Here is a 72,089-nt window from a genome sequence, read left to right as displayed (position 1 = left end):
CACACATGTGACGGTACTATGTGGGGCCCGCTTTCGAACGATCACATGTGTGACGCTACTCCTTAACGGGTTAAAAACACTTCTGGTCACGTGTCAAAGTGTCTCGAAACGTTTTGTGACGTGATCTTGAACGAAACCTGTGTCGCACTTGACAAAAGACTCTGACGTGTCGGGGTATAAAATGAGGCGACCAAGCCAAAGGTTTTGAATGCGTGAGACCTTGGTTGAGAGATTTGTGAGAGTTTGAGAGAGATTAAGAGAGTTTGAGACAGTTAGAGAGAGTTAGAGTTTGAGACAGTTTGAGTTTGAGACAGTTAGAGAGAGTTAGAGTTTGAGACAGTTAGAGAGAGTTAGAGAGAGTCTGAGACAGTTTGACACAGTTTGAGAGAGTTACAGACAGTTTGACACCGTTTGAGAGAGTTAGAGACAGTTAGAGAACGTTAGAGAAAGTTAGTTACTTGTGTGCCATTAGCGAAATCCTGTTTGTTAATTTGTCTGTTTGTGTGCTGTTGTGTGTATAAAAAACAAAATATATATGTATAGATATTATCAGTATTAGCTTCAGTGTAGTTATTTATAGTTTAGTGCTGCCTTAGTTAGTTAATTGTGTGTTTCCATAGTTTGTTTATATTCAGTATTAGTTGATAGATAGTTCAGATAAATAGTTTAGATAGTTTGTAGTAGGCCTAGTGCTAGCTTGAGAAATGGAGAATAGGGCCAACAAGAAACAAAGGTCCCTTGTGTGGGAGCACTTTGATCTGGTCTCCCCTAACAAGGTGCAGTGTTTGCAATGCCCTATGAATTTGTCATACTATAATAATACATCTTCAATGTTCAGGCATCTGCGTGCTAAGCACCCAGCGCTAGCCAATCCACCTGCACCCAATGCAGAGGACGCTGTTGCAGGTGCTGCTGTAGCTGCTGGGAGGCCTGCAGTCCTACCACACGGTATGATTGCTTACACAATACTATCATGTAACGGTCAGCGGTTGTAGGCTACATAAGTTATACAGTATATGTATGAAAATTTACAATACAATTAATCTGTTAAATGATAATACATATTCAAACCATTTGTTGTCTTGACAGCAAGGAAACAGGCACTTGATGATGCACTGGTTGAGATGGTGGTGAAGGACTTACAGACGTTTTCTGTGGTGGAGGATGAGGGCTTCAGAGCATTTGTGGGGGAGCTGGATCCAGCCTACACTCTTCCAACAAGAAGAGCATTAAAGATCATGGTGTGTGATAAATACCACACAACCAAGGAGAAGGTGAAGGCAGAGTTAAGGGATGCAGCAGTTTGTGTCAGCCTGACATGTGGACCTCCAATAACATGGATTCATACTTGGGCGTTACATGCCACTTCACCAAAGATCAAATATGTTCAAGACTGCTGGGTGTCGCTAAGTTCACTGGAACACACAGCAGAGCATATTAAGGATGCAAAGGATTTGCTCATAGCAGACTGGGGTCTGCTATGAGCAGGAGTCAGGTGTCTTGTTACCGACAATGCAGAAAATATGTTTCTCTGTGCCTCACTCATGAAAATCAGTCATGTTTCATGTTTTGCCCATACACTGAACTTAGTGGTGAAGAAGGCCCTTGATGATACTGCTGATCTGGCAGCGATCTGCTCAAAAGCAAGGAGGATTGTGACATTATTTAGAAGTAGTTGTACAGCCAAGGACAGGTCGGCAGATGTCCAAAGACAGATGGGCAGGCCACAGCTGAAGCTGATCCAGGAAGTGGAGACACGATGGAACAGCACCTTCTCCATGTTCCAGCATCTGCATGACCAAAGGGAGCCAGTAGGAGCTGCTCTCTCTAGTCTGAAGACAGAAGTGACAGCAATGTCAAGTGCAGAAAATTACACCATCCGCCAGTCACTATCCATCCTTGCCCCCTTCAACCATGCAACTGTGGAATTGTCATCTGAAAGAAATGTGTCAGCCTCCAAGGTCAGTTTAGTATCTATCAGTTCAACAGCACTTACAATACAACACGTGAAAATAATGAATATGTAAATATCTGTCTTATATTCCAGGTTATTCCAATGGTGAAGATGATCCAGCACAGCATTACATTGAAGCTGACTGATACGTGCGACCCCACAGCAGCAGATTACATCTCAACAGACAAGCTGATGAGATGTCGAGAGACTGTTCATTGCCTACAGGCTGCAACCATTTTGGATCCACGATTTAAAACTCTGGGATTAGGCAACCCAGATAAAGGCAAGGATGCACTAAGATATGTCACGGCAGAGTGTGCAAAACTCAAAAAAGCAACAGCACCAGCTCCCACGCCACCTTCACCAGCTCCCACGCCACCTCCAGCAGCTCCCACGCCACCTCCACCAGCTCCCACGCCACCTCCACCAGCTCCCACGCCACCTCCACCAGCTCCCACGCCACCTCCACCAGCTCCCACGCCACCTCCACCAGCTCCCACGCCACCTCCACCAGCTCCCACGCCACCTCCAGCAGCTCCCACGCCACCTCCAGCAGCTCCCACGCCACCTCCAGCAGCTCCCACGCCACCTCCACCAGCTCCCACGCCACCTCCACCAGCTCCCACGCCACCTCCACCAGCTCCCACGCCACCTCCACCAGCTCCCACGCCACCTCCACCAGCTCCCACGCCACCTCCAGCAGCTCCCACGCCACCTCCACCATTTCCCACGCCTGGAACCAGCCATCAGAGACAAGATAAACCAACCAACAATGTATTTGTATCTTTAACATTCCTTAGAAATTATTTATACTAATGATTTATTTCCTTGACAGGGACACCAGGGGAGTGTCAACTAAAATAACCTGTGGTCACTCCTTGACAACCGAGTGAGTGACACAAGGAGAGTGCAGAGCACTACTGCTAGTGCTACAATTGAGGTACAACAGTACCTGGCAGATGCCTACCTGGAAAGAGTGGAAGACCCCTTGGTGTACTAATGCAGGGGTCTTCCCTCACCTTTATAAACTGGCAATGGTCCATCTGGCCATCCCTGCAACCTTGGTGCCTTGTGAGCGCATTTTCTCTAAGGCTGGCCAGGTGGTTGATAAAAAACAGAATCGCCTGAGCCCAGGACATGTTGATAAGATCCTGTTTCTGAATAAAAACCTGTAAATGTACCTTCTCCCTCACAAGTCTTATTGCACAAGCACTACTTCATGACACACATCCACCCGAAATCCATGTATTGCACTAACACTGAGAAGATATATTTTTGCCTTTATTTTGTTTTGGAAACATTTTAAGATATATATATATGAATATGTAACGACAGTTTATCGTCTCAAACAGTTCAAAAATCATATTTTGGCCCAATTATATTGTTAGATGAAAGCCATCGCTCCGGTATTCGATACCACGCCACCTGCATTGCAGGATGGCAATAATTTCATTCAACCACAAGACCCTTAAAAGTACAAAGTGGAATTAGCTATAAGACTGTTGGGTATGCCATACTCGTAGCTGCCAGCAGATGTCGCTGTTGAGTAAAGGTTTCAAGCGTTTCAAAGGCCCCGACTCCAATGTTTCAATTGTCTTGGTGTTTCAAAAAGCCTCGATTTGCCCATCACTATGTGAAGCTATGGGCAAGTAGCTGGCTGGAGAAACACTGGAGTCTCGAACGGGAAATGAAAATCACAGGAAAAAAGGTAAGTATGAATCCACAAAAATAGGCAAGAATAATTCAACACTCAGAGACTGAGCAGCCTCATGGTTCATTCACCATGTAACTGATGTAACAATCTGTCAGAGTTTGGATGGTGAACAGGTTGAAGTAGGACGTTGATTGCAGATCTGCCGCAGGTGAGAGTAGTTGTCTGTTCCCAGGTACGGTGTTCATTTTAGGACATCCTCAGATCTCAGACTCAATTCTCATTCTCAAACGAAAAGGCGTCAGGTGTCAGACCAAAAGTCGCCAGACTCAAGCGAAACGGCTTCAGTCTCAGAAAAACCTTTGTCATTCTCAGACAAAATGCCGTCAACCAAACGGCGTCAGAAAAACCTTTGTCATTCTCAGACAAACGCTGTCAAACACAAAATAAAAACTCACAAAATTAGTCATTTAAGGTTACCTTTCCTATACGACAGGTCTACTATAGCTTGCTCTTTTATTACAGTTTATTACAGACTGGCTTCTATTTTTATTATTTTCCGCAAGGTTTGCGTGGCCCTTTTTACATAGAGTCTGGTAAACAAACACAGAAAAACAGATAACGGATTCATCTTAAATGTAAATCTTTGACGCGTCCAGTGTAGCCGGCTAAATAAAAGATCCGCTCCGTGAACGTTCTTTTTCCGCGCGTCAGAATTTCCGCGCTTGGTGTAGCCGTAGCGTTATACCGTTTCTGTCCTGGAAGGTTTAAAAAAAATTAACTAAAATAAAAAAAAAATAAAGATTGGAGGGGGGGGGGGGGGGGGGGGGCGGCAGGGTGGCCATTCTCTGACCAATGGTGGCCGTGTCCCCCCCTGGCCACCACGTGGCTACGCCCCTGTTTTGGGCCTTTGATTCAGTTTTCAATATCATAAAACACTTTTTGCAAAACACAACACACAATTCTCCACGTAACACACAAAATTCTAACGGGAAGCATCTTGATTTCCTTTTTAAAACACAACCAATCAAAATGCAACACTAATTCATCAGTGCCTTACACTAACTCCTCACATGTGCAAACACTCATTGCTTTACTCAACACCAACCAATCATGGCTTCAGCCTGTCTTTCCTTCTCTCTACTGTCACAATCATAACTAGAGAGGGTACAATTTCTGGGGAAATTGTAGGGTGTCCTTGCTTGCAGATGGGTCCGTTTATTAAAGATCCTGTAAAGTAAATTCCATGTTTTGCTTCTAAGTACATTATATACGTGTGAAATGAGTTCCTGAAAGCATGTGCAAAGCGCTAAAACTTTGTCGCACTGAAATGTGGAGTTAGACTGAAGAACAGTTTCTCTTCCGTTTTCAGATCATTTTCACGTCATTTCGCCCCATCTACGTCAGATCACTGAATGGCTCCTCCTGTTGTACTGTTATTGTAGCTTACATCAGCTAGCTAGCTAGCTTCAGGATGTCTCCGACCACCCGCAACTGCATTTTCCCTGAGAGGCAGTTAGAACCGAAACTGTACTGTACTGTAGCTAGTGGTACGTGCCAGTGGAGCAAGTGGTACGTGACAGTGGCTAGTGGTACATTCCAGTGGAGCGAGTAGTACGTGACAGTGGCTAGTGGTACGTGACAGTGCCTCTACTGGCACCTAGTGGTACGTGCCAGTGGAGCTAGTGGTACGTGACAGTAGCTAGTAGAAGTGCTGTGATTGCCTGCGACTGCCTGCGATCGCCTGCGATCTGCAGCGATAGTTTCGGCAGCTGGTCAAATTTTTCCGCAAGACGCTTGCGAAATCGGCTGCAGGATGATGAAATACGCCATATTAGTTGATATATTTGAATAAAAAAACATGTTATTAAGATTTTACTCCGTTAATTGTAGACTATGGTGCACATTTGTAAAGTTGTAGACTGTATAATTACACAATGTTGGTAACGAACGGGCTTTACATGTGGTTACCCTGATGAAAACGAATGAAAATAACCCGATTGATCTGTTGAGCTAGCATGCCCGTAGTTGTTTCGTTTGCTTGAGAGAAACGAGTTGTCACACGTTGCACACAACACACACGCGTGGAGACATCGAGAGAAAACCCCCAAGTCGATTTCTAAAGCCAGCATCAAATGAAATCTCGAAGTTGAAAAGCACAGGGAGTTGTTGTATGTCAGCAACAATTTTACAAGGACAACGTAGATAAGGATCAATGCTGGGATATTGCCAATGCCATGTTTATGTACCATGTCAGCGTAAAGGAAAGCTCAGAGTAGCTGAAAGGCTTGGTGACCAGCGCGGAGAAATGCGCGTCTGGTGTGAACAGCTTTTGCTCAGTCGTAGCCGATCGTAGCCAATCATGGCGCTGCGCGGCGCGTCCAGGCGCTTCGCAGCCAGTGTGTCCCAGTCGTAACATGGCCTGTATCTTGTATTGAAAGTGCTCGAAAATGGTGGACTGAGAAAACATATTTGTCAAAGCGGAGCGAGCGGATGTCGTGGGAGAATTCCTACTGTGTTAGATTTACTGCTTCAAATTGAAAACTGAGAAGATATTTAGAGTAAAACAAGTTTCTTAACGTCTGTGTTCAATATCGTCAACTAAAAGTAAAAACTTTTCAGTTACAAAGCTTTTGTTCGTAGTAACGCCAGCTGCAGTAAACCTCTCGGGACCCCGGTTTGGCTGTTCGTGACAGTCGGCTATGACAGTTTTGAGCCTCGATTTTTGCAGATTTCTGTGAAACTTTCTTAAAGAAAAAATAATCTAGCTAGATTATGTACACTTTAAGTTCAGTGTACATACCTTGTTTGGCCAATTTGGTCGATTGTGAAAAAAAGTAGAACCGTTTTTAGTTATGGAGAGCCATCGCGCTAGATTGGAATAGCGTTATCGCACTCATCACTTCAGTGGTCATACCTTTTAAAGAAAATAGTCTATCTTAAATCTGTCTGCTGTTCTGAATTCAGGACAAATGTAAGCACATTTCATACGCTCTAACTTATCCTCTATCTTGTATTGAAAGTGGTTAAAAATTAGGTTTTCAAAAAAAAGTTATGCGGTCGAAGAAGATTTTTGTCAGAATGGCTCTGTGAAATCGTCTTGATAAATGATGATTTGCCTAACATAATCATACAAATATTTATATCATTAGAAAGCCCTACTTCTTGTCTTCAAAATGGTATAAACAGTTCAGGTTTATTATTTGAAAAACTATGCATATTCAGGCAGGAAAGTGTTAAAGGCCAAAAAACGGCAGAAGAACTAAGAAGTTGACATAACTAAAAAAGGCATTTCCTGCTGAAAATGCGTTGGAATTCTGAGATCTGAAATTCTTTTTTTTAAATGGCTGAAAATACAGAAATTAGAAAATACCCGCAAGCTGAAATTAATTTTAAAAACGTGTGATTCACACAAATGAGGGAGTGTGGAAGCTGAACTGCATCATCTAACAAAGCTAAGAGCTTAAATAGCCTACAATGCGGGAGCAGCTGAAAGCTGAACTGTTAAACAGAAGAAGTAGGTTAGCTAGTCATAACAAGAATATTATAGTTTTAACAGCTGAAATTGTAGTTGGGGTAGTAATAGCTGTAGCCTATCATTGAGTGCGTTTACTCGGCTTTCTTAGTAGGATTCAATGTGTTGATTGAATGAAACATACCGATACAGGAAGACACGGCGACACTTTGTTGCAGAAGGATGAAGGTGCAAGTTTTGTCCGTGGAGCATACAACGATTAATGAAAAGAATCATGTAGACGCGTTTATTGAGTAATCGCATAACTAACGGAAACGGCTGTTCGTGCGAAACAGCAGTGAGAATGCTGAAAACCTGAATGGGGATAGCTGACCATGCTAAAAAAGCGGAAAATTGTGAAAATTTTGTAGAAAGTTATAAGCTGAAGCTTCAAAGCAACCGAAAGGTATTGTTGAAAGGGGCTGGAGCAGCATTCCAACAATGATTTGAAAGGATTTACCATTACTTTTTAAGGGAGAATAATTTGCACAAAAACCTTAATATTTAAAAAAGTATAAAAGTGATAAATGAGAAAATACCCGCAAGCTGAAAGCTGAAATTAATAAAAAAAAATGTGTGAGTCACACAAAAGAGGCAGTGTGGAATCTGAACTGCATCATCTAACAACGCTAACAGCTAAAATAGCCTACAATGCGGGAGAAGCTGAAAGCTGAACTGTTAAACAGAAGAAGTAGGCTAGCTAGTCGTAACAAGAATATTATCGTTTTAACAGCTGAAATTATAGTTGGGATAGTAATAGCAGTAGCAGATGTAGCCTACCATTGAGTGTGTTTACTCGGCTTTCTTAGTAGGATTCAATGTGTTGATGGAATGAAACATACAGCAATAGAGCCGATACAGGAAGACACGGCGACACTTTGTTGCAGAAGGATGATGGTGCAAGTTTTGGCCGTGGAGCATACAACGATTAATAAAAAAGAATCATGTAGACGCGTTTATTGAGTAATCGCAAAACTAATTACACATGTAAACGGAGTAATCGTATTATTGGCATAAACCGACAATTGCTAGTAATCGGGTTTCTCATGGTCAAGTAAACGCACCAATCACCTGTGTGAGAGACTGAGTGGTGCGTGTCTGTCGTTGCCACGGTGATGGTGTAGCTATGATTGCTAACGCGCTGAGGGCAGAGAATAACAGAAATGTAGCTAGAATCCACATCTCAAACAAGTTAACCTAGACGCAAAACTGTATATCCAATCCCAAAAATAAGGATATTTTCCGAGACCCAAGACTCTGCCGAAACCAGAGATATTCTTTATATGTCTGTGCAGTCAGAAATACGACTCTACCTGCAGTTTCGAAAACGTGTTCCTTTTGCTTTCCTGGTGCGTGTTTGTTTGGTTGCCACGGTGATGGTGCAGCTATGATTGCTAACGCGCTGAGGGGAGAGAATAACAGAAATGTAGCTAGAATCCACACCTCAAACAAGTTAACCTAGACGCAAAACTGTACGTCCAATCCAAAAAATAAGGATATTTTCCGAGACCCAAGACTGCCGAAACCAGAGATGTGATTTATATTTCTGTGCGGTCAGAAATACGACTCTACCGGCAGTTACAAAATCTTGTTCTTTTTGCTTTCTCTGACGATTTTGTCACCAGATTTGCATTGGTCTCTATGGGGCGAGAGTTGGACTTTGTCTCGCTTTCGTGGGGCTCTGAACAAATGTGTACGTCTGTTGGATTCAACAGACAACTGTCTACGACCAGCACAAAATTAGCTATCTATTGATCCAAAAATGAAGCATGAAGAGCAAAAATTGTGGCAATGCTGGCAAACTAGAAATATTTTTTCAACGACATCCGAAGCTGCCCTCCACTCTAAGCGTTTCAGTCTGCACTCTAGGGTTTCACGTACACACCCATGTAAATCTCAGAAACGGCTTGAAAAAGTCATGAAACATAATCAGTGATATTGAAAAAAGTTGAATAGATATCAAAAAGCTGAATTATTTAAAAATAGTTTAGGGGTTTGTCAACATTTTAAAGTTTAAATGGTGGCTCTAGCTGAAAGATTGAGGAAGAAGAAGGATTTGGAAGTTGAAGAAGTTTAAAGAAGTTTGAGAGGATTTGAAAGAACTCCATTGGAAACCCATGTTAAAAATATTATGAATGTTGATTTATATTAATTCAAGCATAAGAGGTACAAAGCTGAAAAGTCATGGCCTGAAACTGCTGAAATTTTTGATAGCTGAACGGTTTTAATATCTGAAGATTTGAAGGCGCTGAAAGGTGTCTTGGAAGAAGTTGAATAAAGATTCAAAGAACAATACTTGGAATGCTGAAGCAGCATTTCAACAACTAGAAAAGGCTGTTCCATATGGAGGACTAAAAGTGCCACAATGAATTAAATAAATACACCATTAAATAAATAAATACACCATTAAATAATTACTTAAATGTGTCATTAATTAATTAAAATAGACATTAAATACATAAATGTGTCATTAATTAATTAAAATACCAATTCATTTAATGTAAAATACATATAATTATTTCACTATTTAAGTATTTCATGCTACATTTCATGCTACATTTCATGCTACATTTCACAACGAGTTGTGTTGCAGTGCTTCATTAATTGTGTTATCTGTCAAACTCGCCCATCAAAGTCAGTGGGTGGGGCTAGCGCGAATCTAGTCTGATCCATTGCCTTGGTCTGAAGTAGAGTGCCTGGATAGAGACGATGGAGGATCTTCATGAACTTTCTAGGGAGTTGGTGAGAGACATTTTAGACTTAGCTGACGATGTGGAAGCAGGACCTGCTGACCCAGAGCATGTAGCGAGTAAAGCAGAGGAACTTCTTAAAGTTATTGGGTGTGCTCACGCCTTCGGCGAGCACAACCATTGTTCTCTAACATATATATTATTGTTTATTTTTGCCCCCCTAAGGATCAGTCAATATATGGAATACATAGACAACGCCTGTGTCAAAATGTTGTCTTGGTCTCGATTGCGTTGCTTGTATTTTTATTTACGTTCCGTTGCACGGTTTAGGAGGTTACAATGTTTTTGTGGCAAAAAGTGCCTTTAGTCAACGAAGGGTAATCAGTGCTAGCTACGTCACCACGTCAGCACACGTTAGCAACGACGCATGGATTGATGTGCTGTTGCACAGCGAGTATTGTATCGTGCCGTGGTGTACTACTAGCAGCATACATGCACATTTAAGCAAATCAAGACTTGCATGTACAGTAAGTAATGTCACATTAAAGAATGTATTTAAACTCAAGCTTGTGTGGTGCGTCGCTGGCTTCAGTGCCACAGCCTAAACTTTGTCAAAAGAAACATGTTTGAATCGCGATTCCATCGGAAATACTGCCGGTGACAACGTTGTTACAGTAGCTTGTTTCAAAGGGGGTTCGCTTGTTTCAAAAGGGGTTCTTGAGTAGGCTAAATGCTTGAAAATATCACTAACGCTAGATGGGAAAAACTTAAGGGGACGGACCCACCTGCAACCGACGCAAGCGAGCATGTCATGAAAGTCATGAAACATAATCAGTGATATTGAAAAAAGTTGAATTATTTAAAAATAGTTTAGGGTTTTGTCAACATTTTAAAGTTTAAATGGTGGCTCTAGCTGAAAGATTGAGGAAGAAGAAGGATTTGGAAGTTGAAGAAGTTTAAAGAAGTTTGAGAGGATTTGAAAGAACTCCATTGGAAACCCATGTAAAAAATATTATGAATATTGATTTATATTAATTCAAGCATAAGAGGTACAAAGCTGAAAAGTCATAGCACCCATGGCCTGAAACTGCTGAATTTTTTGATAGCTGAACGGTTTTAATAGCTGAAGATTTGAAGGCGCTGAAATGTGCCACGGAAGAAATAGAATAAGAAGATTAAGAAGTTGAATAAAGATTCAAAGAACAATACTTGGAATGCTGAAGCAGCATTCCAACAATAATAAAAATAAGTTGAATAAAGATTCAAAGAACAATACTTGGAATGCTGAAGCAGCATTCCAACAATAAGTATGCAGAATAACAATAGTATTTTTGCTTGCAGCAAACACACTAATAATAATAATATATATGTGAGAGAACAATGGTTGTGCTCGCCGAAGGCGTGAGCACACCCAATAAAGCTGAAAAAGCTGTGTTATTTGGCCTGTCAACGGCCCTTGACGCATACTTTGGACAGCGAGCTGGCTTCCATTCCCGTCCCCTGGCTCTTCACCTGATATCCTGAATAAGATATGTCCAGCTCCTAACAGTCAAGGTTACACAACTGAACAGAGCTGCTGACAGGAAATGAGACAGAAACTAGACTGCAAGTGCCTGTCCATATGCGTGTACAAGTGTGTGTATGTGTGTGCCATGGGATTACTTTTCTTTATTCAGCTAATTGAGGATCTATTGATTTAGTAAAAGTGAGAAAAGTGGGGTAGGAGGGTAGGAGGGATTATAGAGAAAGAGAGGAGAGGAGAGGAAGAAGGGATGGAGTGAATGAGCTAAAATGGATGAAAGCATGAATGCAAAATGGCCTTTCCGTGTATGTGAATTTGTGTGTGCGTGACCCTTCTTTTGCTCAATAACACCCATATGAGGGTGAGGGTGTCAAACACATCGATCGCCTGCCTGGACAGCTCTCGGTGCCTGTCACTCCCCATGACCCCTGACCCCTGACCAGGCTTGGCCACACAGAAGCAGGTTGTCAGCAGGGTCATGGTTGTGCTATAACCTGCAGAGGCGGAAACCTAATCTTCTTTTCCTTTACTTCTTCACTTCTACTTTCTATACACCTCTGTTCCTCCAACACCTCCTCTTCTACTCTTCCACTGCTCCTCTAATCCTCCTCTCTTCTGCTATGTCTCATCCTCCTAGGGTCCTCTTCCTCATGTCCTGATCTCCTTATTAGATCTTACATCTCACGTGAACACATGCGCACACACACACGCACACATTCTGCACTCACACTTTGCAGGTATGATCTGTTGAACATCCTGTATATATGCGTGTATGGCCAGTCCGTCATCAGAGGGACAGGGAGTGGAAGACTTGGAGACATCAACATTCAACACTCTCTTTGTGACCTCCTCGTAAGGTCATCCTCACACACCCGGGTTGCTCCGACAACAGGCGTTCAGGGAGCTGACAAGATAAACAGAGTAGTTCAGCAGAGTCAAATATTGACGGAGGGGGGCACAGAGAGAGAGAGGCAGAAAGAGAGAGAGAAGGAGAGAAAGAAAGAGAGAAAGACAGTGATGAAGAGAGAAAGAGAGAGGGAGATAGGAAGAGAAAAAAGTGAGAGTGAATAAATGTGGGAGGCCCGAGAGGGGGGGAATAGAGTTGAACAGGTCTGCCTGTTTTAATAATGCAGTGTGGGCGTGAGGTGTGAGAAAGACAAGCTCTCTGGGGTTATTACAGTTTTTCACAGTTGTTAACACACAATAAGCAAAAGTTTGGCACAATTTTCACAACCTTCACTTCATGTACTAATTGCTCGACCCAATTTGGCACTACTTCACACTCCCTTATCTGCGTTAGACTCTGACTTTCCTTGTGTACACACTGATGTCAATTACACATCACCTTGTTGTCAAAATACTACACACAATGTTCAGTTGTTGCACACACTTCTCAAGTAAAATCTTGAAGCATCAACCTACAACACACAACTATTCAAATCTCTAAACACTCAGGTCTGGTGAGCAATTAGCAATCAGGACTGCAGCATAAAAAATGGCCTTGGGCCTCTGTTTTGTTTGGTGAACAATGGAAAACTTAGAACATATTGACAACCAGAGAAGGAGAGGGGTAAGAGTGAGAGGAGGAGGAGGAAGAGGAGGACAAGAAGTGTTTGTGTGTACCAAATGAGAACACATGTTCCATTTTGTGAACAGGTAAGAGATTTGATGGCAAGGAGTCATCTTGCAAAGGGAGTGTCAGGTTTAGCATTTTGTGTGTGAGGTTTTAAGGGGTCAGATGGCTGAGCAGTTAGGGAATCAGGCTATTAATCAGAAGGTTGCCGGTTCGATTCATGTCCGTGCCAAATGACGTTGTGTCCTTGGGCAAGGCACTTCACCCTACTTGCCTCGGGGGAATGCCCCTGTACTTACTGTAAGTCGCTCTGGATAAGAGCATCTGCTAAAATGACTAAATGTAAATGTTTTTAGTTTTGAGAAAGCCGTTATTGTTTTGAGAAACGTGTGTTAACAATTGTGAAAAACTGTAACTTGGAGAGGATGTGGCGAGTGGTGAAGGGACAGACCCTTCCCCCTCAACTCCCCACCCCTGTCTCCCTCAAGGTCTGCTAGTCCACACAGGAAAACTCAGCACATTAATAAGTCACACCAGCGTTGCGTGTTTATACAAATGCAAGGTATTCGACATGGCAACGAAAACCAGCAGACCCACTCCCAGTCCCACTGAGAGACCAGGTAAACATGCAGTAACAGGATCCCCAGTCACCAACAGCACCAGTCTATGAGTCTATCAGAATATTATGGAACATTTTGTGCTGACACGTTACAGCACTAAAATCCTTCATCTACAATGTACAATGGACTCCTGGGTCGCTCACTGTGATGGGCGTTATTACAGATACAAAATATCTCTTGAAACCTCCAAGGACTAACCTTCGTACTATGGGAGTTCGGGCCTTCTGTTCAGCCGCTCCCAGTCTGTGGAATGCTCTCCCTGATCACCTGACACCACAGACTGTGGATGCTTTTAAATGTGGCCTGAAAACCCACCTTTTTAACAGAGACTTTGGCTGATTCTGGACCTCTTTTATCTGTTATCTGTTTTATTTGCACCCTTTCTTGTTTTTAACCTGTAGCACTTTGAGATTTAGTTAAATATAAAGTGCATTACAAATACAATTATTATTATTATTATTATTACTGTAGTATGCTGTATGCTGCTTATGCAGGTATGTATATTGTACTATGGGTTCCAGTCCACACCCCTTGAAGATTCTTCTCTTGCATTCTTTTGTAAAATGCTCTGTGTATTCAGTTGCAGACTTGTTACTTTGAAAAAAAAGTGTCTGCTTAATGACTAAAAGTCAAATATATACCCTCATCGCCCCACGTTCCTCCAGGTGTCAGAGCTGCCTGAGATCCACCTGCCAGCAGGTCTGTCAGTCCTCGTGACCTCTGCACTCCAGTTCTCATTGGACAGGACCACCTGAAGACTTTCCTTGTGCTATACACCCCTCTCTGACCCCACCTCTCTCTGGGGAAGTTAGGGTGGGGGGTGGGGGAACGCATTACAGCAATGCTGTCATCTCCAATGTCCAGCATCTGTCCCACCGTGACTCAGCCTTGCTCTGAGCCAAGGGTAATTTAACAAGGGTTGTATGAAGCAGGTAGATTATATGTCAGTTTTGCAGACAGTTACAAGAGATAAATAGAGAGATCAAGATATAGTGTGTGAGAGAGAGAGAAAGGGAGAGACAGAGAGAAAGAGAATCAATGCTGATGCACATTGTCCAGATTACTCTCTTAATAACGTTGATCTTCTGACACCTAACCCCAATTCTGACAATGTGACCCCTGGTGACCTGTGGCATTCTATGAACAATGATCCAGCTTCCCAGAAGGATGTGAGATCACACCAACAGGAAGTATTCGTTAGCATGAACAGACGCCCCTTTCTTGATTCAAAGGGTTATGTATGGTAATTCCTCTACCCTGCATTAATTTGTTCATTCTTTGTAATAATGAATGACTGCTGTGACAATGCTGACTGCAATCAAGACTCTTATGAGATTTAACACATATATCTCATGGGGGGAGTGAGATCATATCATGTGCATGTGTGTATGTGTGTTTGTGAACGTTTGCGTGGGTATGTGATCTTTGGATCTCTAGCTACCTTCCAACAATGAGATAATGATTTCTCCTTCAAGAACTCATTCTGTAATTGGTTCATGCGTCACTATACTTACCTCACTCTATGTCTAAATTAACACACACACACTTCAGCACTTAATCATCTGCACAGTGAGCTGTAATTTGTAATAATTTGCATGTTTATTGTGGTTGAGGTTAACCTATGGTTGTGGTGATAAGCAAACCTTCTTAATTACATTTCTTCACTTAATTACACAATTTGTGATGTAGCTATGAACTTATCAGAAGATAAACAGATTCTGATGTTAACAGAAAAGTAATGTGCTATTGAAACTGGTGGTTTTGGGTCAGCACCATTACAGTGATAGCAAAAGCTCCTGTCTTGTTCTGAAGCTTTACCATACAATTTTTCATGTTGAAAAATTGTATGGTATTGGACATCAGCAACAAATGTGTTTTTGGTAAAGTGCGTGTTTATGTTGTACAGGAGTGGGTGTGCGTTACCGCCTCATTGACTGTACTCATGGAGGTGTGAGTGGAGATCTAACAGTGCTACTGAAGAAATCAGACAGGGGTAGGGTCGTACAGTTTTTCTCAAACTTTTATTTAAGTGTACCAATAATTTGGCTCCTGAACCCCTGAGTACATATATATTCAGAGACCAAATAGCAGTAGAGTGACAAGAGGCTCCCTAAACCAAAACTGTAAAATCCCACAGCGCAGAACATCTTTTGGCACATCAGCCTTTTCTTAGTGGGCTTGTAAACTGTGGAACTCACTGCCCACAGAGATTAAGAACATTTCTGAGTTTAAAATGTTCACCTCTAAGCTTAAGGCATGGCTGAAAACAAACCAAAACTGTACCCATTTGTAAATGTCTGAGCGTGAATGAGTGAGTTTTCAATCAGTACAATTGCATTGTGTACTTTTCAAATGAGTTTTTAGAATGAGTGTGTTCTGACTATGTAAAATTCCACTGTGTATTTTTTTTAATTTTGTATTTTTAAAATTGTATATTCTTTTTATTAAGTATTATTGTAGAAAGGCCCATCCAGGGACGGGAGTTGAAAATTAGCACTTGCTATAAACTCTCACAGATAAAAATCAAAAAGTGCTTCACAACAAAATGAAATACAACACCACAAATTAAGATACAAGAACAATTTTAATAGAAAACATAACAAACAACCATAAAAACCCATTGACTAACTAAAAGCCTGCTTGAATAGCAAAGTCTTCAATTGCTTTTTAATAAAAGATTCTACAGAAGTCACACACCACAGAAAGGGAGCCTAGGAGCCACTGCTCGGAATGATTGAACCCCTCTAGTTTTAAAATGAGTGCAGGGAACCACTAATGTAGCTTAGCGCAAGTTCAGTCAGGCAAGACCGATCCCTTCACTCGGGCATACTCGATAATGCACACTACTTACTCCCCCCACTAAGAACGCTCTACTTTCCTCCGTTCCTATGTCAGGCTGTCATCTGGGTTCAGGACGATTTAGCGCTCCCGTCTGTCAATTAACGCTGTCACTTGATCCCGTGCCTTTAAATACGATTCTCTCCCTGTGTAGTTCGTCCATGCTATCAAGTGCGTGACCCTCCACCTCCCCGTCGCCACCCGGTTCCTTACATTTACATTTACATTTATTCATTTAGCAGACGCTTTTATCCAAAGCGACTTCCAAGAGAGAGCTTTACAAAGTGCATAGGTCACTGATCATAACAACGAGATAGCCACAAAACATTGCGAGTAGCCAAAACATGAAGCACACATTGTGAACAACCAAAGTAAGTGCCAAAGGGAAGAACCATAAGAGCATGTAGTTAAACAAGTTACAATTAAACAACATGAACTGCTATAAGTGCAAGTGTACCTGTGAAAAACAAAAAAACAAGCAACAATAATAAAAACAATATATCACAGCGAGTACAAACAATTTTAAATCAGTTACCACTAACCACATTCCTTATCACTGTTCTTCGACTCATTGGTCGTCGGCTGCCGCCACCGCCACCAGTGTCTGGACTCCGTGGGGGATTCTTCTTCGGATGTTGGGCAGGCGCCCTTTGATCAATAATTCCCCATGGGGTCTAAGCTCCAAACACTGTAGTACATTTATCATTCTTTAATAAACATCCTTCACTCATCCCAGGTCTATTCTGATTTAAATAGCTTCTGACCTAATGACCTCAGACCACGAGTAGGCGTATGAAGCTGTATCAAGACAGAGATGTAGGGAGGAACTTGACCATGCAGGGCTCTAAAGGCAAGGACCAGGATCTTAAATTGAATTCTATACTGGACTGGTAACCAGTGAAGTGATGCTAAAACAGGTGTGATGAATGCTAGCTCTCCTGAGGTACCAGATAGGGCCGTCTGATATCCCCTGCTGGTTTTGGGTTCATGATATTGAACTTACAACTTACATTTAGTCATTTAGCAGATGCTCTTATCCAGAGCGACTTACAGTAAGTACAGGGACATTCTCCCCGAGGCAAGTAGGGTGAAGTACCTTGCCCAAGGACACAACGTAATTTTGGCACGGCCAGGAATCGAACTGGCAACATTCTGATTACTAGCCCGCTTCCCTAACCGCTCAGCCTCCTGACTCAACTTGTCATTATATCACCAAAACTGTAGGTCCTGCTGTCAAACATGAGGAGGGCATTATGTTTGTGTGTGTGTGTGTGTGTGTACATGTGTGTGTGTGTGAGTGTGTACGGACTACTTCTTCCCAGATGGCGTGTGGTGACTTATGTTATGTGACTTTTACATAACTATTCAACTGTACCACCTATAGGAATGCTTGACTCACTGCACACACACACAAGTACACACACACACTTTTGTACTTCTATTTTTGTAGGGATTCACAATTCAGTCCTGCTCAAAATAGTGTTTTACTTAACCCAGTTCCTAACCCTGAATCTATCCTTAACTCCAAACCCCCAACCCTTAATGTAAGTCTAAACCTAACACTAATTCCAATCCATTCTAACCCCCCCCAAAACAAAAAAAATTGCACTTAAACTTGTGATATTCAGAATTGGATATTCTGAATATCACAACATTTTGCACTTTTTGTCTTTCATGAAAACACACACACTCAACTCACTCAACTCACTCATCTTAAACCTGATATGTTCCCAAGGTACATTAAAGACAATACTTTCAAGACTATAGGCTACTGATTGGGTATTGTACCTTCCCTAAGCCTTGCACACACACACACACACACACTAGTTTTCAGTCGGGGTCATGCCTGTGTTATTCTTACAGTGCCTGCTACACGTGTAAAAGGAGCTAGGTGTCTGAAACAGTATACAATATGTGCAGACACTTAGATTCAAACCCGAGGGTCACATTCCAGGAAGAGGGATGGGAAGTTACAGGGATGTTCTGTGGACCAGAGACCAGTAGTGGTGTGGCGTAAACAGGGGTGACCAGAAGAAGTGTTTAGCATGAACAAGAACAACAGATTTGTATATGAAGAAAAGCCTTTGTTAACACAACATGTTATCCATGTTTGACAGATCATCCTGTTTCTTTGGGGCTGGTGGATCAATACACCCTATTTTACTGCATTACTGGACATGGCATCAGTCCAGGTAGCTATTGAGAAAACACCCTCCTATAAGCCTTGCATGTGGCCAGGGTGGTTGTGTTAAGCCCAAGGCTCTTCTATAAGACTTCAGCAGCCCTGTCTTTAGTAGTTACACATTGAGTAAACCCTAGGAAGAGTTGTATTTATTTCTGAATGACACGCTGGATGAGGGCTGGGTTAGATGGCCTTGAGCATGAAACAACTGTGTGTGTATTTGTCTCACTTTGCATGTGAGTCTGTGTGTGCAACATACGTGTACATGTCTCTCTCTGTGCATGTGTGTGTGTAATGGTGTGGGTACATATGTGTACGTGTCTACATGCATATGTGTGTGTGCGTGTCTGTGTGTACTCGAAGCACAGGAAATCAACCTAATCCTCCAGGATCAATCCATTAAGATCCAGACAAATTCAATTAAAGGGATAAACAATTACCCGTGTCACAATAACACAGCCTGTTAACCATAACTCTAGACAGAAACTGAACTTCTACCCTGCACCAAACATGTATTATGACAGTAAAAAAAATAAAAACCATTAAACAAACAACGATAAACTCTGGTTTTGATCTCTTGGTGCTGAGTTCAACATTAGTTCTACTGAGCATGCTTCAGGACCTCCCATTCCAATTATGTCACAGAGCATGGTCACGGAGCAGAACCATCACAGCTGAAAACAAACTTCTCTCTCTTCGTGCTCATTAAGTGTTGAAAATGTCTTCCTTAACCAGAACCAAAGCAGAATGTTAATAGTTTTCGAATTAACATTGTTTAGTTGTCCAAATACGTCAAACATGTTCCACTGAAGTCAGGACCAGCTGCATAAATACGGACACATTGTCCCGCTGGGAGTTTAGATCCCGTACATGAGGCCTGTGAAGGATGGACACAGGCCGACACCAGAACACACATTGCACTAGATAGAGCTCACACCCCTCGAAGGAGAGGACTGGAGAGGAAGGTAAAGCTGAGATGTTTGAAGGTCTCCCTACAGATGTTCAAACAGCTGTCAACAAACACAAAATAATCTGTCCACTAACCTTAACTCTAACCTACACCATTATCTTGACATGTAATGATGTAATGTTAGACCAAAAGAGACCAGCTCCACCCAGCATAGAACAACTAGATCCTGGCCCAGACTGACCTTATAATTAGAGTTTGTAGAATGGAGGCTCTCTAATAGTTTCCATGTGATCAGACTCATAGTGGAGAGAAGATGGAGATGTTTATTTTGAAGTCACTTGAGAAAGATATAGATAACAAAAAGGACGTGCAATTCCTTGTTTTCAACATAGTTAAAGAGGAATTATTCTTTAAAAGCTTCTCATGCTTTGCATGTCTTACAGGCGGGTGAATAACCACTTTCCCACAGGTCAGTGAAACAAACTGTAGAACTATGCAGTCTTAAGTAGGAATACAGTAAAGAGAAAACGGAAAAGAATGGTTTTACGCTTAAATAGTTGACGCTGAAGCAGTCATAAATCCAAATGTAGCTGTTAGACTGTTTTACATGTGTAATTATAATAGGTGTGAGGGAACTGAGAGCCCAATAAAACAAGCGATGTCTGGGTCTTTTCCTATGCTTTAAGAGCCTGCAGTGGACTGTGTTACCACACCAACCACTGTCAGGTTAGCTTATTGGACATTCTCTATAATGTATCCATAATCGCTTCTTGTACATTAGATATACAACTTTATATTACATCTACACCACCAGAATGATGGTGATCCCCCCTCCAGACGAATGACTAAATTACTCTTATCTTTGGTTGTCGGTTTACAGTCTCCTATGTGTTCAAAAGATAGAGAGATGAAAGACTCTCACCCTTCTCTTTTCCTTTGACGGCTTCCTTGCTCTAGGGGGTGTGAATGGGGTTTATCTGCTCCCAGATACTTCCCAGATCCCCTGGGCCATGTCTAGACTGAGGGTAGGCAGCTGAGGCTGAGGTGGGATGGGATAGCCTGGGTGTGGCTGAGACTGGCTGGGGCTGGGGCTGGAACTACACCTGGAGCGACAACTGGGACTGAAGCTAAAACTAGAGCAGGAAGGGCCAGAACTAGAGTTGGATTGGGCTAACTAGAGCTGGATGGCTTTGGAGCAAGAGCTGGAACTAGAGCTGGGGCTGGGTGTGGTGCTGGAGCTGGGGCTGTATCACCTCTTCTTACAGGCTTGCAGGGAGATGGGTAGAGAGACCAGACTACCCCGTGAGCTCTTATCAAGCAATCAACATGCCACAGATCTGTGATTTCAACATGACCACTTAGAGGTCTATTTCCTCAGCACTATCCGAGGAGTTACAACAGCAACATAAAGAGATCGGGGAAAAAAGGGCTGCAATATGATACAAGGACATACAGGGAGATGCAGGAGAAAAGAATAAGAATAAGAGAGGAGAAGAGTATTTTTTTCTCATCACAGTCATTGCCCTTCTGCCAATGCTGGACATAACTAAATAGGCGGATTTGAAATGACCCTGTCAGAAGCATTGCAATACCAGAACAATAGCGTAACATTAGAACAATACTGTAACACTGGAGCAAAACCGTAACACTGGAACATGAGTCACAAAAGTCTGTGTACATTCACCCCTCTCCATAGCATACTAGTGTGCATGTGTGTGTGTGTATGTGTGTCTAACATAGACCATATGCTGCATCAGCTATATAGTTCTTTGCTATCACCACATCCATAAATGTTCCTAATCCACTACAGATTGAATGTTTTCACAGTTATTGTGTGCTGTGGTGACAGCGAGAGAAATACTGAGAGAGAGATTGAGAGAGAGAGTTTGAGAAAGAGAGAGAGAGACCATTGATCATTACCAGCCAGGCTTGACTGGTGGGTCACCGGGGTCTACCAGACACCATGGACACAGACACACACACATAAGAACCTACACATATAGACCTCAGTCAGAGCCAGCCAGACGACACTTCAATAGCCACTAAAATCTGAGAACAGCAGTTTAACACCAGCCCTTGACCAGTAAACATCTTCGCAATCGGTCCGAGCCCCTACACGTTTGTACAGAAGAAAAGAGAGAGTGTGACAGACGAGAGGAACAAGCAAGGCAACTTATTTTACATTCAACCCCAGACTGGTTTGTCAGGTCTCCCAGTCCTGCTGCACAAATCCGCTGTTGTGTGGGGACTCTCGGGTTAACAGGGCTCCGTCAGTGTCTGGAGACAGAGCTTCTCGGGGCACTGAAGGACTCTTCATGCTTCGCAATCCGCTGCGTGGCATTCAGACGCATAACATAGGAGTGCACACACATGCATGCAGCCACACTCACAGAAGTGTACGTGCACAGATGCTCACACACCAAGCACGTGTTATCCCTCTAATGGTAGTTTGCAGTGTCTGTGAGTGTGTGTGTTTTGTTAATAAAGGTTGTGTTGGGGGCAAGGAGGGGGGTGAGAACCCATTTTTGGTCAACACACTCTTGCCAAAAAAAACAGACCCTTTATCCTGTAAAGTGATGCAGGACATGACAGGAGTGTAAATTTGCCCCAAGAGCTAGAGGAGAGGATAGAATGGGAATAGAGAGAGGAGAGGGGAGGGGAGAGTAGAGAGGGGAGAAGTAGATAGGAGGGAAGAGAGGGGAGGAGAGGGGAGAGGAAATGAGACGAGACAAAACGAGAAGGGAGAAGAAGAGAGAGGAGGGGAGAGGATGGGGGAGGAGAGGAGGGAGACAGAATCAGAGAAGAGAGAGATTAATTTGTGAATGAGTAGCAAACCCAGTAAACCCTCTGTTGGTTTGCTCCCCATCCCTCCTTCCTCCCCTCCCTTCTCACCCTTCTCCTGGAAGGTGGCAGGCAGTGAAAGGCTTGCAGCCCTCCAGTTCGTCTGTGATGGAACAAAGACAACAATGGAGTCAGAACCATCGGAAACCAGAGAGCAGCAGATGGAACCATAGAACTCCACTGGACCATTTGGACAGTTAACAAGAATACCGCCGAACATTCTGCTTCTGTCATCACAACTGTCAAACATGATTAACTCCCACCAATGCCAACACTCTTTCAAAGCTGTTACATTCAGTTTTGAATCACAAACAGTCTCTTTGTTTTTGTAAAACTTAGGTTTATATGAGAATTTTTCTGTCTGAGTGTGTGGCAAGGGCTTGTTGCCGAAGCCAAGCCAAATTCTCTCACTGTAATAAAATGTAAATTGTTTGTCTTCCTCCTGCGGTCAGAACACTAGGGTTGGATTAGAGTAGGACAACACCTGGCCAACACTGGCTCAATGCTCTGATATTGACGCAGGTGACCTTAGTTTTGTGTGTACGTGTGTGTGCTGCGCTGTGCTGTGGGTTAAAAACAGCTACAGTTGAAATGAATGTGAAGTGTCCGTTTCAAATAACACCTGCTTGTTTTTGAACCAAAAAAAAGGGAAAAAGAGAAGGAGAGATAGAACAAAATAGATCCTTGCCAGCCAGAATTGGGTGGTGGGTGGCTGGGGTCTCCCATGCATCACTCTACCCACCCAAAGCTAAGGGTCAAGGGATTAACACATACACACACATACACACACATATGCATGAATACACACACTTACACACATACTCACACGGTGGTAAGTGACCCCAGAGTTAATGGGGAACAGAGCATGGCTTCAGACACTAATCAGTCCCAGCTTTGGAAACATACTTTCTACCGGACATCCCTCTCCTCTCCTCTCCTCCCCTCCCCTCCCCTCCCCTCCCCTCCCCTCCCCTCCCCTCCCCTCCCCTCCCCTCCCCTCCCCTCCCCTCCCCTCCCCTCCCCTCCCCCCCCCTCCCGAGTATAGTGTTGAGTCGCACAGAGATGACAAAGAAGATAAACACGTTTAATTTATGAATCTCATGGCTCATTACGCACACAGTGCGTCACTCACGCACGCACACAAACACACACACTCACACACCTCACAAGACCCTGGCAGAGTCATCGGTGAACCTAGAATCAGTTCTCTCTACTTGTGTCTGCGCTACACTACTAGAGCCTCTGATCATTTTGTGAGGCCTTTACCTCTTTATAGCCAGTTTGAGTGTGCATGTCTGTGGGTGTGTGCATGTGTGTGTTTGTGGGTGTGTGCATGTACATGTGTGTTTGTGTGTGTGTGCACAGATCTCCCCCTGAGACCCCATCTTATCCAAATGATCCCCAGTTTACTTCGATGAAGAATGAGCCTCTGCACTCCAGCAGGAATATAACTTCAAAGGCAGTCTCCCAGGACGAATAGCCTGTAACAATATCTTTTATTTGTTCCCATAAGAGAGGACAAGATAGTCTTCGCCTGTCCACCACCATCGCTTACTCACTTTGATTTACTGGTCTTTGATTACCATTACATCTCCCTGTTAGAGAATAGCAAACACTCTTCTCTCCTTCCCTTTCCTTTTTCCTGTCCTCTTCTCCTCCTGCCCTCCTGTCCTCGATTCCTGCCTTTGTGTCCTGTCCCCCTCTACCCCTGTACCCTTCTCCTCCTCTGCTACTGTCCTCCTGTCCACCTCACTCTGAGCAGTTTGTGTCTTTTGTTAGAGGCTCACCTGGTGTTTTATGTGTGTTGACCTCAGCCTGGGGAGGCTGTAGAGGACCAGCAGCTGGGGAGATAGGACTGGGTCAGGGGTGCAGGGTTGGACATGGGCCGATGATTCCAGTTTTTTTCATTTGCTTACATGCATTGTCAATACTGAAGCCACTTTTTAAAAACCTTTCACATAGTCTGAATTGGCATCATGCAGTTGGGCATGTTGCTAAGACTCACTGAAACTACCAAAACACTTTATACATGTCTCAAAATGAGCTTGTTTGACCATAACACTGCCAACAATTTTCTCTCAGAAAGCATACATTGTTACTCATAACACATTGACTTAAAAAACACCAACAACAGTAGCATTACAAAAATTATGAACTTTTATCTTTGAAGTTTGAATGTTTTTTCTTACATAAATCAGTATTTGTTAATAGAACAACACATTTTCCCTTTGAAAAGTCTATATAAGAATGAATCAAAAATGCTACAATTTGCTTCGGTATCATTTTTCTATTCCATATCTTTGTATATAATACAGTTTTTTTATAATCACTTAGACACTAATTTCAAAACCTTGATGTCCTTTTTCAAAACTCGACACAAAACTTGCAACTGAAAGAGGCGGCCATGGGCCTCGCTTGAGAGGTGTGGGGGTACGTGGTAGAGGACAAGTCCACGTACCAAGCCAGCGGCAGCAACAGCAATGAGTGTCCAATGAAATCAGGGCTTCTAGTTGTTGACTGTCGTGAATCGAGGCATGACAATGACATCCATTGCGATGTGGATGGAAACCTGTGGCCAAATCCACAAGACAGGGTTGATGGAAATGTAGGTGAGTAACTGTAACAGTTTTGAAAACAATGTGTTAGCAATTAAAAGTTTTCACAATTTGGTCCACATACACTTTTGTTTTGCTGACTGTGCAAAGAGTTTTGCCAATAAGACTTCAGTTTTTACGAATGTTAGCAATTGACAAAAAAACTGTAAAAGTATTGAAGCCTGATCTCAAATCTCTCTCGCCACAGTTACCACATAGACATTTGGATAGACACACTGGCAGGATGATTACTAGCACCCATGCATCCATTCCGTAATCACCTTTTTCAAAATTAGATTTTGGTTTCCGGCCACTCTACTCTCTTTATTTCGTACTGTGTTATACTGTATTCACAACCACAAATGCTTTCAGTAAAAAAATAAGTTTGGTTTCAATCTTGTTTTCATGTTTACCATGAATGTTTCATCATCTCTGCCATTTACTTTCAATCTTGTACAGAAATGCACATAGGAGCTCATGAAAGAAGAGTTTTAGGTTTTTTAAAGATCCTGTAAAGTGGACCTGGAAACGAGTTTTAAGTTCGCCACACCACAGAAAAATGTGTTATTAACTACCCATCCAAATTCGAATGATAAAATAAAACCGACAAGTATGTTAAATTAGGGTTTGAAATCGTGAAAAAATCAGCAGTCTTCTCTGCTTGAGACTGGGGGGGCGTGTCGCCTGAAGGAGCTGAAGCTCCGCCACTCGCTGCCTAGTGCCTACCTCCGACCCAGATAATGGACGCTATGTCAAGCCGAACAAAACCGTATAGAATTAGAATGTATTTGTTCAACGAGTGAAACACACAGATGCATATAAATGAAATGTTCCCCTGAGCTGTAACAGTAAAAATGGACACCAGAGACAGCAGACAGTGAGCTCTCCAACTAGGCTACTTCTAACACATTAGCTACCATTTCACCAAAATACCATCATTCTAAACCGAGTAGCCTAATATCAATTTAGCGGTTTGCACTAACTCATAGCAGAGATACCTCTGGAAAAGATATCTAGTATAATTATATCAAGCACACAGAACTGAGTGATGAACTGCTGGCGGCGGTGTATGGTCCAGGTGCGACCGGAGGATGAACGGCCGGAGGGGCGATGCTCGGTACGGCTCCGCGCTGCAAGAGAAGCCGTGTGTTGGTGAACCCCGTCTGTCTCTGGTCCATGTTAAAACTGTCCGCCGTGAAATGGTCAGTGCAGAGGCGGCTGTTGGAGTTTATCCGAGTTTATCCGAGCGTGGCTCTTCACAAAATCTATCCACCTATTTTTCCTTTCATTATCAATAGGGAACTTAAATGGCGTTGCAGCGCAGCTGGAGTTCTTGCATCCAGGGAAGATGCAGTTGCAGGTGGTGGGAGACATCCTGAAGCTAGCTAGCTAGCTGATGTAAGCTACAATAACAGTACAGCAGGAGGAGCCATTCAGTGATCTGACGTAGATAGGGCGAAATGACGTAGATAGGGCATTTTTGGCTCCGCCCATTAAAACCTGATCTGAAAACGGAAGAGAAACTGTTCTTCGGTTTAACTCCACATTTCAGTGTGACAAAGTTTTAGCGCTTTGCACATGCTTTCAGGAACTCATTTCACACGTATTTAATGTACTTAGAAAGCAAAACATGGAATTTACTTTACAGGATCTTTAATAACTGTGTGTATATGATATATCCAAAAAGTAATATCATGGCAAAAGTGTTTGCAACATGAGACAAATGTGTGCTTTTGAGACGTGTTTGTATTATTTTGAATGCAGTGCTTCATTTGCAAAAGAACATTTTGCATTTTGTGTGTGCAGTTGTTGGATTTGTGTGTTAAGTTTAGAAAAAAAGAGGACAAGTAGCTTGTAACTACACTACAAGTTGGCTTCATGCAATAGTCAACCAATAGTCTGTTCAATAATTTGTTTTAAATTGGCAGCAAATTCTGTAAACACGAGCATTCTCTTTCTCAGTTCATTTGTTTCCTTTCCTAAGGTTCACTTTAATCTGCTGTTGATCAGACCCCGAATGAACATGATCTCCCTGGGAGCTGGAGCTAGAGGAACAGAGGAGGGATGGAGTAAAGGAGGGAAGGAGGAAAATGGGACAGGAAGGGAAGAGGGGAGAAGGAGAGGTGGGGAAGAAGGGAGGAGAGAGAAAGAGCGAAAGAGAGAGAAAACTTATAGTGGTCGTAGGAGGGAACGTGGGAAGTATGAGGAAGGAGAGGAGAAGGAGAGAATGGTAAAAGAGGAAGAGAGAGGTAACTGATTAGTACTGACTGAAGGTCGATCAGTCAACAAGCAGGAGTCCCCCATCATGTGACCATAACTGACTTCAGACCATATGAGCGGTGACACATGAGAAGAGGTCTGGAAGGCCGCCCTCACTCATTTGTGGGGCTGAATCAAGATCAGCTTAGCCTGGATATAGACACTTGACCACTTCCGGCCCAGATTAGGCTTGGCCATCCACTCAAAACTCATGAAACGGCTTCTTAACTACTTTTTCTATGTTTTGAAGATTCTACGACTAGTCTTTATCCAGGAAACCGTTGTGTGTGAACACACAGTATATGTGTGTAGATGTGTGTGTGTGCGCGTATGTGTGTGATGGTGAAATAGACTCTTATCTATATTCCAGCCCTGTTACTGCACATCTGACTTTGCTGTGTTTCTTCTGCAATCAAACCACCAAAATGTATGGTGACTCAGAAACCTAGTGAATATGCTCACAAAACTTCCCACTTTACTCATGAAGATACTCAAAGCTATTCTACTCCTTATCACTGCATGTTCTACAGTATACATGCAACAGTACACATGTAAGTATTTAGGTCAACATCCGATGCTCATACATTGCCTGTTGTTTTAATGAAAATATCAGACAGGTAGGTACATATAAGTACCTAAGAGTAATGATAATTATGCTTTTGTGGAAAGATCATACGGACAGAATCTGTAAGAAAAATAGATTACAAAAATTTTAAGGCAGAGAATGTATTTCCTTCAACGTTTTAAGTCCTTTGGAGCAAGAAAACAGATTCTGTTACTATTCTTTACATCCGTGATCATGAGTGTTGCTAAGTGTTACACAGTATTGTAATTCCATCTGGTACATGTGTTTTGTCTGTTGTTTTTAAAAACAAAGCTGTTAAACCAAATATAAATGTCTTCAAAGATTGTAGATATACATACATATATATATATATATATATTATCATATGAACCTCAAAAGGTTAGCCAATAATATTGTTTCTGACACAAATCATGTTCTGCATAGTGAATTTTGCTGTATAGCCATCGGTACAAGGTACCAAGATTTAATCGTGTGAGACTTAAGAAGCGTTTTGTTCATCGAGCTGTTTTGAACTGAATAAGGAACACAAAAAATAAGAAAAACGTTCTTTGGTGTGTGTAATGTGTATTTGTAATGCTTGTCTTTGTCTTTTGTGCTTGTAAAGGTCAAGTGGTTTATATAGTAATAATTGTGAATGAACATAGTCACACAAGAAAAGGTTCACACCTTTTCTGACAATAAAGTCAATATCAACATGAATTAAATACAATTCTAAAGAAATTCATTTTATAGCCTGCTCTAGAAAATTTGAAAAACTGGCGAGATTGTGTAGGGGAAAGAGGGAAATGTGAGAAATGTAAGCGATAAGGGAGCTGGGGAACAATAGCAAAATCTCAATTTGAGGATGAGAGATACAACAGAAAATATTTGAAAAGAGAAAGAAGCAGGGTGACAGAAAGAGACTGGATAATTGTTAGAGAGTAACATTGTGGCTGGCGCTCCAAAAGGGACTGTGTGTGTGTGTTTACATTGTTAGAGAGTAAAGTTGTGGATGGCTCTGAAGGGACCAAGTTAGTTTTGCGGTTTTCAGTTTCAATGACAAAATAAACTTGTCTTCTCAGCTTGAAATGTTTGTTATTCATTCTGTGTGATTGTGTGTGTGTGTGTGCATGCGAGAACAGAGACTATTATTGCCATTTATAGTGTGTTTTTAATCTCCATTTCCCTGTAATTAAAGATTTATTGGATGTTCACAACAAAGTTCCTCAGTGTGTTCCTTTTCTCCCAGCTTCCAAAAAATCATGTGGTTCCCCCAAAAAAGACCTTACACACAGTGTCTGAGAGGATAATGTTTGTCATACAGTAACAGAGGTCTCACTGCCCTTTTGAACAAATTCAGACTTAAACCATATGGTCCCAGTGGTATTTAATACATATTGAATCATTCAGTATAAGTTAAAAAGAGACTGCATGTTAGAAATTGTTCATATGTTATATAGATCTATAGGTCATCTACAGAACTACCCTTAAAGAAATAATGTGTTCATTTATTACACACTTTCATCCAAAGAGACATACAGGGGGATTTAATTGATTGAAAGACTTAATTGTCATTGTATAGCTCTGCATTCATCAAAAGTGCCACTGAAGTTGGTGCATTATACAGGGCATAAAAACAAAACAACGTTCCTATTAAATAATACATAATGTTAAACACACAAGATAATGTTAGATAAACAGTCTCTTTCTTTGCAGTCTAACACTCCACCACTGAGTTTTACCCATACTCTAAAAGCTCTGGTGAAGTAAAGTGAGTCTAGAACAGCAGCTGGGAGATAGAGCTTAGGTTCTCGTGGCCTGTCACACCAGGTGCTACAGGAGGAGAGGAAGGAGAGGAGGAGGAGGAGGAGGAGAAGAGTAAGAAGGGTGAAGAAAGGGAAAGGGGGAGGAGAAAGGGAGGTGGAGGAGTAGCGGGAGCAGAAGAGGGCAGAGAAGAAGACAATGGGGAACAGCTGACAGGAGAAAAAGAGCAGGAGAAGCAGCGGAAGACAGTAGTCTAATATAACCACCATGAGCTACTCTTTGCCATGCGGGAAGAACAGAAGCTTGGTGGCAGCTCCACCCACAGCAGCTGCTGACACACTTATGAGTTTACCTCCGACACCCTGTCTCACTCTCTAACCAGCTAACAGCTACACAGCTTTCTCACTCTCTAACTCTGACATCACAACTGAACTCATAAGATACACCCTTTTTCACTCTCTGACTCTAGCTCTTAAACCATGTCTCACCCTCTAACTCTAGCTCTTACACCCTGTCTCACTCTCTAACTCTGACAGCACTGCTGTCTCAGTCTAATTCTAGCACTGACGACACAGCTGTAGTAATCAATTTAGACGAGATGGACATGACCCTCATGACCCCTCATGATCCCTCACGACCCAACATGAGGTGGCCCACTCAGTCATGAAAGTTACACATTACTTGGCATCTGAGAATGCCATGGTATCGTCTGTGTGGAGAAAATACATGATGAAGAGCTTCCATTTTCAGTAGACTTATGGCTGGAGTTACTACAATGACTTAATACGTTTCTCAAAAAACAAGCAAATTCTCTCCCCTAGTTCTGCTCCCCGTGCTGAATGGGCATCTCTGACTCTGGTGGTCCGTGTGCTTCACCGTAATGGAAGCAGGTGCTGGGGGACAAAGATCTGGCCATCAGGACCTTCCAGCCCCTCAGGGCCACAATGGCTCCCAAGCTGAGCTCCCACAGGGCCAGTCGCCTGCATGGCCCCTAGCCTGGGCCTGGCTCTATGGAAACTGAGTTCTAAGCAAGAATGCGCCCAGCCATCCATACTGTCCAAGCCCTCTGGAATACAAGGGGTCTGCCATGATGAATAGTGCTTCAGGAATGTTCGGGAATGGTCGGAAATGTGACAGGCATCATTCACACAGTCGTCATATAGGCTGTGCTTTATGTGAGACAGGAATGTTTGAAATGTTTAGGGAAGGAAAGATATAGAGATATAAAATGATGATGATTGCAGGGGGTTGTTTAATGTATGTGATTTATATGAGTCTGTATGTATTTGTGTGTGCATGCGTGCATGTGTGTGTGTGTGTGTGTGTGTGTGAGAGAGAGAAAAAGATAGAGAGAGAGCGATGTGTGATTTGTCATGAGTGTGTATGATGTGTGTGTGAGTAATGCTTTGATGTTTCTAATTTGGCCATGTAATCTGACTGGAGATTTACGATTGGTCAGCAGCAGTCAAAGCCAACAGAGGGTTGGAATGCTATTTAAGTGTGTGTGTGTAAGTAAGCCTGAATAAGGTTAGACAGTAGTAAAGGCTCACAGTGAGATCTATAAATCTCTGGATTTGACTGTAGTGTATAATGCCTGTCATGTCTGTAGAGAAAATTCCTAACAAATGACTCACACACACACACATACATACTATCCAGGTACAGGAACCACCGGCTAAGTTTGAGAGTACAGAGAGGAAGAACTGGACCCCTGGAGTGAGACCTCCCAGGACACACACACAGATGGTCTGTAGAGTGTAGCCCAACCTGCAACACACCACTTGTCTCTTCACACAAATGTTCTGAACATTTACACGAGCAGATGTGCAGTTGCGAAAGCTTCTTACATTCGCTATAGCAGACATATGCAGAGTGTATGTGGCCCATGTGCTGTTCAAAACCAACATCTTTGATGTTCCAAAAACCAATAACTTGTGTATATGTACAACGTATTACATGCGTACTGTGCACACACAGACAAAGAAATGCACATGCACAACAATACACAGATTTACACAGACACCCACACATACAGACAGAGACTAAACTTTTACATTTCTGCAATCAAGATGAAAAGCCAAGCTGTCCTTTTGTTCTGGGGATGCAGTGTGTTTCTAGAGAGATCATGATCTGTTCGACAGACTAACTATTTTACTAACTGTCATCACTCCAGTTTAGTAGTTCTTGCTCAATAGCTGTTTTTACAGACACTCTGAACGCTGAAACTTGGGTTAAAATCCATGAAGCAGAACTGATTGTACTGTATGTATCCTGGGCCAACTCGTGCACCCACCTCTGCCAACCTCTGTCACTAGCTGTGTGAACAAAACACTAAAAATGACCCGTACCATGCCCTACTGGACTGTGTGTGTGGTATGTGTGTGCATGTGAGAGGGATAGTTTGTGCATGTGTGTGTGTACATGTGCAAATGTGTGTACAGTCATGCCCTAACTGTTCACAGAAGAGCACAGGTCTCCTCGCACAGTGAAAGTGAACGGCATGGGGATTTCCTGGCATTGGCCTCAGATCTGAATGTTCTGTTTTGCTAAGACCACAAACTTGTTAAAACAACAAGAAAATGCTTTTGTTACAACTGGGTAATAAGACAAACTGCCAAGTCTACTTACATAACCTACTAGCAGTTCATTCACCTTCCTACATGAAACTTGATCTTATTGCTTGGGGCAAAGTGGGGAAATATTTGCCCTAATCGTTTAGGTTAATGCCCCATACAATATGTCTTAGATTCATGAATACAGTGTTGCAATTTGTGGTGCGTAATTTTGTTTATGTGTGACTGTTTGCATTGGGGTGAGCATACGAGCATAGCTGTGTGTTTGTGGGTGTGTGTGGGTACGTATGTGCGTGTGAGCATGTGTGTGCATCTGGGTCTGTGTTTAAGTGTGTGTGTGTGTGTGTGTGTGCATGTGTACAAACACACATCATTTCACATGGACATTCACAAGTCAAATGGAACAACCCGCAAACCGGTAGTAGTCTGTTTTATAAGCTTGCTGTGATCAGGAGACTTTGATCTGAATCTCAGAAGTCCCTTTTCACCCTCAGCTGAAAGACACTGCTCAAATACTGTCCTATAGTCAGGAGCTGCTTTTCCTTTTTGTCAGGCACACACAAACTCTCTCTTTCTCCATTGCTGTCTTTCTCTCTGTTTGTTTTGTACTCTAAAGTAGAACAACTTTATTTTCTTCTCTCACTCACACATGCACAAACTCTCTCAACCTCACCACACACACTCTTAAACTCTCGCTCTCTCTGGTTGTGAGAGAAGTCAATATGTGTCTGTCTGCTCGTCGTCAGTGTGCATACATTCAGCTGTTAGGACTGAGGCTCCAGACTAGCCTCCTCCTCCACTCTCCTGTCTCCATACTTGCCTCCTCCTCTCTCTCTCCTTACTAGTCTCCTCTTATCCCTCCTACATACTACATTTTTTACATAGGGACATCATGCTTTGTTATGTCCACTACAGTTATTCCTCTAAAACCTTAATTCGTAACATAATTCTCCTGCTTTTGTAACCTGCAGTATTTGGTTGGATGTACCTATCCCTAGTCAACTTAAAAAATTCTGTGTGTTCACTTCACACATGCACAATGCATATGTTTAAATTCTTCAAGTGTGTGTTCAGTGCTCTCCTGGTTTTGGACCCTTACCCACAGCTCAGTACAGAGTTGCATTTTCCCTGTCAAAATAAACTGTGTTGCTGACAGCCTATTTGCTTCCCCTGAACAACCCTGTGCTGAGTGGACTGCATTCAATGCATACTAGATGCATAGTGCTGTGATGTACACTCACTGAATAACATTTTACAATAAATCATAGCATGTTACTGTGTCATTTATTAGAGTATGAATCTAACAGTAGAAGATGGAATAAACACACTGCCTCGATAGCCATCCTAGTTTTGCAATGTCACGACAACAAATCTTTTTATACTACTGATTTTTTATTGGTACAAAAGACACTGTGAACTACATACTGTGTTTGGTGTTTGATTGTGTGACGGTGTTTGTGTGTGTGTGTGGTTGTGTGTTGGGGACTCTGCCTCCCTATGTATTTAACAATACAAATAGAGAATGGTTTCAGTTTGAGTTCCCCTTGGACACAAACAAAGAGAGAGAGAGAGAGAGAGAGAGAGAGAGAGAGAGAGAGAGAGAGAGAGAGAGAGAGAGAGAGAGAGAGAGAGAGAGAGAGAGAGAGAGAGAGAGAGAGAGAGAGAGAGAGAGAGGGAGAAAATGTTTTCTCTAGTGGACTAATGCCAATTGTAGATTTTTTTCACTTCACATCTGCATCCCGTTAAACACACTAATAATATCCCCCTAAAGCCAAAACTGGAGGACAAACACACACAAACACACACACATGCACACACATATATACACAACTCCTGTCAAAAGATTGGAAAGTTCAAGCCAGAGGTAAAGACAATTGTTTGGAGATTCACTTAAACTGTGAAACGCTTTCCTTTCCTGTCCAAACATATGTATGGTAGTGTGTGTGGTGTGTGTGTGTGTGTGTGTGTGTGTGTGTGTGTGTGTGTGGGGGGGGGGGGGGCTATGGAAGGCCTACAGTCATTCCATTATAGGAACCTGAACCCATAATATAAATATCTAGACTCTAATCTTCCTGCGCTAATTTAATCTAGCCTATATGTTTGACTTTAAGTTAATTCATGGTGGCTGCATCTTCAGACACGAGTTAGACGCACCGTGACTAAAGATTAACACATTCATTGTATTCTTCCTTTATTTCAGGGCTGGTGCATAAACCTGCGCGAACACTGAGGATAACGCATATCACATTGATACGGTTTTCTCTAGTGTGACACTGCCCAACTGGAACACAGGCATCCATGATTAAACAACTTAAAACACCACTTACGTCTAGTCATAGTTACCCAATTTTGGGTTTTCCATGTGTATACAACATACAACGTTTCAAATACTTTTGATTCGGGTCCAGAGACTTAACAAAGCAACTATGCCAATGGATCATTTATCACGTGGACCCTCCCACCTAGCGCCCTGCCAGGGAGGAGAGGGGGGCTCCTTCTCTGTGTGCCCCGGTTTATCTAGCTAGTTGCTACACTCTCCCTTGTCACAGTGCTCTCTTGGACTTACTGAAGGAAACACCGGACAGTGAATGTGCCGTTGATCGAGCATGGATTTGAAATTATTGGCGTTGATGGCTGTGTTAACAGTGGTGACGTATGTGCCTGTTTCACATGGTAAGGATAATCATGAACGGTCTTGTTTTAGAACATGACAACATTTATAAGCCCTACTCGTAGTTGTTCAATTGTTATTTAGATGGAGTGCATTTATGAGTCTGTGCAGACCTAGTGGCACACTGCAAAGAATCCTACCAATTGTATTGTTTTGATCTGTAACAGAATCGTTGGTTTTATTCCGATGGAAATTCGGTTGGAGTGGGAGAATTAATCGACTAAATGTTAAGATTTTACTGTAGAGGAATTAGATTTTTGTGAATTCACCAACTGCTCTCCAAAGCGTAAAGATATCAGTTGGTTACAACTGATTGGCTGGCTATCGTTTTAAAATATTAATCATAGCGTATAACGCATTTGATAAACCGTTAGCCTTTGTTTTGATACATTTCAAAAAAAATATATAGCACAGGCCAAGGTCTGCAAAAAAACGTGCATTGGCGTTCAAATCATCAACACCAAATTATTCAAGACCATTTGCTATCCTTTTGGGCTGTGAATGTATTCTTTTTATGAGCTTATTCCTGCCTAGGAAAGCCGTGAAGAGTTTAGCACTGTGCGTAAAGACGCTAAAACAAACACGCCTGCCTAGGTTCTTGCGGGCATGTGGCTGAAGCACAGCACGCCTGTGTTGCAACACTGATTAATGTGTGTATTTGTCCCTAGTCTTTGTTTTCATTAATTACCCTAAATTTAGACCGCAAGACAAAGCCGTGTAGACACCGGCGACATCAGTCACAACAGCCTATGAGTCTTCTTTGCCGTCGCTTTCATATGGTAATAACGTTAGATCAGGCGTTAAATAATTAGCATTTTTCTTCTCAGTCATCAGTGAGCATTTAATCCGCAGGTACAGTACTTCTCTTCAACGGACCGATTGACCGTTGAAGCACCTGGGCCCACATGAGATCAGACCTCCTAGCGCGTGGCTTTGCACCCCGTAATTAGGAAAAATAAATGTTGAGAGGCAAGGGCTTGGATTCTGACTCCATCTGCACGGAGATTAGATTTTTGAGCTGATCTCATTAAACCTATGGCCCATTAACCTATACAATTGAGCAATCTGACTTCCAACTCGGATTTTGGTACACATTTTCTGGGTCTATATTTCATTTCATAAATGTCAACAAATACATGATTGACTAAGTTACATAGTTTCATAGATCTCATTGCGAAGTGTTTTCTTGAAATTGAATTACAAATGTGCTCAGTGTTTTGCAACGGCAGTGAGTCATCTACTTTGTCTCACTTAAAGACTGTGCATTTGGTGCTGACCGCATAGCTGGTGCTGGTTTTCTGTATTGTCCTGAGGGGACATACCTTTCTGTGTTTCTAGTCTCTAGTCCTTTTATTCACCTTGATTGATCATTTAACTGATTTAATGCTCATTTGCTGTCTCATTGGGAAAGAAGTGTGATGTATTTGTAATTTAAATATCCTTACAGTTGTATTGTAAATCACTACTAACGTTGTGCTGTTAATGACTGTCCTCTCTGCATTCCTCTGTCCTCCCCTAGCCAAGCCCCTCAGTCTGGTGGAGAGGTGCTGGTGTCGTACGACAGCCAGCACCGTCCCCCAGCGCAGCATCCGGGAGCTAAGGTTCCTACACACTCCCAACTGCCCCTTCCAAGTGATGTGAGTACCTGTTGGACACTTACACATAGACAAGCATGCATGCGCGCATACAGACACAAAGGGCCTCATGTACGTACATTCGCAAACGTAGCATTATTAGCGCCATGGCCAACCCACAGATTGCGCACGCTGTGATAGGCCTACTTCAGTTTAAGTCGTATTTACAAAACCTGTAGGTCATCGGGTAATCAGCGCCTTTCTCCGCCCACTATACGTACATTGCGAGCATTTAAACGCGCAATTGAATGGGCCTCCTTCTCTCTTTCTATCATGGATCAGCCACCAAAGTCAAAACAGCGATGACTGTTTGAAATGATCCTGATGCCAATATTTGTAATGTAGCGAGGAGTTTATCAACTGCTGGAATGGAATGTGAACGCTGAGTCGGAGATTCGATGTAATCTTTGATTTCTTCCAGTAACTCTAATATTGCATGGCTGCTTAATCTGTAGCCCGTAATGATTTTGTGTTCACTCAACTCAAAAAGTGTGATCCTTGTGGCAAAAATCCTTTGTCCTATGTCTTCATCTTGCTCGGGTTACGGCTGCCATTTCACCAGGAGGCATATGCGCATCCTGGTTTAGGCCTTTTTTTAACAGGAGGAGAATTTTCACCGCAAAATAGAGGTGCGCTTTCACAGGCGGTTTTTGTACATACCGCGGAATACATATTTAGGCGCACTTAACGCATCCCCTCCCATCTCTTTATAGGAAACTCCCACTTTCCCCTTGACCCTCCCGTGAATGCATATGCATGACACGGAAAAGCGCAATTTGCCATTTTCAGTTCCCGCGACAGGCAGTCTGCGCTTTTACCTCAGTGCGGCATGTTTGTACATACCTCGCCATGCTTTACGCGCAAATTGCGAAACAAATACGCATGAAGTGGGCGCAAAAGCGTTAGTACATGAGCCCCAAAGACACACATTCACCAACTTTCCTGACTCTTAAACAGGGTGAGATGGACAGGTCCTCTTCTTGTTGGACATTTCACACCATCAATCTCCCAGAGGTGACAGGCCATGTGAAAGGAGCTTTGCCACACACACACTTTATTGTATCGTCTGTAGGTATAGCACCATAAGGCACATCTTGCAGAACGGATTGAGTGTGTGTATTTGTTATAGAGAAAGTTTGTGTGTGAGGGGGATGGAAATTGGATGCAGTTTTGATTCCACCAGGAAACAATAATTGTGGGTTTATACAGACCTCTGTCTCGGAAGCAGCTGAGCTTAATGGCCTGGTCTCACTCAATGGTATTAGATCAGGGTCAGAAACTCAGGAACAGAACAGAGCAACACTACTGCAGCCTTACACACTACACATTATAACACAATCAGGATCACACGCACACATACATACAAACACACAAGGAATTTGTATGCTGACCAAGACGCCCCATTCTAGCGTGTTTTACATTTACTCATTTAGCGACTTACAGTAAGTACAGGGACATTCTCCCTGAGGCAAGTAGGGTGAAGTGCCTTGCCCAAGGACACAATGTCATTTTGCACGGACGGGAATCGAACCGGCAACCTCCTGATTTTTAGCCCGATTCTGTAACCGCTCAGCCATCTGACTCGCTTTTACATGCTGTCAAGCAGGACACATGATCCAGTCATGACCCACGGCTCCGAATAGCCTCAGGCTTATTCTGGACCCCAATAGCTATACCCAACTGTCACTCATTAAGCCAAATGGAAAATCTTTATCTGCTTAACCCAATCTGTACACGTTGCATCTAAATTGAGTGTCAAATCTTTTCAATGTGCTGTTACTTTGTTTTAGTAAAATAACCTGTGATATGTAATCTATTGGTAATCTGTGACGCAATCTGTGTAGAAAGACGAGTCTGAGCTTGTATATGAGTGTGTATGTTTGAGAGAGATCAAGATCAGATGCTGTGTGTGTGTATGTGTTTATGTGTGTGTTTGTGAGACAGATCTGATCCGTGTGTTTTCCTCCATCATTCTCACCCCCGTGTCTGTTCCATGCTTCCTCAGAGCCAAGCTGAAGAACAACAAGGAAGTGTGTATCAACCCAGAGACCAAGTGGCTGCAGCAGTACCTGAAGAACGCCATAAACAAGTAAGAAGGAGATTTTTTCTGCTGCATTTCCATCTATCGTTGTGTCTTAAGTGGACCAAGACACAATGTGTGTTTATCTATGGTACTGTGCTAACATGTCTGGGCATTCTGAATTTATCTGACTACTACTCTCCCCCCTCTTCCCCCTCTGCACACATGTGCACACATACAAACTAACCCCTATAGATAATAAATTGATTGCTCCAAGCTTACAAGTCACTCCCCATGTACCCACGTACAGCATGCCAGCCAGGCAGACATGTCCTGTATATGGCTGCCGGCATGTCTCTGACTTGACTGTGCAGTTTTCATTCGTCATTGTCTAGGTGTGAAAGGGTCCTCTGCACAACAAAACATCTTGGTGGACGATGGCGCCATAGGCTGGAGGGGTCAATACAGGAACCCTCCATGCACGATGGGTGGGGAGGGGAGGGTGGATAGCCCTGTCACTGACAGGCGGATAGACCGGTTGGGAGACAGGCAGGGAGGCAGGCTGACAGACTGAACAGCTGTGTGATTGCATTTTTTCATAATGACTAGTTTCAGTAGCAATGCTGTACTGTATGCCTGCAGTTGTCTGTAAACATCTGAACACAGAGGGTCAACAGAGTGGTAAATAGCTGTGTAATTTCCCATGTGCCTGGAGTATGTATGTGGACAATGGGAGAGGCTCTCATTTGGATAAGTCAGAAAGTCAGAGAATGAAAATGAGAGAATGAATAAAAGAGAGTTAGATTCACGAGTCTCGGAAATGTATGTTGTGCTGCATTAGTTTAATCAGTGTATGTAGCTAGTAGGCTGTAAAAAACACTGACATACTAAAGGGGAACTGGGAACCCAGATGGGTCTTTGTGGGTCAAAATATAAACACAGTTTATTCTGGAACCAGATTGATCGAACCATTAATTTAAAAAAACAAATCAGAAATATTACCCATTTCCTGGACCCTTTCAACCCGGATGCTTTATCATGATTCTGAACGTACGAAGTTCAGTTAAGTCCAGAGGAAGCAGAGTTGCAGTGGCCATGTTTGGCTGAGTGCCCATCCAGTGGTGATAACCATCTCAGTGGGGGTTGGAACAGAGAGGGACAGAGCACTCCTGGATCCTCTCAGCTCTAACTATGAGAGGCAGAAGCCCGGCCTGCTAAAACAAATACTCATTAATAAACGACTCCAGGCTATTTACTGATGGACCAGGCAAGTGCTTGACCCCTCAGCCAGGGAAGAAAACCAGAAGAAATGATGACTCATTTTTTAAATCATCAGCTTGCTGCCCTGGAGTCTCTCTCACACTTTCACCGGTCATCTGTCATCGGCTCTTAATGCTGCTGTGTCTCTTCGAGCGCTCTCTCTTTGTGTCTGTGTCTTGCTGAACTGCTGGAGTCATGCTAAACATGTTCTGGCTCCTGCCAGTCTTTCTGAGATTGTAACTCACACGTGCTTCCCTCTTCTTCCTCCAGGATGAAGAGATCCAAACAGGCCAACTAGAGATAGAGAGTGAGCGAGAGTCTGCAGGATGGACAACCGAGGGACCCCACCTATCAACACGTGTGTAACGTGTGCTCCACTGATGCGCTGAACAGCACTTATCCTGACCCCCCCTGCAACTCCCCCCACTCCTCAACCCCCCCCCCCCCCCTCTCCACCACCAAGCGCCCCTACCCCCCCATCCCCCTACCCCCCCCCCCCCCCCCCCTCCGCCAAAACACCAGCACCACTCCCTCTTCAGTCCAAGGACTCCCCGTCCCCCCGCTACCCTCACGTGCCCCTCCCCCAACCCCATATAGACACCTCCTTTAGCACACAGAAGTGCAGTTATATCTATGTAAGTGTATGCCTTTATATCTATGTGATGTATACGTCTTCATTATTCTACGTCTTCTTCTCACTTCATCGGTAAAGTGCTACGTTTTGAAGGAAAGGTAGAGAGAGCAGGAGGAGTGGTAGAGACTTAGGAAGAAGGGAATGGTCACCATGACATCTGTGATTCACTTCTTCGCTGTTTCTGTCAGCTGTTATTGAGGGGCACTGTCTTGTGTGTATGCCTAGGTTCCACATGCACACACACATATACACGCACACACATACACATAGGAGAGCTGCAGATACATGGAGTACATAGCATGTACAGAGTACAGCAACTGTCTGCTCATTCATGTCTAAGTTGATCGCGTCTGTGTCCAGTGTTCCATAAATAACACAAAAGTCTGTAATCCAGTTCTTCCAGATGCTTGGTCAAAGCAAGAAGAGCACTTGGAGTCTGGTAAATTCTACTTTCACATTTGAGGTTTTGAGTTAATAGGGCATCATGATTTTGAGTATTTTAACTGGGTGGCATGTTGGTAATGCCGACCGTTCCAAGACAGTTACATTTTAGAATGCAATTAGGATTGTTGTTGTCATGGAAAGTTTAGAGCCAGCAGGGTGGGCAGTCTGGTGTAGGGTGAACAACTCTGGAGATGTGTGATGCTCTAAAGGTTAGACCTGCTTTGATCTCATCTCTGTGTGTGTATGTATTTGTGCTGAAATGCGGAAATCTAGAACATCTGGATATCAAACAGTGCAAATTAAGCGACCAATGAGTGTGTAGCAAACCCTTTACCGTAATTCTAGATTTATTCCACTTCCCTGCGACCTGCATGAACATACCTCACACACTTCACGTGCACACCAGACATGTCACACACACATTGGCAAATAAACACTAATTACATCACACCACTATCATGTGATGTATCTTGTTAAAGCAACCATCCTATGTGAGCCATTGCCAGGAAAAGGATGGTGCTATAAAAAAGATCCTGTAGTTATAGGATGTTACATGTAGTTTAGCAGTAGTTCCAGCTAGTACATTTTGTATCACATCCAACTTTAAAGACAGTCTGAGCTACTTTCCTTTGATAATACCTTCATATCAAATATATTTTCTAATCTTGTAGTCTGTTCTTGAGCTTCCTTTTAATGTGTGAAACAAATAATATGCAAATATTTTATTTTTGTACTCTTTTATACACCTAATGCATTGATACCATATGAAGGAAATAGAATGTATCACTCACTGTTCTTTGAATGTGATCCCTCCACCCTGGTGTAACTTCATACTAAAGCCAACATGTATGTACAACTGTAAGTAAACTGTTATCCAACACTATGGAATAAGCACGACCTCTTCATTACTGTTGTTCTTCTTACATGTTTTTATAGTAGCCGCAACGTTTGTAGAAAATAAGCGTTTTACAATCTGGTTAAGAGGCAGACCAGAGTGTGTACGCTCTCTGACTGTTATACCCCCTGCCATTTACTAAATTACCATGGACCTATTAAAACACACACATGCACACACACACATGCCGACAGACGCACACACACACACACATACACTCACGCACATAACGATAGCATCTACCAGCTCCAGGTTACAGGTTGCAAACTGGTACAGACTCCTATAGCTATAAATAGAACAGAGGGCAACATTTACACTATGAAATTCCACACATCATTCTACAATCAGGTGGTTTGATGGTTTCAAAGCCCTTTGTCTGTGTGATACGGGGCTGTTCTTGGAGCTATCAGATGGAAAGGGCATCCAGCCATCACAGACCTGACAGCAGCCAAACTGTAATGTACATGGACCAGAAAGGCCATAGGCCTGACAGGAACCATGCTGCAACAATACACAGACCAGCGAGGCCAGCTCAGACCTTTGATGTGAGCACACATGCCTGACCTACTCACAGAAGCCAGATGAAAGACCTAGAAAACAATCCTGCTTGTTAGTGAACCATTATCTCAAATTAGGAAAACATTCCGTTAATAGTAGCAACCTTTGACCCTGCTCCTGCAGTCTCTAGGGGTATGTGATACAAAACACTGTGTTGCTATTGGTGATGAGAGAGGTCATGATTAGGCTATCATGGAGTTGATAGCAGTCCACCAAACATGACACAGCATTTTTTTCTCTATCTACGAGTCAGGTGGCTGAGCGGTGAGGGAATCGGGCTAGTAATCCGAAGGTTGCCAGTTCGATTCCCAGTCATTCAAACTGACGTTGTTTCCTTGGGCAAGGCACTTCACCCTACTTGCCTCGGGGGAATGTCCCTGTACTTACTGTAAGTCGCTCTGGATAAGAGCGTCTGCTAAATGACTAAATGTAAATGTACGACCAAACAGATGGGCTTGTTGTTCCATGTACAGGTGATAATAGCCATTGTGTTTGTGCTAACTGATGGTGGAGGTTGTGTATGTCTGTGCGTGTGTGTGTGTGTGTGTCAGAGAGTGTTTGTGTGGGAACACAGGTGTGTTTGAGTGTATGTCTTGTGTGTATGAGTTTATGACTGTTTGTATGTCTGTGTGAGTTTGTGTGTTTGTGTGTGGGGACACGTATGCAGCAGTGATATACAGTAGTATGTCAATGACACAGAGCAGAATCACTTCTATAATTTAGCTGTGGTTTCACTGTGGAGTATAAAATCACCCAGATGCAGCAGTGACTATCTCATGAAAACGGATAGGGTTACAGTCCAACATCACAGCAGTGTCTTAATGACTCATGTACTGGTTGTACATGAGTGAATATGCCTTAAATATTTGTAACTATGCTATACTCTACTATACTGTGTGTATCCTTTTCTTAAACTCCTTTCAAATGTGAAAGCTTCTCTGTGTGACATTATCAACATACTATAGTATGTTTACCATACCATACTGTGATCATGTGACAAACCAAATTGTCCTGTTTTCTGCCTGTGTGGAAAGTTTTTAATTCTCGTTTGACTACAGTGTATGCAAATAAAATATATATAATTTTGAATTATAATTAATATTTGTACAATTATTTCTTCCCCCTTCATACACTGTATAATCTGTCCATAATTGGTAGTTTGAGAGTACGGTAGTTCAGACAGAGATACTTCAATATGTGTTTTCTAGTTTTAAAACTGTCTTTTTTATTTATTTCATAAATCAATGTGTTAATGGGATGTCTGCCAACGGACACCAGTTAAACTAAGCAGGTGGGGGTGAAAGAAAAAAAAAAAAAGAATCTGAAAAGCTTGTATAATTCTATACTTTTATGTTCACGTTATATTTCCTTGTAAATGGAAAATGGAAAAAATGTTGGTAGGAAAGTTTGTCTAAAACCAAAAATGCATGTTTGGTCAAAGTGGATAGACTTCAGTAAAGAGAAAGAAGTATGTTGAGCTTTAGAAACAAAGGTGGCTGGTAAACAAATACAAAGCTGTCACTAGCAGTTAAACACTCCAATCCTTATGCATGACAGAAAGCGTGTGAATATGAAAGACTTGTGTTGTAGGAACAAGAACCACAGGACGTAACAGAACATGCCCACGGACAACATAAAGCTTTGCTGTTAATCTGTGACTAAAGGGGATATACATATTTTTGAGTGTGGGAGTGATGTTATTGACAAGAATCTAGCTGATCAAACAAACAGTTTGTAATCTAACCGCTGATGGGCAGGAGTGTGTGACTCATTTCTCTCAGTAACAACGATGCCCTGAGGGTAAACACCCCCACATGGCCTCACCTTCTGTACCAACACACCAACTGAACCTGTCTGACCTAACTACTGGCACACCTGTCTCACCTACCTAAACAGAGCATGTCACCTACAAAGCTGACTTCTGAGCTACATTGTGTAACACCATGGTACCAAAGTGCAATGAGACTGATGAGATTGACTGGCTTCAGCTAGCTCCTGGCCTGGCATTTTATGTGTAACCTGCCTAATTAAATTACATGCCGTCAGACAAGTAAATTATACGGCCACACAGTTTGTGGGAGACTTTATTTTAGGGGGAAAAGATGAAATAACTAGTTCCAGAACCACCTGCGGTTTCTTATTCAGGTCCAGCAGTTCCAGAACCAGATGAGCAGTTCCAGATCCAGGCCTAAAAGTTTCAGAACCAGACCCAGCAGTTCCAGAACCAGGTTGAGCAGTTTCAGAACCAGAACCAGCAGCTGCTGCAGTGAATCTGAGCCACAGGAGTCATATGAAATCTATCCAGCAATGGCTTCACACGACTCCTCTGGGCTCGGGGCTTCAGCCACAGCGCCACACAAAAGGAGTGACACCTTGAAAGAGGAAGACAGATCTGTCATGTGAAATGTGAGGAATGACACCGAAATAAAGGACAAATGAAACATATGCACTCATTTAGCTCCCCCACTCCCTCCATCGCTCCATTCCTTCATTCTTACTTATAAAGGCTCCCAGATGTGAAGTGAGTCAGTGAAAGCCACCAGAGGGGTTCTTTATAATGAGTGGTCTAAAATGAATGATATAAATTGTGTGTAAGTATGTGTTTGTGTGAACATGTGTGCAGGACATTCGTGTGTGTGAGTTCATACTGTGCCATTCAAAACCCAAATGTTTAATTATTTGTAACAACATCCATAAGGTGTGAAGTTGACCAAAATCACCCTCAAACTCTGGTTGGCCTGCCTAGTGTGTGGATAGATTTTTTTGAAATTTGGGTGTGATTTAAGTGTGTGAGTGTGCAAGAGTGTGTACTTATGTGTGGGGATGTGCATATATGTATGTGTATTTTTGTGTGAATGTGTTTATCAGTGTAGGTGTCTACATCAGTATAGGTGTGTGGCCAGGTTCCTCCTCAAGGCCTGGCAGCAGAACACAGCAGGAGCACACTGGCGGCTCTCACATGATCCCCACCAGACCGTCGAAGAACGTTGAGTTACACAAATTCAAATGACAGGACAGAGCAACCATAAACACATTGTGAAAATTGCTTTTCTTAAGTGCAGTCTTTTTACGTGACTGCTACAACAGGTCAAGCAATTTTCAGAGCATCACTGTGAACAATGACTGTGGTCTACAGGTCCTGACTGCTGAAAGACCCCAGTTCACACTTACCTAGACCAGTCCTCACCTGGCTGTAGATAATCTTGCAGCCTCAATTATATAATCACATCAAATCAAGATGGAGAGTTGAGTAATGAAAAACACACAGGTTTTGAATCCAAAATTATTACATTGTATTGTTGGATATGATGGTTGTGTAAATGCACTGAAGCCTAATGCTAGGCCATGGTAACTGTGTGGAAACCCTTGTAACAATGTGTCCATGGGGGACAAAGATGACCTATCTGTGTGTGTGGTTGGGTATCTGTGTATGTGAGTTAATGTGTGCGTGTATGTGTGTGAGAAAGTAACAACGAGGGAAACAGAAATAGAAAGGATAATTGTATGAAAATAACACTGTGTCTGGCACTCTAAAAGGGACTTTGTGTGTGTGTGCATATTCACGTGTGTACAGCATGACCAGGGCCACAGCTTTCTCTTATCCAGGAAGTTCTGTGTTGTTCCGGTCTTGCACTCTTGTTGTTTACCCTTCCCTCATCCCAGGCCAGATCACTGCCCTGGGCACCAGCGTGTGCACAACAATCAGCTTCCCCAGGGGAAACATTAGCAGTCAGGGTTCCACATATCAGATGACCCATAGCACATTACCCTGAGTACGCAATCTCCTCCTGAAAAAGTGTAGTAATGGTTTGTAAATGGCCAAGTGAGGAGTTGAGAGGGACACAGATTGTTGGTAATGAGGTTCACACTGCCAGTGACCCCATAGAACACAAATCATAAATATGACTGAATTACTCAGAAAAGCGATGTCTTCATAGAATTTGTTAGTGCGACAGAGGTGAAAGGAGCAACCTGTGCGTGTCTGTATATGCATGTGTGAGAAAGGAAAAGAGTGTGTCTAAAGGGTGTATACCAATCAAATTGAAGGGGCCGCTTAAACATGAAGAGTGTTGAAAATGTCCCTCCTGCAGTTTCCTGGGCTTTCATGTGTTAATATGAGGTGTTATGAGACCATCCATGCCCACACTGAGAGACCCAAACACAAGGATTAGGCAAACACAGACCTAACACAGCATGGACACAGACATGCTTGGGGTCCACTACCCACTCACACCCTACCAACCACATGCCATTCAGACTGTTGTTTATAGGACTAAAAGAGAGACAGAGAAGAAGATGTTGAATTTATAAATAGGGAGTGAGAGAAAGTTAGTGTGGGAGAGACCGAGAGAGAAAGAAAAAGGAAAAGAGGGAGATAGGCCAAGAGAGAGAGAGAGAGAGAGAGAGAGAGAGAGAGTGTTGAATAGAAACAGTATACAGTATATTTGTATATTTAGAGAGAAAGTTAGAGGAGAAGAGGGGGTGGGCAACAGAGAGTGTGTGTGTTTATGAGAGAGAAAGAGAGAGAGACAGAGAGAGAGAGAGAGAGAGAGAGAGAGAGAGAGAGAGAGAGAGAGAGAGAGAGAGAGAGAGAGAGAGAGAGAGAGAGAGCGAGAGCGTGAACTATGGAAAGGCCGCTGGTGATAGTTGAGGTCTGAGGGATGGTCTACACAGGGACAAAGGCCTGGTTGGTGGGAGAGCTGTGTCTGTGGGGCCCTCTGAAGCAAAGACCCCTTTCCTCCTCCTCAGTCTTCCACCTCTTCACCTCTCCGTAACTCCCACTCTCTTTCTCCCTCCACTTCTCCACTCCTCCCCTATTCTATCTCTCTTTTCTCCCTACATATTATGAACCCTCCCCCACCCTCCCTCTCCATATGTACAGCCTTCCCTCTCCGCCACCCTCTCCTTCCATCTTTTTTCCTTTCATGATCATCACACAGCTAATGGGATCGTCTATGCATGGCATGTCTGTAAAGAGTGTGTTTAAAGTCTGTCCATATGTTGATTGTGTTCAGAATGACACACAAAGAGAGAGAGAGGGAGTTGTGCAGGCCGTGACTAATCTCAGAAGCAGACTGAATCCTGAAGGAGAACAACAGAGCAGACGACAGACTGGGATCACTTTCAGGATCTCTGGATCCCGTCTTTGAAGAAGTTGAACACATTTTACTTCTGGCTGGGGTGACGTGCCAACAGAGTGAGGAGCAAAGTGAAATAAAGTTCACTCTTCATTGCTCAGTTCCTGTGCTCCAACACTGGAAGTGGTCTAATGTATAAGTCAGACTCTTGGAGGCCTTTAGGGGACCTGATTCAGGTGACTCAGTGGCCACTAAGTGGACACATATTTTTCCCTCTGGAAAATTTTACGAGTGAGGCCTGAATGGAATATTCTCCGCTCTCTCTTCACCTCCTCTTCCTCCCTTTCACCATCATCGATCACCATCATCCTCACTGTCCTCATCATCATCTTCAGGATCATTATCATTGTCCATGGTCTTCATCAATTTCATCACACCATCCCCAATCCTCCTCCTCTTTCTCATCAGATGTGTTCAGAGAGGCCCAGTGGTGTTTGGTTAACCTCCTGCTCTGTGTGCCTGAAGAGACAGAAAGGATCTTCCCACGACACCTTCCTAGCACTCATATGATTCACACACACTCAGCACATTTCTCCAGAGCTGATAACCCACATCACATATAATTACAATTGTCTCCCTGAAGGACAGTTGGTGTGTGAACTTCTCCTCATTTTTGTTTTTGGTCACTTCAAGCCGTAGATTAGTATGTAAACTTGTATCTTGGCAATGCAGTGTTGAAAGTCAGATCCAATTGTAAAAAAGGACACCTACTGTAAATAAAACAGAACAAATACAGCTGTTATAGATAACAGGAAGTGGCAGGACATGCAATCAGGACTGGGCCAATGGTAGTCAAAAGACTGAACCATCACAACAAAAAGGACCACAGTAGGTTCTGGTCTGAGCAGTACTGCTGACTGGTCCAATCCAAACATCCACCTACGTCATGAAGCCACTGCCAGACCCCAGACATCAGACCCTCCAGTCCAACCCCCAAACCCACGCTGCCACACAGGGTCCTCCCATGTGTTACACAACCTTCTCTATTCCTGTAGTATAAAGCGGGGGTGGAGGGGTATCAGTGGAAGCTGTCTCCCTTTTGGTTATGACTTTGTTTTGCCCAGGAGAAAGGGGAGTTGAAGGGGAGTGGGAGGTGTAGTGGGTGATAGGTGGCATCTGAACTCCAACCTCTTCGCAAAATGTGTATTAGGCTGGAACCTTTAGGTTCCATTTTCGATTTCCATGGGGCATTATCAATGACCGTGGACCGTTAGAATTGGATAGATTTGGAGAGACACTAAAAATAAGACTTTATTTACATAGCACATTTCATAGAAGAATTGCAGCTCAAGGTGCTTTACATAGAATCAATAAAAACAATAATACAAGTGATAAAAGTAATAATTAAAATAGCAAACAATAATATAACTAATAAAAGTAGTAAAACCCTTCTGAGATAAAATTAGTTAAATGCTTTGGTAAAAAGGTACGTTTTAATCTGTCTTTTAAAAATGTCTAGCGTGTTTGCTTCCCTAATATTTATGGGTAATTTGTTCAATAGGTTTGGGGCTAATTGGGGAGTCAGGTGGCTGAGCGGTGAGGGAGTCGGGGTAGTAATCCGAAGGTTGCCAGTTCGATTCCCAGCCGTGCGAAATGACGTTGTGTCCTTGGGCAAGGCACTTCACCCTACTTGCCTCGGGGGAATGTCCCTGTACTTACTGTAAGTTGCTCTGGATAAGAGCGTCTGCTAAATGACTAAATGTAAATGTAATTGACAAAGGCTGCATCATCAATCTTCTTGTGACTGCTTCTGGTGACCTCTAATAGGCCTGCATTTGATGATCGCAGTGTTCTAGCTGGTGTGTAGTTTATAAGACAGTTAGCAATGTAGCTAGGTCCTTGTCCGTGTAGAGCTTTGTATGTGAGGAAAAGGACCTTAAAGTCAATTCTGAAGGTAACAGGGAGCCAGTGTAAAGTAGATAGGACAGGACTAATGTGTTCTCTCCTTTTAGTTTTGGTTAATAATCTGTCTGAAGAATTTTGAATGAGTTGTAGTCTTTCAGTGGTTTTCTAGGGAAAACCAGTGAAAAGTGCGTTACAGTAGTCCAGCCGGCTGGATATAAAAGCATGAATTAACTTCTCTGCATGGTTTATGAATGGTCATACCTTTGCCATATTCCTCAGGTGAAAGAAAGCTGTTTTGGTCACTTTATTAATGTGAGAGTTGAAATTCAAATCTGAGTCCAGGATTACACAGAGACTTGTCACCTCTGGTTTAAGCCAGGGGGTTAAACCTCCTAGATTCTTAGTAAGCATCTCTCTTTTGGATTTGGGGCCACATAGTAGGACTTCAGTTTTGTCTCCATTTAATTTAAGAAAGTTATCATTCATCCATTTGTTTATTGCCGACAGGCAGTTGGTAATGGAATTGATGGCCGTTGCATCGTTGGTTTCAGTGGACATAAATAGTTGTGTGTCATCCGCATAGCTATGGAAATCTATGTTATGTTCTCTGATTATGTAGCCGAGTGGTAACATATAAAGAGAAAAAAGTAATGGACCTAAGCAGCTTCCTTGAGCAACCCCGTAGCCGTTTTCATGTATCTTAGACCTATGGTCTCCTAAACTAACATAAAACTTCCTTCCTGTGATATATGATTTCATCCAGTTCAATACACTATCCGTGAACCCAATAAGCTTTTCCAGTCTATTGATTAGGATGTCGTGATCAATGGTATCAAATGCTGCACTGAGATCGAACAGGATAAGGATAGAGACTTTATTTGCATCAGAGTTTAGTCTGAGGTCGCTAATTATTTTGGTGAGAGCAGTTTCAGTACTGTGATATTTCCTGAAACCTTACTGTGAGACTTCCAGGATGTTATTTTCTTCAAGAAAAGAATGTAATTGGACTAATACTATCTTTTTCAGTACTTTACTAATAAATGGAAGGTTTCATATTGGTCTGTAATTTGCAAGTAGACTGTTATCCAATTTGGATTTCTTTAATAGGGGCTTTACAACAGCTGTTTTGAAGGCATCTGGGAAGACGCCAGTTCTAAGGGATGTGTTTATAATCTCTAGCACCGGACCTGAGACACTATCAAACACTCACTTAAAGAATGTTGTGGGTATAGGATCAATATCTGAGGTTGTGGAGTTAGATTCGCTGACGATTTTGGAAAGTTCACTTAGTGTGATACATGTAAATGTGCTCATGGTTATGTTGCAGAATCTACTGATGTCAGTTTCAACCCCACTATTAATACACTATTTTCACAAAAAGCAAAAATTTTGCACAATTTTCACAACCTTAACATCATGTACCAATTGCTCGACCCAATTTGGCACTACTTCACACTCCCTTATCTGCATTAGACTCTGACTTTCCTTGTTTACACACTGATGTCAATTACACATCACCTTGTTGTCAAAACACTACACACAATGTTCAGTTGTTGCACATATTTCTCAAGTAAAGTCTCAAAGCATCAACCTACAACACACAAATATTCAAATCTCTAAACACTCAGGTCTGGTGAGCATTTTGCGATCAGGACTGCAGCATGAAAAGGGCCTTGAGCCTGTTTTGTTTGGTAACCAATGGAGAACTTAGAACATATCAACAACCAGAAAAGAAGAGGGGTAAGAGTGAGAAGAGGACAAGGAAGAGGACAAGGAAGAGGAGGGAAAGGATGACAAGGAGGAGGAGGAGGAGGAGGAAGAGGAAGACGACAAGAAGAAGGAGGATGAGGAGGAGGAAGAGGAGAAGAAGAAGGAGGAGGAGGAGAAAGACGAAGGAGAACGGTGATCTCTAATGAGATTCGGGGCACCGTGGTTGACCATGTGCTCAACCATGGTTTGAGCATGAGGGAGGCTGGCCAGAGGGTCCAACCAAATCTCAGCCGCTTCACAGTTGCTTCCATCATTAGAACCTTTAGAATGGAGAACAGGTATGAATTATATTTGCCTTGTGTAATGAAATACTGCATATCAATAGAATACAGTGTGCTCACTGTATTTGTATTTTGCAGGACTGAAAGAGAACCACACCGTGGAGGAGGAACATGCACTTTCACAACCGAACAGGAGACTGACATTGTGAAAATGGTTTGTGAAAACAATACTATCACACTCCGACAGATACAAACCAGGATCCTGGCTGACCATGCCACATTCAAAAACATCCAGACCGTCAGCCTCTCTACACTGGACCGCGTTCTCCGCAGGAATGCCATGCGGATGAAACAAGTGTACAGGGTCCTATTCGACCGGAACACAGACCGCATAAAGGAGTTACGGCGAGAGTTTGTGCTTGTAAGTCCCATACATTCAGCACTGACACATTCATGTATTGTACCTGTAATCCAATAGTGTTCCTTTTCAACAGTGTCTCACTGTAGCCCACTGTGTTGACCCATCTGTGTCCATACTATAACTTGCATTATCATGCTGTCTGTTCCAGCGGATCCAGGAGCATGACACAGCTAATGAGCTATATGAATACATATTCATTGATGAGGTTGGATTCAACCTGGTGAAGAGGAGGCGTCGGGGCAGAAATGGTGGGAACATCACTTTGTGTGCTGCAATGGGTTGAGCAGGCCCGTTGACAGTACTGTACTGTTTGCTGCATATGTGTGCTGTTTTATGTTTGACTATGAAAAAATTAGGCCTACACTGAGACATTTTACAAAAGTTGAAATGGCTCATTCCCCAGAGTCAATGTCATTCATATGGTGTGTTCCATTTCTAGAATTGTGTTTTCAATTTTGCACTACTGTGTGCTGTGAATGCTTGGTAGTGTGCAGCAAATGCTTATTGTGTGTACTGTTATGAATGGTATGTGTGTGTCATTTGAAAATATGGCTGTGTGTACCAAATGAGAATACGAGTTGCATTTTGTGACAGGTAAGAGATTTGATGGCAAAGAGTCATCTTGCAAAGGGAGTGTCAGGTTTAGCATTTTGTGTGTGAGGTTTTCAGTTTTGTGTGTGCAGTTTTGAGAAAGCCGTTATTGTTTTGAGAAATGTGTGTTAACAATTGTGAAAAACTGTAAAACTACTTTGTCATATCTAGTGACACATAGTGATAATAGTTCAGAGAATTCTTGTATGAATATTGGCAAGTGCTTGGGTGGCCGATATATAATAACAAAAAGTATTGATTCGGTTTTGAGCTCTATAGCAAGATATTCAATTGATGTAAATTCACCTAGCTCAGTGATTTTGAACAACAGTTTAGATGAGAAAATAGCTGCGACTCCTCCACCTTTTTTTGATTTCCTAGAAACTTGGTGAAAGCTGTAATCGGGTGGACACGCTTCTATCAAAGTTGCTGTTGCCGTGTCATTGTTTAGCCAGGTTTCTGTTAGACAGATGCAGTCTAAGTTGTTTTCTTTGACCAGATCATTAAATAACTAGCAATCAGAGCAACGACATCTTGGTTGTTTACAAAAATGCCTCAACAGTGCTCCTCTGTACAGTCATTGTATCAAACCCACCCCCTAATAGATAAACGGTTGTGATTGACACAACCAGATTCTGGTTGGTTGGAGGGAAATCTGTTAGAAAGTACAAGTACAAGAACAAGTAAAACATGAGCTGGCAGATTTGTTTGGTTCCCTGGCCAAGTCACGCCCTCCGTTATGGTACAGATGCGAAGAAGAGATGGAAGGCAGCAGAGATGGAGGGAGGGAGATTTGGAACTCCCTCAGAAGGAGAGAAAGACAAACCTCCTCCACTCTAGACTACAACCTGTGGGTACTCTGTAAGATAATATCTTTCTTCCTGTCTCTGACCTGAGACATCTTTTGCTCCACCCATCTCTCTCTCTCTCTCTCTCTCTCTCTCTCTCTCTCTCTCTCTCTCTCTCTCTCTCTCTCTCTCTCTCTCCTCTCTCTCCCTCTCATTCCTTCCCTCTGCTGACCCTACATGCATCGGCAGAACCAACAACAAGCCTGTAAACCCTCCATCTGTCTATCACATGGGACAAATGCAGGAAGCACAACACCTTCAGCACAACAGTTATATAAAGATCCAGGCTGATCTACATTTGCTTCCAATAAGCAGGAATGAAGAAACAGAGAAGATATGGGAAACATTCATTAAGCCTCCATTGCACAATTTGTAGCCAACTCCAATAAAACTTTCATTTAAACCAATGTCACACAATGTACCAGAATGCAAGAGAACTATATATTTAGCTGTTAGACAACAACCTCATGTAATTGTTCTGGCATATGGGGCTTGTCTCTCAGTATCTGGAGTGACGGCTCAGACTGACATATAAGGCTCCAGCATGCTTCTGACATCTCAACCTGGTCTGACTGGTTCAGAAGGAGGGAGGCAAATATGGAGGGAGAGAGGGATGGATGATTTGAAGGAAGGTGTGAAGACAGGGATGGAGGAAAGAAGGGGTGAAGGAAGAGATGGAAGTAAGGGGCTGGCAGAAGAGGAGATAGGGAGTGAGATGGAAGAACCAATGGAGGGAGATGGAGAGGGAAATAGGGATGGATGGAGGGACTGACCCTCTCTGCACTGTCTCTGCTCTGTATTTGGCACCACGGGAAGCAGGATACAGTAATTCACTGTTAACAAGGGTCAATGTTTGTTGACCAAGAATGTACAGAAATAAGACTCCTTAAAACAAAGACACTTCCCTTTGATGCCAGTCTCCATATTCATTGGTTAGTGGAGTCTGGACAACGTGGCAGAAAAATAACTGCTGGAAAGTTCAAAAGTGGAGTGATGTTGAGTAAGTCACAACTTTGAACCCCAAAGAACATCATTTTTGTAAATTTTAAATGGACGACTGACTGTATGGCGACTGGATGTCGATTTGAAGTAAATGTTATGATTTCAGAAAACTATAAACTCATTGAATCTGTGAAAGTTTGAAGCATAACCAGAACATGAGTTGAAACCATACCTCACTTTCTGTGAGATGCCATCCAGAGATGTGGGCACGGTATCAGAGAATACCTGTGGATACAGTGCTGTCCATAGACTAAGAGCATTGCTCCTGACACACAGGCTACATGATGATGTTCCACAGAACGGTAAAACTTTACAATAAGGGTACATTAATGAGTGTTCATTAATGCTTTAACTAATGCATGAATCATCATCAGTTAATACATATGTAACCTCCACCAGACTGAATCTTGTCTAAGAATCAGTGGTAACTAGGACGGTATTCCCCACTATGGGTTACTCAATTAAATGAATGAGGGAGGAGGCGGTGTATGTATATTGGCTTATACTAGTTGCATGGGAACAGCGAATAGTTCAAATAGGCTATCTAATTTCTTACTAAATGTAAGGTAGGGAAAAACAGTGGCTACTGACTCCTGTACGTCTGTGCTGGGTCATAGACTGTAGACCGGACCGGAACAAAGTAGTTTTAGCACGGTGCACCGCTTTACGCTAATCACCGCCGGCCAAATTCCAATGCAAACAGTGCTCTCACCACTGCGTTTGTCTCGCTCCCATTGCTAACAAAAGACCTGCATTTAATTGAAATGGGCGTATCAGGTGACTCATTAGGCTTGGTCATGTGAACCAGGTGACTCCCTGACTCATCCTACTCCTACCCGTCACACATAACTCAGAAAGTACTTACAGTTTTTCACAATTGTTAACACACAAAAAGCAAAATGTTGGCACAATTTTCACAACCTTGACTTCATTTACCAATTGCTTGACCCAATTTAGCACTACTTCACACTCCCTTATCTGCATTAGACTCTGACTTTCCTTGTTTACACACTGATGTCAATTACACATCACCTTGTTGTCAAAACACTACACACAATGTTCAGTTGTTGCACACACTTCTCAAGCAAAATCTCAAAGCGTCAACCTTCAACACACAAATATTCAAATCTCTAAACACTCAGGTCTGGTGAGCAATTTGCAATCAGGACTGCAGCATAAAAAGGGCCTTGAGCCTCTGTTTTGTTTGGTGAACCATGGATAACTTAGACAACCAGAGGAGGAGGAGGAGGAGGAGGAGGAGGAGGAGGAGGAGGAGGAGGAGGAGGAGGAGGAGGAGGAGGAGGAGGAGGAGGAGGAGGAGGAGGAGGAGGAGGAGGAGGAGGAGGAGGAGGAGGAGGAGGACGAGGAGGAGGAGGACGAGGAGGACGAGGAGGAGGAGGAGGAGGAGGAGGAGGAGGAGGAGGAGGAGGAGGAGGAGGAGGAGGAGGAGGGGTGATCTCTAGTGAGATTCGAGCGACCATGTGCTCAACCATGGTTTGACCATGAGGGAGGCTGGCCAGAGGGTCCAACCTAATCTAAGCCGCTTCACCGTTGCTGCCATACTAAGAACCTTTAGAATGGAGAACAGGTATGAAATCTATTTGCCTTGTGTACTGAAATACTGCATATCAATAGAATACAGTGTGCTCACAGTATTTGTATTTTGCAGGACTGAAAGAGAACCACACCGTGGAGGAAGAGCCTGCACTTTCACGGCTGAACAGGAGACTGAAATTGTGAATATGGTTCGCGAAAACAACCATATCACACTGCGACAGATCCAAACCAGGATCCTGGCTGACCGTGCACAATTCAGAGACATCCAGACCGTCAGTCTCTCCACTCTGGACCGTGTTCTCCGAAGGAATTCAATGAGGATGAAACAGGTGTACAGGGTACCCTTTGACCGGAACACAGACCGCATAAAGGAGTTACGGCGAGAGTTTGTGCTTGTAAGTCCCATACATTCAGCACTGACGCATGCATGTATTGTACCTGTAATCCAATATTGTTCCTTTTCTACAGTGTCTCACTGTAGCCCTCTGTGTTGACCTCTGTGTCCATGCTATAACTTGCATTATCATGCTGTCTGTTTCAGCGGATCCAGGAGCATGACACAGCCAATGAATATATCTTTATTGATGAAGTTGGATTCAATCTCGTGAAGAGGAGGCGCCGGGGCAGAAATGTAATTGGCCAGCGGGCCATTGTTGAGGTCCCCGGCCAGCGTGGTGGAAACATCACTGTGTGCTGCAATGAATCACCATGGGATCCTGCACCGTCATGCCCACCTAGGGGCCTATAACACTGCCCGTCTCATCACCTTCCTGGATGGCCTGCTTGTACCACCTGGCCAGATACATGACCCACAGCTGACAAATCACGTTGTCATCTGGGACAATATGAGCTTCCACCGGGCTGCTCAAGTGCGGGAGTGGTTCCAGAATCACCCAAAAAAATTGGAGCAGGCCCATTGACTGTGTACTGTTCAAAAAACAGTATGACTATGAAAAAAGTAGGCGTACACTGAGACATTTTACAAAAGTAGAAATGGCTCATTCTCCAGAGTCAATGTCATTCATATGGTGTGATTCCATTTCTAGAATTGTGTTTTCAATTTTGCACTACTGTGTGCTGTGAATGCTTGGTAGTGTGCAGCAAATGCTTATTGTGTGTACTGTTATGAATGGTATGTGTGTGTCATTTGAAAATATGGCTGTGTGTACCAAATGAAAACACGAGTTGCATTTTGTGAACAGGTAAGAGATTTGATGGCAGAGTCATCTTGCAAAGGGAGTGTCAGGTTTAGCATTTTGTGTGTGAGGTTCTGTTTTGTGTGTTCAGTTTTGAGAAAGCAGTTATTGTTTTGAGAAACGTGTGTTAACAATTGTGAAAAACTGTAATTATGCACTGATCATGAATACATCATTTGTTAATAGGGAGTCACATCTCTGAATTGCTCCTCCCAAGGTTTCTTCCATTTTTCTCCTGTTGAGAGTTTTTTGGGAGTTTTTCGTTGTCTTCCTTGAGGGTTTAGGTTGGTTGAGGGGCAGTTCTATGGGCATATGTGAAGCCCTCTGTGACATGCTTGCGTGTAAAAAAGGGCTATACAAATAAATGTGATTTGATATGATTTAATATGAATTAAAACCGGAATCATGTATCAATTCCTATCGGTATTAACTGATAGGTGAGTTAACTATAGGGAGTCAGGTGGCTGAGCGGTGAGGGAATCGGGCTAGTAATCCGAAGGTTTCCAGTTCGATTCCCGGTCATGCAAACTGACGTTGTGTCCTTGGGAAAGGCACTTCACCCTACTTGCCTCGGGGGAATGTCCCTGTACTTACTGTAATTCGCTCTGGATAAGAGCGTCTGCTAAATGTAAATGTAACTACTTTAGTTAAACGTGCAAAATAATACTGTTAGTTAACTGTGTGAACTAAGACCCTGAGTTAACATGGTAAACTAATTGTAATACCTTAATTCATGTGTTAATTACCACAATGGCAGCATCCATGGATTGAGACAGTAATTAATCATTTGTTAATAGTAATGTGCCACCCCAAGTAAAGTCATAACTCTCGTACATTTCATTTGTACAGAGTCTGGGCCTGCTCCATTGACAAGCGTTAACTTCCTTGAAGGCGGGTACTCTGTTGAAGTTTAAAACTATTGGATCTGCCCAGAGCCACTCTGGATCTGCCATAACCAATCGCTAGCGTTCGCCTTAGCCAACTCCTTCACAACTAACAGAGCTAGCTGGAAAATCAAACAAACCCCGTGGGGATCAAAGATTGTTCTTGCTCCGGCTTTAACTTCTGGATATTCGGCAGCGTTGCCACAACGGACCGAATGGCTTCGCTCGCATCTTTCTCCACCGCCATTACGGAACTACAACACAAACTAGCGCACAACATCAACGTCATCGTTCTCAGCCACTCCCTCTGTTCACTGATTGGCCCTACAAACAATGTATTTGAGAAAACCGACTTAGGTCCCGAATTCCCAGACCTAGTACAGAAGCAAAATCAAAATTGAGCAGAAATACGTTGGAGGGCAGGCTAGCTTTAGCCTACCGGACAACCCAACATTTTAAAATAAAATTCATTTAATTGGTTGACGATATCACGAGACACAGAGATGGCTCTGGATCACTATGGTTCATATACCTTGAGCATAGTTGACACATGAACACATTACAAATTCAACAAGCACTACCGTTTGATTTGTAAAACGTCATTGCGCGCTGAACTTTTGTTAGTCGAGATGGTAAGTGTAACTTACCATCTAGGGAAACATTCTTTTTTTTAAGCAGTCCTTGTTACTTGCATGTGAACCAATATTTTTACAAAACCTTTTTTCAGCATCAACAAAACATATTTGAGCTGGTACAAGTGTTTCATTCAACTCAACGCCCCTTGCCTAGCCAGGGTGGTAGGGTACCACTCATTTCACCCGAGCAAAAGCACGGAGGGTGGATACGGAACGAGAGGATTTATTACACAAAAGTGGTAAATAGTTGGCGAATTAGCAGAAAAGTTAATCAAGATGAAAAGCAACAAAGAGCTCATCCCCTTTACTGTAAAATTTTACATTCTTGTAACATGCTTCAAGTTCATGAACAAGCTTAGGGGGTGATGTAGTGTTTCTAACAGTTGATGTTAGCCTCAGCAGTATGTTCTGTTCTGTAAATTGTTACTGAAATTGTACAAAAAAGAAACGTTGCCAGTGTGGTGATTGTATTTATGTTTCATTTTTGGTCAGGTATTGACCACCTGACCAAAAATTGTAAGAATAAAATAGCTTTTTTTCTTTCATTTGCTACCTATCCTTTTTTGTTTTACTGTACTTTATAGCCTGGTATTGACTTTAGTTAACCAGTGTTAGTGATCACTTTTGCAAAACGTTCCTCCTTATGTACAATGTATGTTGTGTTGTGTTCTGTTGATAGTTTATAGGCATTCTACTACACCCGTAGTAGAACAGTTTTTCCCTTCAATTGGATGGTCCTAAAACACATCGTCAAACATTTAGTGGAGAATGCCTACTAATAGTTTGTAAATAATCAAAAAGAGAAGCACATTATCTTTAGTTGAGAATCAATACATTATCAACAGCTAGTAAACATATCAGTTAACTGATAATTAGTTGAATGTTGGTTAAAAAACCTTGAAAGTCAGCAGACATTTTGTAAAGTCTGTAGATCAACCCTTGAAATGCATCTGATAGTCTACAGACAGTTAGTTGGATGTATGGTACTTGTCTGTTGAATGTCAACTGATACATTGTAGACATGATACTGAGTAGCTGCTTACAGCTTATAGTGTGCCAACAGATGGACTATCAAAATGCAACACACAATCAAAGTTAGTTGAATGACCTGTTGAAAACAAGCTTTGAAAGTCAGCAGACACATTCAGTCAAACTTGTAGATCAACACTTAAAATACACCTGATAATCTACAGACAGTTAGTTGAATGCACAACTACATATCTGTTGAAAACGTTTTGTTGAATTGAACAGATGAACAGATATATTGTTGACATGCTACTGAGTAGTTACTGATAACCTTTAGCGTGTCAACAGACGGACCATCAAAATAAATTGTTACCATTACTATGATTATTATTACAGTTTTTTACAATCGCTATGAGTTTTTTCAATACCTTTAACAAGTTTTCTAAGCTGTTAACGCACCAACACAGACCACACACAATTGGCAAAACTGTTAATTTCATGCTCAAAATCACACATTGTAAACTGAACTCAAACACTAATTGTCATAACACAAAAATACAGTAAACATGACAGCATGTCTACCAAACACTAACACACATTCTCTTTTCACAGGAACATTTAGTCAATCATAGCACAATGTCATAAAAAACACTATCATCAGATGGAATTACAGAAACTGCATTCATTTATGCAGGTATGTGTCAGGTCTCACAGTATATGGATTATAGATTGTGTTTGCAATGCAGTTTCTTTTGAAGCCTCTCTACATTTTTGTTTTGTTGGGTTTTGTAAATGCATGAATTTTGTTTCTTTAGATGCAGAAATTCAGAACAAAAAATGAATGACCCATCTCAGAGAAGCTTTATAGAATGTACGGTTACTGTATTGAAAAAAAGAAGACAGAAACATAATTGCTGCAGTAAAGGCTTCATTTGCAACAGGACATTACTGCTAGAAATATGCAATATAGCTTCCATTTACAGTATTACCCTAGCTCTGGCCCTTCTCTGAGTGCCACCACACATTCTAACTCCTCTCCCTTTCCCTTGCCCCACTCCTCTCCCTTGTCCTGGTACTTGTCTTCCTCTCCCTTGTCCTGGTATTTGTCTTCCTCTCCCTTGCCCTTGTCCCACTCCTCTCCCTTGTCCTGGTACTTGTCTTCCTCTCCCTTGTCCTGGTACTTGTCTCCCTCTCCCTCGTGCAGGCATTACTGTATTCTTACTTTCTTCATGTTGCTCTATGTTGTTCTTTTTCCACACAAGATCAGCCCAAAGAGGTCCTCATTACTGTCTATACCATATGGTCATGCAATTGAAAGAACCTCAACACCTGAGTGTTTCCTAGTTGGGAATCAGCTGTGATTTACAGTATTTGCATTACTTCAGCTGTTTCTCAGTAGCAATGGAATAAAATACAGGGGATATATTTGTTTCAATTCACAATATAAACAGATGTTCACTTTGACTTTAGCCAATAATTTAGGTTTTGAACATGATGTTATCTGTTTTGTTGACAGTGTGAAAGCATTGGTAAATTGATCCGTAAAAATCTATTGTTTTGGTCTTGGTTGAGCTTGTGTGTAAAAGAAGTTCAAGCATTAAAAATTTGTGTTTAGTCTATGCATTTTGTGTCAAAGCAACAAGAAATGTGTTAATTGTACAGCCTACACAGATGGATGTTGTGCTAACTGTATTAAGAGTTTAGGAAACTTGTTAAAGGTATTGAAAAAACTGTCATAGCGATTGTAAAAAACTGTATTACTATTATTATGTATTTCTAATCAGCTATATTGGAGCTGTCATTTTGGACCGGTACCACAAAATGATTAATATGAAATAAACGTGCGACTTATAGTTTGGAAAATAAGGTATATGTTAATATATAAACAAATGTTGACTGTTCACCCATGATGTGAATGACAGTGTCATTATTTTTGCTGACTGTATACACAAACATACACACAAACAATTATCTCCACATACACAAATACACATACATAGCCTACACACATGTCATCTTTACATGTGCAAACAAGTGTACATGTGCACACACACAGGCACACACACAAACACACACACTAATGTTCTCTCTTAATTACTCTGTCCTGGAACTAGGATGCTGCAGGATGGTACCCTCTGACCCTGGCTGTCCAAGGAGAGGTGAGGGATTTCAGGCAGGGGAATGAGCAGCTCTGCTGTGATGTTCTCATGAATATGAGATCTCATTCATGGGTTTTAGATAAACAACAGTAATGATATTCAGAACAGTCAGAGCAGTTTAAATAAACACTCGGATGTGTTTCCAGAAAGGACACACTTTATATGAACATGCTCAGACATCTTCTCTCAGAAAGTAATTGGCATAAATATCTGTTGTGAAAGTTTAGATTCAAAAGTCTAATTATAGGTATATAACTGTCATAAAAGTCATATTTTGTGTATGGAACTGTTAAAAAAGTTTATATACAAAAGTCAAATTACATTTATGTAACTATTGTAAAAGTAAAGTTTGTATAAACATCTATTTACATGCATATAACTGTTTAAAAGTCTATATATAATGTATAACAGTTTCAAAAACATGATTGTGAGATACTGTAGCCATGGGTGCGTGATGTTGCACCTATGTATTTTTTTTGCTGCTTTGTACTGTGCACTGCTGTAATCAATATCTTGTTCGACTGTGTTTAAAGGTACAATAGGTTGTATAAAAAAAAGCTTTGTCCTATGAACATGTTGTTGAAGCTAATGAAAAGAAAAAAGAAAGTTGCTTAACATCAGTGTTGGCGAGGCGTGCCATCTTCCTTGGCTTATTTTGTGATCAGTAATATATCATATTTAAATCAATTTTACCTACCTATTGTTACCTAAAGTTACCTATTGCAACTTTGAGTAATTGAGTTATCGTAACACTGTAAAAAATTTTGGTTTACTGTGCCAGGTAGCCGAGATGTGTTTACTTTGTAATGTGGCCAGTAAATACAGCTTGACTCTGACCACCGAAATACTGTAGAACCATACACTTCTGCAGAAGATCCTTGATCTTCTACTGTACTTTATGCATTGTTTGTATGGCACTTTGGATGAATATTCAATGAATAAAATGGATACATATTTTTTTATATATAATTGCACAGAGATATAAAAGTCAAGACTAACAATTCTTGATATGATTCGTCTGTCTGATGAATCATGTCAGACCTGACCCTACCTGCCTAGCTGTTAGCATGCAGAGCTGTGGAGGTACTCAGTCTAAGTATAAGACCCTCACACACTACAAGGTGAGCTAATATAACAAACAGAGACACTGAGTCTCTTATTCCCAAGTCCTCAGCTCTCAACTTCAACAGGGGCAAGCATGTGGAGTTTTATCAGAGCAGCAGTAATGGATAGTAGTGCTTGTGAAAGGCTCATTGTTGACCCGATTTAAACAGAGCCTGTTAAAGCTTTCATGCTTACGAAAAAATATACATAAATAACAATTAAACCAAAATAACAATTAAACCAATACTCTCATGGCCTTTGTAGATGTACTGTACTCTCATGTTAAACATATATTATTGTTGTACATAATGCTGCAGTGTCTGGGGATAATATAGAGACTTTGTGTTTGAAATATCAGAAGTTTCTGAAAAGGAAATGCTAAATGGAGCGATCGCTCCACAGAGACAGACTAGCTCCTAGATGAAGGAATCAAAACCTGTTTATATTCCTGTTGTTCGGGGAAATTGGACCTTGAGTCCACTCTCATTTGTGTGCTTTGTCACCGAGCCCAAGTAGGAAGATAAAGATTTGGTGGATTATGCGCATTCAAACACACACACAAACACACGTGCACACATGCACACATGCACACACACAGATTCACAAACACAGGTACACACAAACATACACACACACACACCACACACACACACACACACACACATAGACAGCAAGCTCTGGAAACATACATCACAGCTCTGATAATGACCTGTCCAACTTCAAAGCCTAACAAAATGTTACCAAAGCAGCAGCAACTGTCCATGCAGTTCTTCCAGTCTTCAATGTGAGCACTGTGAACTACACTGGTAAATATGCTGTGAAACACATACCGTGATACAGTGCGAGCCTGGACACAATGTAGTAAATACTGACCAAATGTTTTTCCACAAGATAATCCCCCACTGGCTATGAACGCAATGTGTCTCCTAGAAGGACAGGGTTTTTATTACCTCTGAGGAGAGGAGAGAAAAAGTGGGACATAGAGGGATAGAAAAGACAGGGAGGAGAGGATGAGAGACAGGGAGGTGGGACTGTGTGTTTCTCAAACAGGGACAACTGGGGGTATTATTCATCTCAGCCTCTCAGATCAGAAGGAAACAGCTTTCTCTGCTTCTTCAACTTTCCACTGTGAAAATGAATGAGAGGTGATCAGTCACAACCGGCCTCCCAAACAGCTCCTGTGGAGAGCAACTAGTCAGATCACCCAAGCCTAGGAGGACCGCAATGTACAGTGAAAAAACACACCATGAAATTGTAGTATCTGCATCTCAGCTTGGTAGAGCAAGCAACTTATTGCATATTAACAATAGCACACACACACACACACTCAGACACACACACACACTCACAGAGTGTCTCAGAAACTGAGAGGATGTTTAGACTCCTTTCCCGAACCTTAAAACCCCATGGGGGCCATCAGGCCTGAGGAACCCCCAGTGCACCCCCTGACCCCTGACCTCACAGAGAGAGGCTCTGAAAACACTGCTGCTCAGGGATTTCACATACACTCAAACAGGATGATGGAGGTAAAGAGAGAGGGAAAGAGAGAGAGACAGAAAGACAAAGAGACACAGACATAGTGAGACACAGAGAAACAAGGAGACACAGAGAGAGAGAGAGATAAAGAGAGAGAGACACAAAGAGACAGTGAGAGAGACAGTGTAAGGGCCGTGAGAGAACATGGGAGAGAGGAGGAGACACAGTGTCCGCTAGGTGTTAAAAATAATAAAGCGGAGCTTAGTAGGGTTTAGTAGCTGTCGCTGGTAAACAGCAGGACTAATGAGAGTTCCTCTCTAACAGCAACACTGACACCAGCTGAGTCAACAACATCAGGGTGGGATTATGCTAGATACCTGGGAGAGGAGAGGATAGACTAGACATACTTGTACTTTCCAGAACACTTATAATGTTTTATGTCTCCCCGGGAATGACTTAGTACACATGAGAGTGAGGCTATCATGGAGACAGTATATTCTCACCATCCTCCTCTTCCCTATCTGCAGTAAGCCAGAGTAAATCTCCTTCACACAGGAAGTATGTCCTCATTTATTTTTATCTAACAACTAAGGACGCTGCTCTGCTGACTTGGGTTCATTCCAACGAAGCTCATCAGATAGCTGTGATGTGCATCGCCTGGTAGCACAGACACACAAACACCCACACACACCAACGCATGCACACACACGCTCACACACAAGCTGTGTATATAACAGCATGTCTAAATGCATGTCAAACTAACAGCTTTGCCTTCTTATCATGTGTATAAATCTGCTGTAATAAACTTTATGCAAGGTTTTGGATTATGTGTGTTGGCTGAGAAACTAGACACAGTCCATACACCCAACATCCCACAGTCATGGAGTGATGGCTCGAAGACAGTAAATAAACGAGTCCAAATGCATCTTAATGATGATCATTTATATAATTAATTTTTATATTCTTCTTATTATTAATATTATTACAGTATAATAGGGATTCGGATAGATCATTGACTGCAGATCAAGAAAATACAGGTTAACCAATAACCCCGCCCTGTATGCTAAATGCATACATCATTATTAGTAGTGGTGGTAGTAGTAGTACTTTTGTTTTTGTTATGAGGATTATTATTATTCTAATCAATCAATCATGTTTTTATTAGTATTATTATACTACGATTGTTATTGTTGGTGTTTTGTCATTCTTGTGTAGCTCTTCTTAGTGTCACCGTGTCGTCTGACCATGTACCACATCATCAGTCCCCTCATAGAGTATGTGCACCTGCAATTCCAATGACAACACCTGTATTGAGTTTCACAATTTTGCATGTGTTGTTGTTATATCACTTATCACTGCCTAACATGTACTGCGTCTTTGTTCCCACTAACAAAGCCTCGGTTGAATAGACACTATAGCATTTCAGCTTCTCATTCAGAGATCGAGGGAGTTATCGAGGGACACTGCTGCCCTTTAGGGAGGGAGGGAGGGAGGGAGGGAGGGAGGGAGGGAGGGAGGGAGGGAGGGAGGGAGGGAGGGAGGGAGGGAGGGAGGGAGGGAGGGAGGGAGGGAGGGAGGGAGGGAGGGAAAAGCATTAAAAAAGAAGGGAGGGACGGATGCACGGAGGTGGAGAGGGGAACATCTTAGCATGTTGTAGATATTCTCTCCGTGTTCAATCATTCCCTTCTGACATTATTTTACATACAACAGTATTATAAAATAAATCCTTCCACTGTCTGATTATATGCAGATTCCAAGAGATGTGCCAGACTTTACAAGCCTCCAAACTCACTGAGTCAAATAATCTGACAAGCAGAAAGACAGAAGAATAAGAGAAACTTAAATATTTCTCTCACTGAAAATACCATTGCACTCAGAAAATACTTAATCTCTCATCCACAGATGCTACATGTGAAATCAAATGCCTCTCACTGGCCATAGTGACAGAGCTCTCCCTGGTGGAACCATATGTTCAGGGATGCTGGGCAGGTGGGACATCAAAAAAGCAGGGTTGGACGTCACCAGTAGCATGGAACTTTAATAGGTATCAGCATGACTTCATAAGCATAGTTCAGTTATATTTAAATGCCTTTGTCCTGGTGATGGCAGCTGTTTGTGGGATGAGGTGTGTTCCTCTGGGTGCTTCACTGTGGAACCACAGAACCCCGGTTTTCCTGTTTTAGACCATCTGATGAAAGCAGCACGCCACCGCAGAATGTCCCGATGACTCTAGGAAAATGTTGATATAAAAAAAAGCTGCCCTTGCAGAATTAATAAATTCAGGAGGACACAAACATATCCTGTTTTCACGGTCACCCTCATTGTCTCATTTCCGTCCATCAGTCTCTGGATTGGGATCAATCAACAAGGTGCCACCCCATGTTGGCACTGTGCTGAGATATACTTAATTTAGCTACATTTTCTGTTTCCATTTGCAGAAGAAAAATAAAACTATCTAAACATCTAATCTACTAACATGCATATGTTCAACCTTGCAAAGAGCAACGGATAAAACTGTGCAAAGGTTGTGTAATGATTCTGCATTATGTTTGAATTTGACTTTTTTGTTGTTTCATTTCCTTCCTCTGTCGTACCAGTGTCTTATCGTTATGATACTTTTCTTGGAGCTCGGTTCTGATCTCTGCTCCTGCTCCTTTCATTCACCTCACATGAAGAGTGTTCCCGTCAGGTCCAGAGGCTGCTTCCTGTAGCTCCAAACTGAGAGTCAGTGGGGTCTAGTTCATCCCCTGGACAACTTTGACACTGCGACAGTTCTCTACTAGTGAATGATGAGGGGGTTTCTTTCTCACTGAAGCAAAACATAATAAAAACGCAATTCAACTCAAAACACGCTTTAAACACCAATCGTGTCATTTTCCCCTTTACTTGTGTCAGTAGCATAACCCTAAGGGTGACAGTGTCTGTGTCAGGGTAAAAATAGTTTTAACACATTCCAGGAAACACAATAACTTAACCTGTGTGTTGACAGAGCATGAAAAGAGAGAGAGAGGGAGAGAGAGAGCGGGAGAGAGTGAGGAAGATGATGAGAGAGGAAGAGAGAGAAAGTGAGAAGAGAATGAGAAAAAAAGACAAAGAAAGAGATTGAGCTGGAAGAAAGAGAGAGAATGAGAGAGAGTGACAGTAAATACTGTGTGACCTTGTATTCTGGGGCATACTGATGGATTAGGGGGTAACAGACTCTGGGGTCCCTTTTTCTTGTGGAAGGTCAGAGTACAGTTGCATCAAGAATGAAGAGTGCCATGGAGATGGTAAACAAACAAGAAAGACAACAAGAAACAACAAATCAGAGGTTAATCAACGAAGTTCAAATTTAAAAAGAGGTTAAAGAAGTACAGTAGTTACACAACAACCTTATGTCAGCCGTGATGTTCGAGATCAGTCTTCAGGAGCCAGGAGGACACTTCGTTTTGTTTATGACCAAACAGCTGCTGTGTCTTTCACGCTACTTCTGTTGAACTGGTTTTACATTAGAGTGAGTTCACAAATGTTAAACACCCGAAAATGATCCAGAAAACTTGATTAGTTTCTTGTGTGATCATGTGCCTGAGGCTGTGTGAGGGTATTGTATACAATGGTGACCCCTGGAAGGTGGGGGATGGGGGGGGGGGGATCACCTGTCTGTCTGTCAACACCTGGTTGGGGATGTTTATACTGAGGAAGCTCGCCCACCCACTCTGAGCCAATCACAACAGAGTCTGATACAGGAAATCACAAAACATGAGTGAGAAGAGTCAGGAAGGAAGGAGGTTTGGGGGTAGGGGATGGACAGGATGGGAAGCCATAGTGAGAGTGAGATGTGCCATGTGTGTTCCAGAGTTTAGGTCAAATCAGGTTATGTATGGGGATGACAGGATCCTAGCCATCATACCGTTCTCCAACTCTGATCCATAATCAGATTGTATCTAATGCTAATAAGATCCATCAAACTCCTTTCTCTTCCGGATCCAGGATCACAGTAGTTCTCGATCCACAATGTTGTGGTGTAAACTCCAAAAATGAAATGTTCGATTTACTTACAGTTTTCACAATTGTTAACACACAAAAAGCAAAAGATTTGGCACAATTTTCACAACCTTCACTTCATGTACCAATGTTCGACCCAATTTGGCATTACTTCGCACTCCCTTATCTGCTTTAGACTGACTTTCCTCATTTACACACTGATGTCAATTACGAATACAAAACACTACACACAATGTTCAGTTGATGCACACACTTCTCAAGTAAAATCTGGTGGTTTGAGCATGAGGGAGGCTGGCCAGAGGGTCCAACCTAATCTCAGCTGCTTCACAGTTTCTGCCATCATTAGAATCTTCAGGATGGAGAACAGGTACGAAATCTATTTGCCTTGTGTGCTGTACAGTGTTGGGAACGTTACCAAAAATGAGTAATTAGTTACAGTTACTAGTTACTTATTTCAGAAGTAACTGCATTACTTTACTAGTTACTGCATATACAAATTATTAGTTACAAGGGAAAGTAACGCTTGCGTTACTTTTAATTCCTGCTTCTATTATCAAATTAACGCACACAGACAGTTATAATATTTTAGTGTTGCAGTGGCACAGTGTGGGACAAGACAACTGTAAAATGTTATATCATTGTATGTTGCTAATTAGTTGCCTGAAGGCAACGGACTCAACCGTTGACATAGGTCGCATGTCACTTGACAACATACCTGGCAATCAGTCTGTTTAGTTCTGCCTGGCTTAGAGACTGGAAATACTTCTGTTTAAAATCAAGCCTCGGCTGTTTTGATGAAGTGGCTCCGACTGCTTGATCAGCGGAGCTAGCACTGGGTTCTTTTACGATTAGCTTTGTAGAAGCGTGTTGTTTTACTAGGTGCTTGTGAAGATTATAATTACTATTCTTCGCAGTGGATAAAGTTCTCACACCTGCACACAAACTACAACTAACCAGTAGGCCTATATTTTTATCCTTGATCTGGACAAGGGAAAAATAATGTCAATATTTCCATGACAAAAAGCTTGCATTGTCCGAGTTGTCGGCCATTGTGTGAGCTAGTCTAAAATGCGGATTGATTCATTCATACACTGCATCGTCGTAAACTTGTTTAAATTAGATTAAAAACAGGAAATTGGGGAATTCATGCAAGAAAAAAGTAACGAGTAACGAGCCCATTTAAATTTCAGTAATGTAACTGCGTTATTTAATTGAAAAAAGTAATTAGTTACATTACTAGTTACCGCCAAAAGTAGTGAAGTTACAATAACGCATTACTGGTGCTGTAATACTGCATATCAATAGAATGAAGTGTGCTCACAGTATTTGTATTTTGCAGGACTGAAAGAGAACCACACCGTGGAGGAAGTACACACACTTTCACAGCCGAACAGGAGACTGAAATTGGAAATATGGTTCATGAGAACAACGCTATCACACTCCGACAAATACAAACTAGGATCCTGGCCGACCATGCTACATTCAGTAACATCCAGACCGTCAGCCTGTTCTCTGTGTGTACTGAAATAAAACTTTTTTTTGCTGCATATTTGTTTTATGTTGACTATGAAACTATGTTGACTATGTTTGACTATGAAAAAAGTAGGCCTACACTGAGACATTTTACAAAATGAGAAATGGCTCATTCTCCGGAAGTCATTGTCATTCATATGGTGTGTTCCATTTCAATAATTGTTTTCAATTTTGTACTACAGTGTGCTGTGAATGCTTGGTAGTATGCAGCAAATTGCAAATCGTTGTGTGTACTCTTATGAATGTTGTGTGTGTCATTTGAAAATATGGTTGCGTGTACCAAATGAGAACACGGGTTCCATTTTGTGAACAGGTAAGAGATTTGATGGCAAAGAGTAATCTTGCAAAGGGAGTGTCAGGTTTCGCATTTTGTGTGTGAGGTTTTCAGTTTTGTGTGTGCAGTTTTGAGAAAGGCGTTATTGTTTTGAGAAACGTGTGTTAAAAATTGTGAAAAACTGTAAAAACTTCATGTCAAGTGGTTTTACACAGCTGTGTTAGCTAATTTGAAAACAACAATTGAGTACCAATGAGTGCATATTATTACATCAAAAGCTTTTAAATAATGTAAACGTTTTTTGATCAATCCAACATTACATTTTTGGGGGCTGGTGTTTCTCTGTACAGTTCTGTACACTAACAGAGCAGGCTCCAAGTCAGGTCAATGGCCACACACAATCCCCCAAGTCCCGCCCAGAAGATACCTCCTCTGTGTTTGCGATTTCACAATTTAAGGTACGTTTACACATTTATGGGGCACACAGGCCAGATGTAACATGCCCCAGAGAGAGAGAGAGAGAGAGAGAGAGAGAGAGAGAGAGAGAGACAAAGAAAGAGAGACAGAACGAGAGACAGAGAGGAAAAGAAAGAGACTGGGTTATGGGATATAATAAGAAACAGATTTAGTATTCTCATTATTATAAACCGGAGAAAACTGGACCTGATGTTGAGCAGAACAACCTCTATATAACCTCCCCTCATCGAACATACTCAGAAGACCAGTAGGAGAGAATCTTCCATAAAATGTCCACCCCCACACTCTCCCACAACTATGCTGGAGCTGCAGAACACAAACCATCTCCCATCAGATTCCCATCAGATTTCCATAAGGTTTCACTCATTGAGGTAAATGAAGACATTTTGTAATCCTAAACCAGGTAAATGTTCTCTGTCTGTCTCCATGGCTCCTCTTGGCAGCCAAGTGGACAGCAGTGGCAGGAGATATTCAGTCTTCACTGTGGTTTACAGTTTCTTTGCCAAAGTCCAGCTCACCTCACAGAGGCATGCATGATGTGTACCAGGCAGTATCAGTTCATATATCAGCCTAAAATCTTCATTTGTTTACAATATTTAAATGTAATCTTCAGAGCTTTAGCAGTGATCCAAGGCTGATGCTGAATATTTTGTGTGAATGACCAGTGTGCGTCCTTAAAGACATGAGAGAGGAGGAGGTGTAGGGGGTCTGGAGGAGAGAAGAGGTGCAGGGGGGTCTGGGTGAGAGCGGAGGAGGTGTTGTGGGGGGTCTGGGTAGAGAGGAGAAGGTGTAGTGGGGTCTGGGGGATCTGTGTCTGTGCCAGTGTTGGGGTAGTTACTCAAAAAAAGTACTAGATTACACATTACTAGTTACTTTCAAAAAAAGTAATGCTTTACTTTACTAGATTACTCACTAGAGGTGGAACAATACATGTATTCGTACCGAACCGTACGGTACGGGCGTCACGGTTCAGTGCATGAAATTACACGGAGAATACACGGTATAAAAATAAATAAACTTGCGTGCAAATTAATTAATGTAATGCGGAACTACTGTTAGATACTCGTGTTCTTTCGGGACATCTAATCTGTAACTCTGAAGCTCTGATTGGCGCCGCCGTAAGTCAGAGATAGCTAGCTAGCAGCACTAAGGACGAGTATGGCGAGTGGTGGCGACCCACGAGAGATAGAGGACCCGCCGGCTGTTTTAACCCTTGTGTTATCTTCGGGACATTCTGACCCATCAGTCATTGTGACCCACCGTCGTATTGCGACAACTTTACCACATACAAAAACAAAGTAAAGCATTTTCTTTTAACCGTTGGGCTGTCTCAGACCACCTACATTGCAAAGGTTAAAAGAAAATTATTTTTATTCGTTTTTGTATTGGGTAAAATTGGGTAAACACAGCAATGGTTCGTTATGAACCTTTGGGTCATGTGACCCGAAGGCAGCACGAGGGTTAAGATTGCAAGTTTGGGAAAACTTCGGTTTCCCATTCAGTTACAGTAGTACAGGCGAGAGAGTGGTGGATAAGACGAGCACTGTGTGTCGGCGTGGTTCAACAGGTATGGGCAGTGACGTGCAGTCTGGGTAGGCAAGGTAGGCACAGCCTACCCTGCCAAAATTCAAATGTAAACATTTTTATTAAATCACTTTATTTAATAAACTTGTATTTGTATTTTTACTGTTTATTCTTGTGATTTATATATGCAATAAGTACAGTGGCCGACATGTGCAAACGCGCTGCAAATTAAGAAAACACATGCAAATAGACAAAACACAAGCAAATTAAGAAAACATCTTCATGAATTTAGGGAGTAGGGAGAATGGGGGAATTTGG

General features: G+C 42.3%; 1 protein-coding gene across 1 annotated transcript; it reads left to right on the top strand.

Annotated features, from left to right (window-relative positions):
- The first annotated feature begins 34,596 nt into the window (after positions 1-34,596).
- cxcl12a (chemokine (C-X-C motif) ligand 12a (stromal cell-derived factor 1)) lies at positions 34,597-40,041 on the top strand. The gene is made up of 4 exons (XM_067236134.1): positions 34,597-34,723; positions 36,241-36,358; positions 38,361-38,444; positions 39,906-40,041. The coding sequence occupies exons 1-4, from the start codon at positions 34,657-34,659 to the stop codon at positions 39,931-39,933; spliced, it is 297 nt and encodes a 98-aa protein (XP_067092235.1). The 5' UTR covers positions 34,597-34,656; the 3' UTR covers positions 39,934-40,041.
- The last annotated feature ends 32,048 nt before the right edge of the window (positions 40,042-72,089 follow it).

The sequence above is a fragment of the Osmerus mordax genome, chromosome 5, assembly GCF_038355195.1.
Source record: "Osmerus mordax isolate fOsmMor3 chromosome 5, fOsmMor3.pri, whole genome shotgun sequence".
Taxonomy (NCBI): Eukaryota; Metazoa; Chordata; class Actinopteri; order Osmeriformes; family Osmeridae; genus Osmerus; species Osmerus mordax.
This window is presented reverse-complemented; position numbering and strand designations above follow the sequence as displayed.

Bases quoted from the DNA above. Each gene is read 5' to 3' on its own strand.
- cxcl12a (XM_067236134.1), top strand. From the start codon at position 34,657: ATGGATTTGAAATTATTGGCGTTGATGGCTGTGTTAACAGTGGTGACG. The intron at 34,724-36,240 runs GTAAGGATAATC...GTCCTCCCCTAG, and splicing joins GTATGTGCCTGTTTCACATG to CCAAGCCCCTCAGTCTGGTG. The intron at 36,359-38,360 runs GTGAGTACCTGT...ATGCTTCCTCAG, and splicing joins AACTGCCCCTTCCAAGTGAT to AGCCAAGCTGAAGAACAACA.